This window comes from Mixophyes fleayi, chromosome 4 (genome assembly GCF_038048845.1).
Source record: "Mixophyes fleayi isolate aMixFle1 chromosome 4, aMixFle1.hap1, whole genome shotgun sequence".
In the NCBI taxonomy this organism is placed as follows: Eukaryota; Metazoa; Chordata; class Amphibia; order Anura; family Limnodynastidae; genus Mixophyes; species Mixophyes fleayi.
This window is the reverse complement of record NC_134405.1, coordinates 228093249-228165337: the sequence shown is the minus strand read 5'-3', so window position 1 is coordinate 228165337 and position 72089 is coordinate 228093249. Positions and strand designations below refer to the sequence as shown.

General features: G+C 39.5%; 2 protein-coding genes across 2 annotated transcripts; both read left to right on the top strand.

Moving 5' to 3' along the window:
• Window positions 1-25014: 25014 nt before the first annotated feature.
• Window positions 25015-36445, top strand: MRPL42 (mitochondrial ribosomal protein L42). The gene is made up of 5 exons (XM_075209402.1): window positions 25015-25159; window positions 30577-30637; window positions 32048-32132; window positions 35347-35504; window positions 36269-36445. The coding sequence occupies exons 1-5, from the start codon at window positions 25051-25053 to the stop codon at window positions 36312-36314; spliced, it is 459 nt and encodes a 152-aa protein (XP_075065503.1). The 5' UTR covers window positions 25015-25050; the 3' UTR covers window positions 36315-36445.
• Window positions 36446-42879: 6434 nt separating this feature from the next.
• Window positions 42880-62157, top strand: UBE2N (ubiquitin conjugating enzyme E2 N). The gene is made up of 4 exons (XM_075209400.1): window positions 42880-43007; window positions 55415-55661; window positions 57641-57781; window positions 61470-62157. The coding sequence occupies exons 1-4, from the start codon at window positions 42978-42980 to the stop codon at window positions 61508-61510; spliced, it is 459 nt and encodes a 152-aa protein (XP_075065501.1). The 5' UTR covers window positions 42880-42977; the 3' UTR covers window positions 61511-62157.
• The last annotated feature ends 9932 nt before the right edge of the window (window positions 62158-72089 follow it).

The window sequence follows — 72089 nt, the reverse complement described above, 5'->3', positions numbered from 1 at the left end:
AGAGACTTACTTTATCATCGGTGGCTATCTATCTAGATCACATTTTGATTTTTCACGAGATCTTTCTACTCACCTTCTGCATGTCAAAGAGGTCCTTTCTCGTTTATGCATTAATCAGCTATTCTGCAAACTGGAGAAGTGTCTCTTCAATTGTTCCCAAGTACCCTTCCTGGGATATGTAGTATCGGGTTCTGGCCTTCAGATGGATCCCAGCAAATTGGAGGCTATTCGTAATTGGCCTCAGCCTTCTGGCCTCAAAGCTACCCAGCGTTTTATTGGCTTTACCAATTACTATCGCCAATTCATCAAGGGATTTTCCACGCTAATCTATCCCACTACTCTCCTTACCTGGAGGGGCGGTCGATCGAAATCCTGGCCTCCAGAGGCAGTACAAGCATTTCTAGCCATTAAAGAGGCCTTTATGCTAGCACCCGTCTTATCTCAACCCGACCAGAACAAACCGTTCTTTTTGGAAGTCGACGCATCCTCTGTTGGAATTGGAGCTGTGCTGTCTCAGAAGAATTCTGCAGGCCTTCCTATTCCTTGTGGTTTCCTTTCCAAAAAGTTCTCTGCCAGTGAATCCAATTATGGGATTGGTGATAAAGATCTTCTCACCATCAAGACCGCCTTAGAGGAATGGCGCTACTTGTTGGAGGGGGCGCGCTTTCCTATCACAGTGTTTACTGATCGTAAAAATCTCGCCTACTTGCAGTCTGCACAATGCCTGAACCACCGCCAGGCCCGCTGGTTGCTATTTTTTAACAGATTCCAGCTGATATTAACCTTCCGGCCCGGTACTAAGAATCTTTGTGCCGAAGCACTGTCCAGATCATTTGATTCCTCTGACGCCTAATCATCCATGGTTGCCAAACCCATCATCAACCCTTCCACGATTCCAGCCAAGACTAATTCTTCTTTCGAGACTCCTCCTCCAGGTCGCCTCTTTTGTGGAAGAACATCTGCGCAATAGACTCCTGAGATGGGCTCATAATGCCAGGTTCGCTGGTCATGCTGGGGTTAAGAAGACGGTTGCCCTCTTATCTCATCTATATTGGTGGCCCTCATTGTCCTGCGATGTCCAGAAATACATTTGTATCTGTGAGGTCTGCGCCCGACATAAGATTCCTAGGAGATCTCCTGCCGGCCTTCTCCATCCTCTTCCTCTCCCGGACCTTTCATGGCTTAGTATTAGCATTTACTTTATCACGGAGCTTCCTGCTAGTCATGGTTTCAATATCATTTGGGTGGTAGTAGACCGCTTTTCAAAATTAGCTCACTTCATTCACCTCAAAGGACTACCCTCCTCCTCCCAATTAGCACTTCTGTTTATCCGAGAGATTTTTCGCTTCCATGGCTGCCCGAAGGACATCATTTCTGACCGCGTAGTTCAGTTCATCTCCCAATTTTGGAGGTCCTTTTGCAAACAGCTTGGTATCAGTCTAAAATTCTCCTCCGGGTACCACCCGCAAACCATCGGGCAGACTGAACAAACTAATTACCTGATTCTTGGCTTGTCTGACTACTCCTCCGGATCTCCCTTTGTACTTCGCTGCCCGTTCTGGTACTGACCCTTGAACCGTTCCTGATTACTCTTTGTCTCTTCTCCGTTGTACTGCGCTTATCTGGTTTCGACTCGCCTGTTTGACTACGCTCCATCCATTGCATTGGTGACTATCTGGGAGAACCACGACCTGCGCACCTCATGCAGAAAAGCCCATACTTCCTTGCGGGGGTCCCTGGTGAACATCGGTGGTGCGTTAGACTTCACGCCTCCCAGCTTAGTAGCGCCAATACCAGTCAGTGGCATTTCTACTGACAGACGTGACAAATATACACAATATCAAAAGTAAGTGCATTGGCAATAATATAAATAAGCGCCCTGCACTATTTCATTTAAATAAATTGATACAATAAGTTACTTGTGAGTCACACTGTCCAAGACCAAATTCCTTGAGTTCACTACTTCCATTTACAACCTTCAGGCCAGGTATATTTAACTGTGTGAGCATTTTTTCAACACTCCACAAACCACAAGCCTATTTTATTGCTTCGGTATTTGATTTTGATTTGATTGGGATATCCTTTATTACCTACATCATTCCACTTTCACATAACAAAAATCTGGTAATAAGTACCGTATATACTCGAGTATAAGTCGACCCGAATATAAGCCGAGGCACTTAATTTTACCACAAAAAACTGGAAAAACTTATTGACTCGAGTATAAGCCTAGGGTGGGAAATGCAGCAGCTACTGGTAAGTTTCAAAAATAAAAACAGTGCTGGATATCGTTAACACTGGGCTCCCAATAATACAAACGTGTGGTTGTAAATGAATGTATCAAAATTTATTGTTATTAAACATCAATAAAATGTTATAAGTACATAATATATACCCATATCCTAATAAATTGTACACAAATGGTTAAACTAAATCCTCTGCACTTGGTATCAAGCCTAATAGGTGAACACAGATATAAATAACATTCACTAAAGACAACTCAGATCATTAATATATAAATCAATGAGACAGTCTGTGGATACTAAATACATGTGCCAGTTAAGTTTATTCGCCTTTAGAAGGTGATGAGCAGTTACTCCTAAGTGTTCAGAACAGTACAGTAATTTAGGCTTTAGTAATGCAATATAATAGCTCAGATAAAGATAAGTTTGATTTTGTTTGCTGGAAGAAACATTTTAACAGAACAATACAATTTGCTTTGTGTGATTTAACCCTTATTATACTTGAAGTTTGGGATGTTTTTAGACTTTTCAATGATTTCACAGTTATGCAAAAGAATCTTCAGACACTTATTAATAGGTGACAAAAAATGAAAATAATGGACTTTATAAAACTGCTGCAAATAATTGCAGTGGACAAGTCAGGGTACTCACATGTGTCTCTGACCAGCGGGGCTAGATGGAAATGTCCCGGTCTTTAGCTTTGACTGACAGGCTCCTTTTCATTTAACTTTATTGTTCCATGTGCAATGAACACACAAAAACGAGCTACAATAAAATGGTGGCTGACAGTGATCCACAGAGGCTGCAGATGCCTGCAGATGAGCGGGGGAGACTGGAAAACGGAGACCAGGTAAGTGGGACTCGAGTATAAGCCGAGGGGGCTTTTTTCAGCACAAAAAATGTGCTGCAAAACTCGGCTTATACACGAGTATATACGGTATTAAGAAAATCTCCATTAAGAATATCTCTCTGCAAGGTTCATCTCATCCTGAACACAGTAATAACCAGAGAACTACATTTTGAAGGCACATGCAGATTTTTTTGGGTGAAAGGGGGTTGTCGAATGCTTGGCAAAAAACACTTAATAAATGTCAGACACCTGTACAAGACACATTTTAAACAACATTATTAATATTATACTAGATTATTCAATCACGATACTTACATCCTTCGGCAGGGGCCTTGGATGTCCCTGCCTCCTCTGTCTTCTCCAGGGGCACCTACACTTGGGGCTCTTCCATGGTCACCTCCATTTTAGGCTCCTCCAGGGGCACCTCCAAAACTTCCCCTGCCACTCATAATCCTGGGTCTGGGAATGGGATTCTTCATAGGTTGGGTAAATTGATAGAAGGGTTCCTGGGGAAACGTATTCTTCCTCTGCCTCTTCATGGCCCTCCTGCTGGTGACGGAAGCAGAGTTTGCGGAGCCATTCTGTTGTAACAAATATAGCACATTTTTTGTAAGATAACTGTTATCTCTCTCTCTCTCTCCCACATACATATACATACATACATACCCTGTGTCACACACCAGACTCGTAAGCGGGTACCGGCGGACTTACCTGCTCCAGCCGGGTAATTTCTCCGGCGAGTGACGCCGCGTCCTTCCGATGACAGGCGCTATCTTGCCTACGGGTATGCTCAGATCCGTTCCTCAATTTAAAATCTTTCCTCCCGCCTCCCATTGGCCCTTCTTTATTGGCTGGATATTTAAGGCACCTGACATACCTGTCAGATGCCTTTTCTTTGTGCTCACTTTAGTGTGTGTTAGGATCTGGCTCTCTGTGCTCCTGCATACCTCCCAGCTCTTATTATTGTATTGGAATCCACACTGAATCTGTAGACCTTTTGTATTGGAATCCACGCTGTTCCAGTGACTCTACAATCCACTATTTTTTTGTCACCTCCTCATGTACAGCCCTCAGTACAGTGCTACCTCAGCAGTGTATTCCTGCTTTGCCCTCTTTACTGTTTCAGTGGCTCTCCACACAGCCATCCAGTGTCTATCCCTCGAGCTCTCTCCACAGATCCTGTTACCATTAGCAACCATCTCTCTGGTGTCTACTCTCCTAGCGGGTCTGTCTAGTGCTCACTCAAGGGGCCGCGACCTGTGGGGTAGGGGCTGCAAAGACCATACCTCCTTGTGGGGGTTCCTGACGAAGACCACCTGCTCCGTTAGACTCTGTGCCTTTGGGTAGAGTAGTGGCAAACTGGGCAGATCTGGGGATCCAGAGATTACCCGTTTACTCCATGACACCCTGATATGTTATATGAAATATCTGATATATGATAACCTAACATTAGTTAGGTTGAAATGTTAATTATCAAATAAAACACATGGACCATTACTCCATCATCGCCCAAATAAATACACCTCTAGACCACTTGCATATGGACTTGACCTAAGAGGTTTATGAAAACTGCAGTATCTTAAAATAATCAATTCCTGATAATGAAACATAAAATCACATAGAGGGCCTTGTCCCATGAAAGGTAACACCACAAACCACATTATTAGATCCCTCAATTCAGAGAGGAGCTGGGGTTGCCTGCTCATTAGGTCATTGGAGCTGCCCCATGCTGCATCTGCAACTGAACCTTCGCTGCAGACACAGCAGAATGCTGCCCTATAGGCAGCATTCTTTTCCTTGTTGCTTATACCCCGAGCAAGAGGACCAAAGTAACAATCCATTGTGCTAGTCAGTACTTGCAGTGCAGCACCAGTAAAGCTTGCTGCCTTCCTGTTTGCAAGTGAATAAGACTTTTCAACATTCTCCTCAGTGATTGGCTCTCATACTATGTGTGAGAGTAGGCACATCAGTTGCGGACCCCTTCTATACAGTATGTAAAATGAAGAAGTGTTGGTAAAGCTGGTGGTTGCTAAAGTTAATTAATTGGATGAAGGAGGCAATTAATTATTTCTGTACACTACAATCTGTTGCAATGCGTTTCATACTCATCGTAACTGTTATTACCTTTATAATTGTTTAATGTATTTTTCTATGCCAGAAGGGCCGGTGGCTAGATGGGCCGGCCGACACTTCTCCTGACTTTCTGATGGCTGGCTCCTCCCCAGGAACCAGCCACCTCTGTTGCCCTGGATCACTCTGCACTGTGCCCTGTAATGTGGACACAGTTTGCAGATTTTTATTTTTCTGAATGAGGGAGGGGATCACGGGGTGGGGGGGGTCTCGGGGGGTGCCGCAATTTTCGCGGGGTGGGGGTCGCGGGGGGTGCCGCGATTTTGCAAGGGGGTTGTCAGGAGTGTGAGAGAGCCAGGGTGGAGTGAGTGCAGGAAGAGGACAGAGAGCCAGGAGGAAAAGGAATGCTGGAAGTGGTGTGACAGAGCCAGGGGGAAAAGGGGGTGCTGGAAGTGGGGTGAGAGCCAGGGGGAAAAGGGAGTGCTGGAAGAGGGGTGAGAGCCAGGGGGAAAAGGGGGTGCTGGAAGAGGGGTGAGAGCCAGGGGGAAAAGGGGGTGCTGGAAGAGGGTGACAGAGCCAGGGGGAAAGGTGGTGCAGAAAGAGGGGTGAGAGCCAGGGAGAAGGGGGTGTAGGAAGAGGGGTGAGAGGGACAAAGGATAAGATGGTGCAGGGGCATAGCTAAAAGAAAGTGTAAAGGGAGAGACATCTTAAGAATGGGAATGTCAGGGATGCAGCCATCATGAAACACAAGTAGTAATGAAGAATGGGAATGCACAGAGGGGACAAGTGTTAAAAAAAAATAAAAAAAAAATAAAGCCTTCATACTCCATTCAGGTATATTTTCTATACCCCCACTTCTAAATGTCCACTTCAACCACTGCCCTCGGCCCCTGCTCCCGACTGGCTGTGTGAGCTGACAGCTGCTGATCCCTCCTCGCCCAGCGCGCCCAGTAGAAAAACAGAACACAGGATGCCATAATCAGGTAAGTTCATATATTTTCTCGTGTCCAATGTGTTTTTCACCATCCTTTCTTGAACTGCGGGTACTACTGTGTATCCAATGATGTTTAAAACACTATGTATTGCTCATTATTGCGCTGTAATGTTTCTTGCATAATTATCTGTACAGAGATTTTAAATTAAGAGGAAAAAACGCTGCTTGTCATACATTTTTATCTGTGATTGTGTCAATATATCTATTTTTCTTTGCATTGTAAATGGGGTATTAAGCTGCTCCTGGAACTCACACTCTCGGTATCTGATATGCTGTACCAATTTTTATTTGTGAATGAGTTTTTGTCTGGTCACTACTATAGATTTGGGGCACTACTGTATGGCATACTGTTATTTGGGGGCACTACTGTATGGCATACTGTTATTTGGGGGCACTACTGTATGGCATAATGTAATTTGTGGGCACTATTGTGGCATAATATGATTTGTGGGCACAATTGTGGCATAATATGATTTGGGGGCACTACTGTATGGTATATGATTTGGGGGCACTACTATGCCATAATATGATTTGTGGGCACTACTGCATGGCCAAATATGAATTGAGGGTAATTTTATGTGACATAATATGACCTGAGGGCACTGTGATGTGACATATTATGAGCTGGGGGCACTATGGTGTGGCATAATATGAACTTTTGCCAAAGGCAAGTCTCTCATTGTTGAATATGACGGGAGCCCAAAGAAGTTGCTGTACCAGGGCCCAAAATTCCTCTTGTCGGCCCTGCCTGTGAGTCAAGGGGGTAGACGTCTCCAGGTAAATAATCTAAATGTTTCCTATCTAATCAAACTGATGGATCACATCCAATTATCTCTCACCCACCTCCTTTACCCCACTTAATTTATATACTGTGTTATTTAAAATGACTAGAAAAGACGCATATCCAGTTACTGTAGTTAAAAAAATATTTTTCTCTGACATTTTGCTGTAGTTGGAAATACTTTTAATGCGGCCGTGTGGGTTCAAATGATCGTTCAATAGTTGTTTTTTCTAATATATTTGTTAGAGTTTTATTTCATATGGAATGATTCATGAAAATTCTGCCATTACTATTTAATTGAGGGAAAAGGGTACCTGTTACCTATATGTGTGTAAGTATTCTGTTGTTGCTATTTTGTGGGAGATTTGAAAATAGCAAAACATTGGTTTCCTACAGTGGCGTTTGTATAATTGGTGGTATTGCTGTAGTATGGGGTGACGTAGTGGTAGCAATGTTGTAGTGTGTTTAGGGCTTAGTATTGCTAATAAGTAGGAGAGAGCATTGCTGTAATGTGGGGGGTGACGACGGTTGCTGTAATGTGGGAGTGATGCAGGTTGCTGTAATGTGGGGGTGATGCTGGTTGCTGTAATGTGGGGGGGGGGGGGGTAATGCTGGTTGCTGTAATGTGGGGGGTGACAATGGTTGCTGTAATGTGGGAGTGATGCTGGTTGCTGTAATGTGGGGGGGGGGGGGTAATGCTGGTTGCTGTAATGTGGGTGGGTATTGATGTAGTATGAGTGTGTGTGGGAGGCTTTTTACTGCTGTAATTTTGGTACAAATAATGTATTGTCGTGGTATTTATTGATGTAATATGGGTGCTAACAATGTAATATTGAGGATCATTAGGAGAAATAAATACCCCCCCCCCACACATACACTCATACTACTTCATGTTGTACTGCACCAGCAACGCACACTACCCCAGCATCAGTGTGCAACAATATAGTGCATGAAGCCCACAAGGGCCTGTGTGCTTTAAATGCCAGGGCTGATTTTTAGTCCCAGTCCGACCCTGATAGTGTATAAATTATTCACCTCTGGCTTCAGACTCCAGACCATTCTGATTGAAGCTTGAGTTGGTGCCAACCGGCGCACGCGTATGTATACCAAACTTCGCCTTGTTATTCTTTGCTAATAAAGTACTTTGGAACCACAGCGATCGACAATCTTTATTGCTGACGATACATACAAATGTATCATGTGGAGAGGCTGCACACTACCAGCCAGCAGCACTCTGCCACAGCTCAACAAATCAGAATTTGTATATCATAGAAGATTCCCTAACTATTTCTTAGGGTGGCTTAAATCATATGCTATCTGCTACATTTGTTATAATTGAAAGAAATGAGAGTTGAACAGTGGCAACACACAATATATAAGATATGAATTTGCCACACCATATAATGTGAATCAGATTCCTACAGCATATATATGAATCTTGTAGCATGCCCAGTACAGCTATAAGATTATAAGCATTAGATCCACTATTGAACATCAGTTTGGGAATTTATATGTCATAGAAGATTCGCTAAATTACTTTCTCTTTGTTCCTTAGGTGGTTCACACTACATGCCGTCTGCTACATTTGTTATATCAATTGTAACAAATGACAGCTGATAAGTAGAAAGACGCAATATACAAGACACGGACGTACATGCGAGGGATTTACATCTAGCTTAATAACCTCGCACAGCTGCCCTATATTGCATTATTTAGGCTGCAACTGCACATTATAGAGGGGTGTATATACTAGAGGAGAGATATACTCTCGGTCACTACATATTAAAAGCGACATTTACTAAATATGAATATTATTGCCCCCAATAATTCGTGACAAAGAGACATATCAGTTTTTATACACAATTTCTAATTTTTTCACTTTTTATTCTGTTAGTATATTTCGCTGTCATTTTTAGAATAGACTTCAATAAAGGTTAAGTTTTATTTTATCTTGAGATTTCCCTACTTTCCTGGATATATTTATGTGGAGTGATCAGTGCATCATATCAAAACCACTTTTCTTTTTCTTTGTTTCAATTTGACTACTTAGGGTTTCTGATGCACCCCTCGTTCAAGAATAATAACTATATGATATAATTTATAATTCTTATATAATCAGGGTATTATCACTTCTCAACAATTAGTGTGACTCTTTCCACTTCCCCCTATCCCTATCTTTGTAATGGAAATTATAAAACATGACAATTTCTTTAGAAATAAAAAAAAAGCTACTATATAGGCATACAATGAAAATGACGTAGAAAAGACGTTCTCAAGCTTTTAAAACACATCCGCACTTCAAATGTATGCAACCGTCTATGAGCTGGACAAAAGGCATATAACATTTTACATTAGACAACAGCATTGCTTAGGAGCCCTCTGAAATGCTAGTTCAAACTAACCTATTAGCATTCCAAATACAATATAATTTTGAGCTTTAATCCTTAGGCGATTACAGCGGATGTCTGATGGTAAAAAGTGGATTAGTATGACTCTAAACATGATACATTTCCTATTTCCTGAACCATAGATGTTAATAAAGTGGTTTTAACATTATTATATTAAACTATTAAATCTATTACATTTGAATATAAAAGATTATGTGCTGGAACTTTATTAAGGTGAACTATTTACAAATAGTATATGTGAGTATAAATGTATTTAAATGTATTGTATAAATGTATTTAGTAGTGTTCGCTAGTGTTTTCAAACCATAGCATGCTATTCCCATGTTTTCACATAAAGCTAATTAAATTGATGTTTATTAATTTAAAAAACAAATTCATCCAATTATTTGACTTTTACGGGTCACCCTTTGATATTGCACAAAACTATCACCTAATTAAACTCTCTATCTCAGTATTGTAATGCAGTTCTTCGTTAACCGTGTACTTCTCATCATCATTACATTCTCATTTTTAGCATTTACCTCAGTAGAATGCTTCCCACACCTCAACACAGTAGGAACAAATCTGACACACAAGCCAATTACTATAATGACACCAAATATAAGAATAAGGAGCTTACCTATACTAGTGATCATTTCTTATACCCATTCCCCTAGACCTGAGAACCATTTTGCAGGGTTCAACCATGAAAACCATCCTGCTACCTTTTCTCCTACTTCATACAGTGAAGAATAATGGTTCTTCTAGAATATCTATTTTAACTGTAAGATTTTGTCCATCTTCCGTTCAATTACTTCTTAAGGCTCATTTGTATTATTGGTGATGTATGTGCAACATTTGACACCAAATTGGGAGGCTAACGTCACACAGTATCCACTAGTAGTAGATGTGAGAAAATTTAACACCAACCTATGTTGAACTAACTCCTTTTTGTAAGCCTGTAGCTCCTTACCCGTATACCTAAAAGTGTTATCATACATCTCGGTGATATTGTCAATTAATTTAGCCAGGTCTTGAATGCACTTAAAATTTAGAATTCCCAGAGCAATCCTGGTGGGGTCTAATGCGCCCATAATTTGAAATCCTGTAGTTTCACTAATTAACTTTGTAGCTACAGGTTCTTCAACTGGAATCATGTTTATTTTGTCACGATGTTCATACTGTGTATATGTACTTATGGGGGGGGTGATGTTGTTCTATGGATATCAATCATTTCATCAAGTGTTATGGTCATATCCTCAGAAATCAATTTACCTAGAAACATAGACCCTTGGAACGCAGAGTTAACCAGGAGTAAGCCCTTCTTCCACAAATATAATACACATCATCTGGGAGGACATAAGGTATAGTACAATCATTGATAATATTGCATAAGGTCTTGACAAAACTCCCCATGCCTAGTGTCTCCATTTGTTCAAGACAAGTTTCGGCATATATAACATTCTGACAATAACCTAAAGGAACTTTTCCAATGAATGCTCTCTTATGTTCGTTGACATGCCCCTGTCTATGATGTCTGTCAGTATTTCTGGTTATTGGTATTTGTCAGGGTGATAACATAAATCTGATATTCTGAAATAGAATATTGAATGTCAGGGCCCAAATAAATCTTTGCATGAATACCTAAATTAACCTGATCTTCAACTCAGATAAATGCGTGACCAAATGAGCCCAGTAGGAGGTAATTGAGTTAGGCAAACCCTTTGTGAAGAGACCAGCTTAAGATATACAGATCACAGACATCCATTGTATTTGATCATGTATTTCCCTAGCTAATTGACTTCCTTTCAATAGGTAGTGTAAACACAAACTAACCCCTGGGTGTAAATTGGAGAGCCATATGCCTAGGTGCAAATCTTGGAGACTCTTGTGTAAAATTCTGCATGACCTTTATGCAGGTATATAGAAATATGAACTTGAAAGGAAATGCCTTCATTTTTCATATTTTGGAAAATCCCTCTGCCACTCCGTACAAAAACCACACCAGGGTTTTAAAACATAGATACCAACTACACAGGGGACAGCCATAGTCACAAGTATTTCAGGATGAGATTGGATATTGTTGAAATCTCATCATATTTGGTATTTAAATGTGCGGGAAATCATGATCGGTTTATTGAATGGAAAGTCATGTCTCTGGGAGGTATCTGAGGAAAGCTAAGACCGGTCAAAACTTAGGACTAGTTTGAACAAACCTGAGGTGACACCCAGGGGACATTTCCGCCCCCGTTAGCATTCACGCTGCCCTTGTGAATGCCGTCCCATTTGAGTTTGCTTAAAAACCTGTGTCTGGAGGGACAAAGGGTCAGACTTTTGGGGAAATCAAGTTACATTGATAAGCTGTCCATCTTCCTAGCCAATTCCCCTTGGCCAGAATACAATTCATGTGAGTGGAAATCTGAATGTAATCCTTTTTATTTTAAACTGTTTTTGCTTGTTATGTCAATAAATTAATTGTTTATTCATTATTTTTCTTTATATCTGAATGCCCTGTATTTTCGTCTATTAAATCTAAAATTTAATAAGTTGCGTCCTTGATACTCTAACGGATTCATTAGCCTGTTTAGAAGAGATTGCTCGTCCAGGTTAACCCTTGGAATGCCAGTGTGTGATTTGTTGATACATTTGATTAACAAGCTGTGTGTGCTTGTATTTACCTTTGTGTAACAGTCTGGGGGTGTGAAGAGTTGTGTGCTGGTGTGGGTCTTGCTAGTTTGTGGAACTAGAAGCCTGTGTGCCAGTGTGGGACAGTATATTGGGGTCCTATTGCCCGTACTTAATAGGTGGTGGAAAACCTTGAAGTGTCTGGGGGTGTGAGAGTGCTGTGTTTGGGGGCGATTCTGTAGGTCTAGAACCTGTGTGATAGGTGAGAGAGACTGCGGGCTGAAATCGTGTGTGACCTCATACAGCAAACACCCCAAAGTCACAGCAGCTGGGAGCGTGTTTGTGACAGTATTCTTGAGAGTCTCCCATCAATACCGGTGTGGCGAGCTATTGTCTGATCAGATACTTCAGCTTCCCAATTCTCCAGTCTCTTTACATGTGAAAAATTCAGACATGACCGATCTATAAAGTATTGGCAAAGCTTTAGACAAGGGGACCTAGTTATATTATGTCTCCCTTCTATGGGCCTCCCTCCCCGTAATTCAAGGACCTCAGAGATGTTTAATGGGAACAGTACTAATCCTGCATTATGTTGTCCCTGAGGCACGAGAGCACACCCAGCACTCAGTTTGGTATAAGACCTTATCCACTAGGGAGTAATAATCGTCTAAGGGTTGCCCGCCCAAATCCAAATTACTATTGGACTGGCATCGCTGGATGCACCTCTCTTCAATTCGAGAGTCACAGTACTTACAGATACAATATTCCTCCGACAATAGCCCCTCACACTGTCTCTGAGTTCCAGAGTTAGCAGACCTTTTCATTACCCCTGAACTGAGTTTGGCAAAAGGCTGTACTAATTGTTCTAACGACTTCTCGTCCAACTCCACTTCATCAGTATCACTACCGGGCCCATTCTCCATGATCTATCCTCCATCACAAGAGTATAACGTCCTGAAAAGAATACAAATAAGAAAAATCCTAGAAAAAGATGAGAAGAACCACCACTCCATGCTGGGATGATAGTTTGTACAATGTCCTAGGCTCATGTGTCAGTAACTGCAGTCTTTAGGTCTCCCGGAACAGGTTTACGAGTGACAGATCTGTGGTGTCAGTCTCGGCTTGGTCTTGTACCTTCTCCGGATTGTTGACTTTCCTGCAGGGAGTAGAATGGACCCAAGTGTCACTTTATGCTACTTTCAGAGATGTGGTGCTGGTCATCAACACTTGGTACAGGCCTTCCCACTGGTCTGTTAAACAACCTGAGAGTAAGAAATTGCGGATCATGACATATTCTCCAGGTTCAATATTGTGACAGTTTGTGTCTGGCATACCAGGTGGCAGCATTTTGAGTTTCTGTTGCTGTTGTCTTAGCTGTTTACTCATTTTTATGAGATATTGAACAGTTACTTCATTGTTGCATTTTAAATCAACTATGATCAAATGAGGTTGTCTGCCAAAAAATCTCAAAGGGGAACAAATTAAGAGGTCTGGGAGTGGTTCTGATGCCATGGAGGACTAGTGGCAAAGCTTTTGGCCGCGTCAATCCAGTTTCAGCCATTACCTTACTCAGTTTGTTCTTAATGGTACCATTTACCCTTTCCACCTTACCAGTGGCTTGTGGTCGGTAAGGAGTATGATGTTTGCTATCAATTCCCATGAGTTTACACATGATCTGAAAGATATCGCCAGCAAAATGAGTACCAGTAAAATGAGTACACCTATCGCTTTCTATAATTCTAGGGATACCATATCTGTATACAAATTCCTGAACATTTTTTTAGCAGTAAAAACAGCAGTATTAGTGGCAGCAGGAAATGTCGCTACCCAGTTAGAAAATACATCAGTACAAACTAATACATATTTGAGATTCCTGCAAGGTGGTCATTGGATGAAGTCAATTTGTATTACCTAGAAAGGTCCGTCTGTAGGAGGAATATGGGACGGCTCCATTGGTTTTGTCTTACTGACATTTTTCCTCAAACGGGTAAGACCTTGCCTTCTTACTGGCTTGAGAAGAAAAGCCTGGTGCACTCCAGTATGCACTAACCAGCTTACGCATACCTTCTTTACCCAGATGAGTCAGACCATGTGCTGCCTCAGCTAGGGCTGGGAAATATGCTCTGGGAGTCACACGCCTACCTTGTCCATCTCTCCATAGTCCAGAGGACTCTTGACCACATCCCTTCGCCTTCCAAACCGTCTTTTCCTGTAGGGAACACAAATCTTGCATTTCAATTTATTTTTGTGTGTTTGTCGTTTAGAAAACCATCATCTTGCCAGTTGACATGTTTGTAGATAAAACCTGCTGCCCAATTGGCAGCTTTGTCTGCCCTGCTATTGCCCACTTATACTGGGTCTTCTTTGTGTGTGTTTGCTTTGCACTTGATGACGGCTACTGCCTTAGGTAATTGTATTGCTGTCAAGAGTCCTTTTATGTGCTGTGAGTGTACTACTGGTGTGCCTTCCGCTGTCATAAAGTTTCTAAGATGCCAAAGGGCCCCGAAATCATGCACTAGCCCGAAAGAGTACCTAGAGTCAGTGTATATATTAGCTGATTTACCCTCTGCCAACTCACAGGCTCTCCTTAGTGCCACAAGAGCGGCCACTTGGGCTGAGTGAGGTGGGCCAAGGAGTTCAGCTTCTATAACATCCTCATCATCTACAATTGCATAACCGGTACATAGTTCTCCTCTGTCTGTCTGTCTATGATAACTCCCATTCGTGTAAAACGTAAAAGCTTAATTTTCTAAGGGGGTGTCATGTATGCCAGGTCTCGCAGTAAAAGTCTGGTTCAGATATTCCATACAGTCATGTGTATCAGTATACCTTCAAAATTCACCTTCAGCAAGAGTCCCCTCTCCTTCCACCTTTTGTGCATCTCGAGGCACATATGGTAGGTATGTAGCTGGATTTAAAGTATTGCATTTGGTTTGCAGAGTTAGCTCCCAATTTGTGAACCTTGCTGAGGAGACATGTCTAGTTTGAGCAGAATTTAACAGAGCAGATACCGCATGTGGTGTATAGACAGTTGAATCATGTCCTAATACTACATTCTCACTCTTACTTACCAGAAGAGCAGTTGCTGCTATACTTCTTAAACACGTAGGGAGTGATCTTGCCACAGTGTCCAATTGTACACTGTAGAATGCTACCGGTCGGCTAGCATCACCATGTTTCTGTTTCAAGACACCTGCTGCACAACCATCAGCTTCCATACAATATAACTCATACTTCATAATCAGGTATTCCCAAAGCAGGTGCATTAGTCAGACTCTCTTTAAGGTTAAAGAATGTCTGCTCTGACTCCTCTGTGTGTGTTACATGCTCAGGCTTTGAGGATGAGACTAACTCTTGTAATGGTAAGGCCAGAATAGAAATACCTGGAATCTATGATCTACAATACCCACACATCCCTAAGAAGGTACAGATCTGCTGTTGATTCTGCGGCAGGGTCATGTTCTGTATTGCTTGAATTTTGTCTGTTGACAGGTGTCTTAGCCCCTGGGTGAGACAGTGTCCCAAGTATTTAACCTTGGTTGACATGGCTGTAATTTATCCTTCGCAACCTTGTGTCCTGTCTGTGACAGATGAAGCAACAACAGTTACGTATCATGTACAGATGACATAAACAAATCAGAGCACAGCAACAAATCGTCTACATATTGAATTAGAACAGACCCATTGCTTGGTTGGAAGGATTGTAAACAGTCATGTAAGGCCTGGGAGAAAATACTGGGGCTGTCAATGGACCTCTGGGGATATCTTGTCAATGTGTATTGCACACCCTTATAGGAGAATGCAAAAAGATATTGACAGTCAGGATGAAGAGAAACAGAGAAGGCAGAACAAAATCAATGACAGTAAAATGACTAACAGATGGTGGAATCTGCATAAGAATGACAGCTGGATTGGGCACTACAGGGAATTGGCTCTCAACTACTTTGTTAATTCCCCTTAGGTCTTGGACTAATCTGCAGGCCCTCCCCCCATTCTTCTTCACTGTGAAAATTGGACTATTGGCTGTGCTGAATGTACAAATTAAGATCCCTTGTTGCAGCAGCCTTTCAATTACAGGATACACCCCTAATTCCACCTCCAGTTTTAATGGGTACTGTGGGATTTTTGGAGCTTGCCTACCACTTTTCATATAAACCATTACAGGGGCTACATTTGCCATAAATCCAGTGTCCTGTCCATCTTTGGCCCATAGGAAACCTGGTATTTGTGATAACATTTACTCTACCTGAGATGGACTTTGTTCTAGAAAGGAAGAGTGCAGCATTAACCTTTGTGGGGTGTCTAATATATCCTGTACCTCTTGTGCAACCTTCCAGAAATACATCATCAGGGGTGCAGTAAATAACACATCCAATTTTACACAATAAATCCCTGCCCAGTATGTTAGTGGGAGCCTCTGCAGCCAAGAGAAATGAATGCTTGGTATGCAAAGGCCATATAGTAACCTCTGCAGGTTTAGTCAGAGGGTAATGTAGCACTCTCATAGCTGGAACAGTTTTATTAGTAACCTGTAAACTCAAAGGAGAAGTTATCACGGACTTGGCCGTCCCTGTATCTACAAGAAAAGTTTGTTACACCAGATATATCAACTGTGGGTTCTTCCTAAGGTTTTCAGTTAACCTAACTGGTTGTAGAATACAGGTATGACCTGTCCCCTAGTGTTGGCTATTGTTCTCCCACAAAGCATTTGCTATGATGTGCACGGGCAGCTGTTGGGAAACCTCTGAGACTTGAGTATGTCTTCTTTGTGGGTATTTATGTGATTCCCTCCTAGGTGGCCCCCAGATCTTCCCTCTTTACAGTAGTTAATTATGTATCCTTCTTTAAGGCATTTAAAACACTTCATTGACGTATGTCGTTTTCATTCTTTATAATATGTGTTGTGAGTCTGTGGTTGTGTATGTAGTCCTTCCAGTGCCTGGATACTTACCACCATCAACCTTTCATTCTGAGCTTCCTTCCTCTTACCTATATGTTTGTCATGTTCCACAGCAGACTCCAGAGCATTTATTGTGATTTCTCTCCAATTAGGTAGAGAGATTTGTACCCTAGTCTTTACATTTTCCCTGAGACCATCCAGTAGCACTGTAACGGCTTCCTTCCTGTGATGCACATCATCCTTTATGTCTGATATCCCAGTGTAGTAGGTCATTACTGTCAGGGCTCCTGTCACTATCCTTTGTTTGATGGTAAAAATTTTGCTCCAGTTCACTACTACAGGAAAGTATATGCCAACTTGGGAGATTATACGTTTAATATTTTCCTGATTATCATCTGTTAAGGACTTATCTTCCTCCAACATACAAACCTTAATAAACTTTTGTATATCAGTATTAAGAGGGAGGGAGGGAGGCCCTCAACACCACTCACCAAACATTATTAGTTGGCTCATGAGCATTGCCTAGATCTTTGACAAATTTCTGACATCTGGCCAAATCTTTCCATGGGTCAGGGAAATCAGACATAATTGAATGCAGCTCAGAGTTAGTCCATGGACAATGCATTGCTACATGTTTTATGGGAACTACACCATATTTGTCCACTTTCCCATTGGGTACTGCTATTGTGCAGACAGGATATAAGCCTACTAAATCACTAAGTTCTGGACTAATTGCTGGAATCACTGTTTCTGCCACTGCTGGTGGGACCGCTCCCTTTCCTTGTCATCCTCTTCAGAAATGTTACCTTGCAAACCATTAATAGAGGATATAAATTACTTATGTCTTTTTTTTTAATATAATTTTTGATATCAGCTGTATTTTCCCCCCCGTCCACATATGGCGGCGGTGGCGCTTGCTTCTCTGCGCTTCGCAACACTACTTTCTGCTATACATGCGCTATCGTACCACACACTCCCTTCCTGTTACCACAGTTTCAAACAATCAGTATGTTTAACTCTCCGAATTAAAGACTTTGGACTAGATTTACTAAGTTGCGGGTTTGAAAAAGTGGGGATGTTGCCTATAGCAACCAATCAGATTCTAGCTGTCATTTTGTAGTACTAAATAAAGTACTAAATAAATGAAAGCTAGAATCCGATTGGTTGCTATAAGCAACATCCCCACTTTTTCAAACCAGCAGCTTAGTATATCTAGCCCTTTATCTCTAACAGTACATAATACATCTGGATCGAAACTACCAACCGTAGGAAAAGGTTTCACACACTCATTGGTCATCTTGACCAACTACTCACAGTACGCAGTTGTGTACACACCATATTTCACACGCATAATATACCTTGCTGAATCAATCGGCTCTTCCTTAACCAGTACTTCATCGACCATGTCAGACGTTTGTTTAGCTCCCATGTGGAAACAAAATCCTCAACGCTTCGCAGCACAAAACTCCCACTAAAGATTTTTATTGGCCGTGGACGAACTCTGTAAGCTTCGTCCACTCACTTTTTCTCCACTGTGTACCATTAAACAATACATGCGATTGTCAGCATACCCAGTGAGGTCTCTACATAGACACTTTCTATTGGACTGACGGAAATATCAACACTTCACAGCATAAAACAATATCCCGCCTTTCCAGAGAGGTTCCTGTTGAGTACTTTGCCACTGTTAGCACTAAATATTGAATACCAGCCTTTCCAGCGTATTTCCTCCGACAACTCCACAAGTCACAATCACAGTTGTAGTACATGCGGCCCAATTGCACCGCTTACAGATACTAGCTATCAATAAACTTTACGATTACTATTGGGATTGTGACGAAAACCACATTTTCGTTGCACTGTATACCTCGTATACTTACCTCAGTTATTTTTATTTCCTGTTTCTTTCAACAGTAACCGGAATTCAATCAGGTTATTTTTATATCCTGTTTCTTTCAACAGTATCCTGGAACCTCAACTTTACTTTATCGTCACAATCCCACAATTCACAATCCACATACACCTTTGTTTTCTGTACAGAAAAATATTTTCCCAATTGGCGGTATTAACTTTTCAGAGGTTTTAACAATACACTTCACTATAACTAATCAATACTATTCTTTAAACATGTGGCCAGCATACACGGAAATATATATGCATAAGCTATGCAAACAAATCACATTTAAATCGCAAAATGACAATAAAAAGAAAGTTTTTCTTTCTTGTCCCTAGGTTTTAAGAAGCACCCCTTGGATTGCACAAAGCGGATATTCGGCTTTCACTGAATGATAAAAAGGCACATAACTATTTGCATTCTTACCCGATTATGACGCGTCTTTCACCCTTTGCTGAGAAACGGAAATCCGTAGGTTTTGCAAATCTTCCGGTAGCGTGGTTTGCGCTCATGAACCCCCAAATTGTTATGTTCGTATTGTCGCTATCAATAAATATTTTTTGCTGCAATCAATGTGGTTCCAACGCACAAAAGCGATTTAATAGCAAGATGTAACAAATAGCAATAAAATAAAGTACATCTGATACATACACAGCGCACTGGATCCAGCAAACAGTCATTCAGTCCTGAAGTCTGTGGTCAAAGTAGACTGAATGATGGTAACTGTGCCTGGTTTATATACAGCTTGTGGTGCATAAAAAACTGTGGTGATGTCATAGAGTAAACAAAACAATTGTAAAATAATTTTTCATTGGTTCAGGATTTATGACAGTCCAGTACAATGCAGGTCATAGGTCGGTTCAAATTATGCTCTCCAAGGGTGGGGGGCAACTCTCCAACTTTTTCCTACGTGTCTTCCTTCAGGAGCCCGCCGAAATACTGGTTCAAACCAGCCTATTAGCATTCCAAACACAATATCATTGTCAAGAAAGCCAGATCGTTGGAATGGTCTTGATCTCTGCTTGAGTGACAGCTACCCCCAGAGAGGTGCGGAGTCTAACGGAGAAGAGGTATACACCAGGGAATATGGTCTTAGCTGCTCTCAACTGCAGGTCGCAGTCCTCTAGGGGGCGCAGAGCAGATAATACAGAGAACCACAAAATAAATGTAAGGCAGAATGGAATGTAGCCTCAGGTGCATGGAATACCAGAACAGGATGGGTGCTGTGCGAAGATCAGCAGTATAGCCATGAATCTCGATGATAGGATAGGCTGCGCAGGAAGTACAGTCACAGGTTTAAACAACGGAAAAAGCTAAACAGATATAGCTGTGAAGCGATGCACTGCAGTGAGCAGAAGTACTGAGATCCACACAGATGATATAACTCTATAACAGGACCGATGATGAGCGATACTCTGCAGTGAGACCACGGTCTTGACTGTGGAATAAGTTGAACAGGTAATGCTGTGAAGCGATGAACTGTGGAGAGCAAAAGCACTGAGATCCACACAGGTGTTAAAATTCTGGAACAAGATCGATCTTGCAGCCGATGAACGAACAACCTAACTCACGAAGACAAGAACAAAGGTAAGTATGAGCATGGACGGGAGTCAGAGGAGATGCTTCCTATCAGGTAGGAAACTTTATGAACCGACACCTATAGAAAGGAGGAGGACCCTTATAAAGGGTCCTGGCTGGTGATCCTCCTATTACCGTGGAGCAGAGGTTTTAAAAGGATCCCGGGTTGCGCATGTGCAGCATGCTTCGCAAGATGGTGTCCGGGGATAGAGGAAGACCAGGCTGTACAACGGATAGGAGTAACCTCGGGCAACCTATGTATACAAGGCTCAGAATAGAACTAAACCGGTGAGATGCGTGATGATCATTTTGAGCATTAATTCTTTATCATCCATAACTAGCATACGCAGGATGCGATCGATTAGCAGATTGTAGCGGATCTCTGATGGTAAAAAAGTGGATTAGTATGACACTAAACATGATACATTTCCTATATCCTGTACCTTAGATGTTAATAAAGTGGTTTTAACATTACTATATTAAACTATTAAATCTATTACATTTGAATATAAAAGTCTAGGCACTGGAACTTTATTAAGGTGAACTATTTATAAATGTATAAAATGTATATGTGAGTGTAAATGTATTTAGAAGTGTTCGCTAGTGTTATTGCATAGTAAGCCCTTCCAAGCTGTAGCACGCTATTCGCATATTTTCACATAAAGTCAATTAAAGCGATGTTTATTAATTTGTAATCCCTTCATCCAATTACTTGACTTTCACACATGGTACATGTAATGCCTTTGAAAATCTTTTATACCTCTCTCATGATTGGTACCGTTCAACAATGAGATGCCGTAGATGTTTTGAAAGCTTTTTGCAGACCATGGCCATCCCAGTTGGTTGCAACCAAGAAAACGGCACAGAAATCCTACAGTAACAGTTGATCCTTATTTGGGTGTCAGGATGAGGGCCTAAATTATTAAATTCCAGGGCCCCAAATAAAATATCAAATTGATAAATGGAAACGCACATGCCTTCCCTATGATAAGTTTTATTTCTTTAAAACATTTGGTCAATTAGGCCAGTGGGAGGTAATTAGGTTCAGCAGTCATTCTATCAGTAAGCTAACTTAAGATATGCAGATCACAGCCATACTTTGTCATTGATTCTGTATTTCCTATTTAGCAGTGACTGTCTAATTAGGCAGGCTAAAAACAAAGGTGTAAGGTGTAGATTAGGGAAAGCTATGTGGTAGTTAATGCCAATACAAAATATAAAAATATTAACTTCAAAGAAAATGCCTTCATATTTTGGGATATTAGTGTGACACTCTGTACGCAGGGGAAAACACCACACAACGGTTGTGTAGCATAGATACCAGCTATACAGGGAAACAGCCACAGTCACATGTTTTTCGGAATGAGATCTGATATTGTTGTAATTCTATCATATTTGGTATGTAAATGTGAGTGAGGTTATGACCGGTTTAAGCAAGGAAGAGTTATGTTTCTGGAATATATCTGACTAAAGTTATGAAAAGTCAAAACTTTTGTCGTATTTTTGAGCAAACCATAGTTGAAAATCAGGGGACATTTCTGCCCCCCTCATTGGCATTTACACTGGCCTTCTGAATGCTGTCCCATTTGAGTCGGCTTACAAAGCTTGTGTGTGAAGGGACAAACTGTCAGCTATTGGGGTTCAATATAATATAAAGGACTGTCCATCTCTTCTGCCTGCCCCAGGCATACAGATACAAAAGTTTATGTTCTGTATTTTTTATCTGTATGTCAATTCTTATCTGTTTGTTTTTATATCTAAATACCCTGTACCTTTGTATATTAAATCAAGAAATTAATAAGTATTGTCCTTGATACCTTAATGAATCCATTAGCCTGTTATGAAGAAAATCTCTTGACCATGTTAACCCTTTGAATGCTGGTATGTGAATTATTAATACATTTGACTAACAAGCCTAGTGTGTACTTGCGTGTACATTTGTGTAACAGAGTCTTGAGGTTTTATAGTGTTAACCCTTTGATTTCTGGTGTGGGCCTTGCTAACCTGTGTGTAACAAGGAACATAGTGTGCCTATTGCCCGTATTCTATAGGTAGTGGCAGAACCTAAGTGTGGATGGGGGGTATGGGTGAGCTCTGTTTTGGAGGCAATTCAGCAGATCTATACCTGTTTGATAGGTGAAAGATTGAGCACTGGAATTGTATGTAACACCATACAGTAAACATCAAAGTGACGGAAGCTGGGAGCCTGTTAATAACATTGGGGTTATTCAAAATCACTCTCACTGTAGGCAGGTGTATGCTAATTACATTTGAGTATGATTTTGTATTCGATTGGTTAACTCTGGACACAGCTACAGTCTCATTATGAAAAGACGTACACACTTATGTAACCTGGGTATTCTAGGATTTTAATTTTCACTTCTTTTTCCTACTTGTCTATTTGTTTTCACAAAAACGAAAAAAATTATGTATATCCAAATCCCACTGCTTGCAAAAAACAGTCAATAGAGGCGTTAACAGTAGCAGTGAACACCATTTTTCAAATTGTAATCATTATGTCTGATATAGAGGGGCTCGGTCGTTGGTGGGGGGGAACAGGCTAGTTTAAAAGAAAACAAAAACATACTCACCTGATCGCGGCGCCGGCATCCCTCCTCTCTGCTGCTCTGTGCTCCATTCAGACTGTCTGAATGCCGGGTATGATGTCATCATGTCATGCCCAGCATTCAGTCAGGCTAGAGCAATGGAGCACAGAGCAGCAGAGAAGACCAAGAAAGGAGAAAAGGTAAGTGAAGGGAGGAAAACGAGGGGGGGCACAGAGGGGTTAAAAAACGGGGGAGGGAGGCAGCATGACAGAGGGGTTAAAAAATTAGGGGGTGCACAGAGGGGTTAAAAAACGGGGGGGGGGAGGCAGCATGACAGAGGGGTTAAAAAATGAGGGGGGGCACGGAGGGGTTAAAAAACGGGGGGGGGGGCAGCATGACAGAGGGGTTAAAAACGGGGGGGGGGGGGAGCATGACAGAGGGTTTAAAAAATGAGGGGGGCACAAAGGGGTTAAAAAACGGTAGGGGGCAGCATGACAGAGGGGTTAAAAAACGGGGAGGCAGTATGACAGAGGGCTTAAAAAATGAGGGGGGGCACAAAGGGGTTAAAAAACAGGGGAGGAGCATGACAGAGGGGTTAAAAAACGGGGAGGCAGAATGACAGAGGGGTTAAAAAATGAGGGGGGGCACAGAGGGGTTAAAAAATGAGGGGGGGCACAGAGGGGTTAAAAATGGGGAGGCGGCATGACAGAGGGGTTAAAAAATGGGGCAGCATGGCACAGTGGGGTTAAAAAATGGTGGGCAGCATGGCACAGTGGGGTTAAAAAGGGGTGTAGACATGGCACAGTGGGATTGAAAAAGGGGGGGGAGCAGCATAGTATAGTGTGATGAAGGGGAGCCAGATAAAGGGGGCAAAAGCAGCATGGAGGGCGCAGTGTGATCATAAGGCATGGCGATGATGAAGGGGCACATTATTGTAATATTGGAGCTGGAGGAAGGCCTAATTATTAATCGTGGATGGTATTGATTTAATGCCAGTGTTGTTTGGAATTATCTAAATGTAGCTATTTTTTTCCAAATAGGGCCCCCAGCATTCCAGGATCCAGACAAGCCGCAACTAAAGAAACATGCAGCAACAGGTGGTGAAAGTGAGAAGAACAGGTAGGAGAGAGCAGGACAGTATGTGAAATGTTGTGATTCTAGTAGGGACAATGTCAATTTTTGGTGAGTGTTGTGCCCAATGTAAGGTGGAGGCCAAGACTGAACTCTTTGTGTACACACTGCATTTTTTGTATACTACACTTTGGTGCTAGATGTCCTGAAAGTCAGGAGTGCTTGGACATATGTGACGCTCGGGCGAATTGAGAGCCTAGTGATTTTGATGTGTTAGCCATGCCCCAATGGCGCATTTGCCACGCCCCCAAATGCATGACCACACCTCCGATTTTTTTTTTACCATACTCAACTATGAGGGGGGCCCCATGAATTTGTTGTACCGGGGCCCTGAATTCCTCTTGGCAGCCCTGTGTGTCACAAAACATTGCCACATGCTATGCACTACATAGTATTTTTTCCTTGGCTCAATATTTATTTAACTATTTCAGTGTACATTAATTTTGCAGCATGCAGCTACAACTTTGAAGTTTGCTTGGTACGCTCTCCGCGCTAACTTTCCCTCTACAATAGTGTACAAAATATATAGTGTACAAAATATACAAGTTGCCCAATTCTGTTAAAGCACTAAAATATCTAATATATCACCATATATTAGATGTTTTATGGTATCTAATTATAGTTCATCCAGATCTCTGTATCAGATCAAATGAAGTAAACATGTCAGAAAAGATGGAATAAGGAGATGTTGGTTCAAAACACGGACAGTTCCTCCAAAGATACATTATGTAGGTATAAATATAATAAGGCTAAAATATCCGGCACATATGCAGACACACATGACATAAAAGGAATATATCCCATTAACTATACATTGCTTCGTGCAACAGCCAGTGGAGCTTTCATTTCTGCGTATATACGATGTCAGGACAGCCAGATGCCATTGACCATCTCATCCGACGCCAATATATAGTCTCTGCTGTTCAGAAGACAGAATACAATGTCACACCAGCAGAGCTACTTATCGGTTTGCATTGGAGGCTGACAGCTGAACCGGATGTTTCTGTTCCCCACACTGTCTCGGCTTCCGAGTACTCCGCCTCCTGGCATCATGGCGGCTGCAGTAGTGAGCAGATGCCGGGTGGTAATGCGGTCCTGGCGTGGGTTCCACTACTCCCTTCTGGGTGGGTTTTCTAGCAGGATCGCAGGGGAGACGGGAGGTAAGGCAAGCACAGTGCCTGTGACCGTGTGTGTGTTCTGTAGCCCTGTGACGGCTCACCTAGACTGACCTTCCATGTGTGGAATGCACAATGACTTTGTTTATGTTCCGGAGCAGAGCTAGGCATCTCTGTGGCACTCCAACTGCTGTGGAACTACAAGTCCCATTGTACCACAGCAGCTCTATATGGCATGTTGGGACTTAGTTACACCACAGCTGGAGAGCTACAGATTGCTCAAGTCATCCAATAGAATAAAAACCTCAAAGTAATACCTCTGGTTAAATTGTTACATATCTCCGAACTGTCCTGATTTGAGGAGACTGTTCCACAGGGTTAGGACTACTATGTCCCCAATTCCAGCACAGTTGGGAGATGTGCCCCTTTAGTGGTGTGTGTGTGACAGTGAAGGGGTGCTAAATAATCAGCCACATGCCTAGGGGCATGTGGCTTTAAAATTTCCTTAATCAGCCAAATGCCTAGGGGCATGCCAGAATGCCCCTAGGCATGTGGCTGATTAAAGTTGAAAGATATGTAGTTGTCTCAGTAAAATATGACCAATACCTTTTCAAGTCCCAATCATTAATCAAGACAGTACTCTGTTATTTAATTTTGAAAGCCTCTATACTACTATATGAATAGCTGCTTCTAGAATATAGGAATAGAAACTGCACTCAGTGGCCACTTTATTAGAACTAGTACTGTGCACTTCTCCCTCACCCATTTGCTACTGGAATAGCCCGAATTCTTTGTGGCATGGATTCAACAAGGCGCATGAAACATTCCTTAGGGATTCTGGTCCATGATGACATGAAAACATCAAGCGCACTGATAGAATTTTGGAGAAAATCTGTGCTTCTTCAAGGGAGTCCTTTCTGCTTCAAATGAAGTGCTAACCATAGAATGCAAAGACTGAAAGTGCACAGGACCTTTTTTCCATATTTATTTTTTGTGTCTATTGTCTGCAAATAATTATGGAAATTCTAGTGTATTTGTGTGTAGTATAGCTAGTTGGATACCCCCCTCAATGGATACCCTCAATTGGATACCCCCCTCAACGGGATTAAAAAAAAAAAAATCTACGGGTTTTTGAAGGCAATAGCGACCGTTTTGAGTTAGCGCACCAGGAAAACGTGTGCAATTCAATTGAAAAAGAGGGAGTTTTAACACGGTCATGTATAACACAAAACAAAGGTTTTGCATACATTTCCATACATTAGATTGCATTACACATTGATAATATCTACATTACAGTATTTTCTTTAGCATATTTTTTAATTGGACTATTTTTTACCATACAATCATCTATACCATGTCAAAAAACATTACTACATTTATATTTGTATCAAAAACATACATAAATATAATTTAATTAGTGATTTTATTTATTTTTTTTTCATTTTTTCACAAGAAAATCAACTTACACAAGTTAGGCATTGGTGATAAACATAAGTTTTACTTTTTTCCACATTATTACATGATTTCAAATACTTTGCAGAGGTTTTTTATTTTTAACACACACCAAAGAGGTGCGAGATAAAACAGCAGATTTTCCTGCTTTACCCGCCTCGTTAAAAAACAATTGAATAGCTTTTAACGCGGCTGCCTCTGGCAAACCCTATACTTTCAATAGACCTTCTACTTGAGCGTGAGTGGACCGTTTGATGAAAAAAAACCATAGCGTTAAAAATGGAATTGAATTGCGGGTAAAGTTAACCCGCTCAAAAATGATAAGTCATTTTAACGCTGTTTTTTTTTTAACACGGTAAAAAAAAACTCGCTGACAATTGAATACCCCCCAACAAATGTAGTTTCTTTCCTTTTCATAAACAGTTTGTAAACAAAAGAATGGCAGTATGACTTCATGATTAATGGGAAATATAGATAGCTATATTTGGCAGAAACGTTAAATTGTCTCGAAGTACCACTTTATCTGTGTAGATATTCAGAATGGTTTCCTTGCACTAAAGTCCCAGTAATTCTCCAGTATTGCTAACATAAGTAACCACTGCTAGGAATATAATCTTTAGGGGTATATTTACTAAACTACGGGTTTGAAAAAGTGGAGATGGTGCCTATAGCAACCAGTCAGATTCTAGCTGTCATTTTGTAGAATGCACTAAATAAATGATAGCTAGAATCTGATTGGTTGATATAGGCAACATCTCCACTTTTGCAAACCCGCAGTTTAGTAAATATACCCCTTAGTGTCAACCATATCTGAGAAACTATTAGTAGCCACCCCCCTGGACGAACTATTTTTCTACTGAGTTTAATCTGCTATTGAGTCTCTAAGGCAGAAAGCATCCTGATATGAACGGGAAGCCTGTGCAGCCCTCTTTAAGTTGAAAGTATGGTTTAACCAGTTACAATTTTGCCTCCAAAAGAACGGCTCTCAAGCTCTGTTTGCATTGCCATTGTATAGCGGTTTTGTAAATAGATCCAGAAGTCTTAATACAATTTCCAGTCCAGATTGTACAGAATTCCATTTGCTGGCAAATATCCATTTCAAAAACCAACAATACAAGAGTTCCCAGAAGTAAATGAAAAAATAAAAAATGTTTTGAAACTCTAAAATAAAGGGTTAGGAAGCCAAAAAAGAAATACAAGTGAAAATCTGGATAAATGGCATTGCCAAAAAGGAGAATACGCAAATGTATTTTTCTTACTTTCCAATAACCTGGATGCTGTTTAAAATCCAATCATTAACATTGGGTCTCCTGTGTGAAAGTCAAGATTTTGGACACCTGCGCTGCAGTCCAGTAGCCTGGAAGGCATTGTAGAAAGATTTCTAAATTGATAAGCCAGCAAGTACTAGTCCAGGTTCAGAGTAAGGAGAGGGATTAGAGATTTATTGTCTTCTTGGTAAAAAAAAAAAAACCCAAAAAACTACAGTAGTATTTAGAATACACTGTAATACCAGATATTCTTAATCTTGTTCTACAGGCAAAATTAAATTCAAAATCTTCAGGAAGCTTATTATCAGAAGAATTTGAGCAATGTTATCCATTTTAGAGCCTTATCTTTTAATCCTTATAGATTTGAAATTAGATCAAACCTTTCTTCCTAAGGTAATTTCGACCTTGCATTTGAAGATATCCTTTTCTTTTGCGCAGAACCCAATACTGAGCAGGAAAAAATCCACAAGTGATCGTTGGGAAGGCACGCAATTTATTTATCCAGTTTCGGTGGGAAAACGAAGGACTGAAAGCTTTCAAAGAAATAATAGCTAGGTTATTGACAAGAGTCTACCAGTGAATGGAAACATTCACAGCTGACCAGAGCAGTCTGACTATTGTTCTGTAAGGGCATTTGCATGAGTTGAATAGGTTTATAGGGTTATAGTGATGGTGCTAGACACTTGGCATAAATATTTGTATAAAAAGTTCACTCCAAGAGTAAAATAAGTCCAATGAAGTAGTGGCAAAATCCTTTGGAATATTAGGGTGGCAGCTGTTCTCCAACAGCACCTCTTGTACGCCAGTTGTTCTGAAATCTAAAAAATACAAATAAGAGAGAAGAAATGCATCCTTTGGTGTAGTAATTCATAAAACATTTTATGTTCAATAGCGTGAGCAATACACCTGCATATCCACTGTATATTAAAAAAGCCTTATTGGAGAACACTTTCTGAATCCTTGATGTTTCCTCTTTAGCTAATAGATGACACCTCCTTCGAAACCATGGAGAATGTAGGCAAAACACAAACCTCATACTACACTGTACGGTTATTACTAATGTTTAATCCAATTAGGTAATATGCGTACAGTAAACTGCACCTTATCTGAGTCTCTTTGGCAGTCCAAGATAATGTTCAGTCCTCAGCAGATAAATGGCACTTCATGGGGCAATCGTGGATTACCAAAGAGACTCAAATAAATTGTTTTTATTAACCTTTTAATGTACACACATTACCTATTTATATTAAAGGTTATTCCCATCATCCTACATTATATGGTTGTTTTGTACCGGGCTGGTAGGATGTCTCAAGCAATACAGAAAGTGAGCGGTAAACTCAGAGTTTCAGTTCTATTCAATAGATGTATGAAAGCAAAATGCGTGCACTATAGATTTTTTTATTTTTTTTTTTATTTTATTTTTTTACTAAAAGACGATGTGTGGGTTTGGGCAGTTTTTGTCCTGTCCAAGTGAATGGGTGTAGAGGTGTGATTAGAATGAAGGGATTAAATGGTGGCCAGGGATACAATACCATCGGCAATTACACACAACCATTTCCAACCATGTGTATCCACAGTAACTACACCAGCCATCACTTCATGGCAACAAAAAGCTTAGCATTAACTTTTTACTAGTTTTACTATAGAGGACAACCATGTTTGTAGCGCACACTACCTTCACATAGTCTAAGCTCTTAGTGGATCTGAAACTGATCAATACATGGGTGTGAATGAGCCTTTAGGGTACATTAACACAGTTACCCTAATATGTGCAGTGGCTACAGTGTATTTCTAGCTCACAGACCTCAGGCATAGTGTGGCGGAAATACAACACTGCATGCAACAAAGGAGTTATGCTACCATAGGGATCAAAAATTCTGAAGTCTGCAGCACTTTGTGAGCACTGGCTATGCACAGGTGCTGCTTTTTTTTTATAGCAAGCATGTCCCCTAGTTTGTGGAATTGGGGAGTTTTTATCCACTTACCTTGTGACAGACCCATCCAGACCTTATGCCGGCGGTTCCCAAACTGTGCCTCGCGGCTCCCAGGGGTGCCGCGGGCCAGCCATAAAAAACTACAAAACACAGAAACTTACCAATCCGTCGGGCGCCGGGACCCAGCAGCCTCCTGTCTCCCGCAGCTGTCACTGAATATCGACGTCGGTAACAAGCTGCTGCGGGAGAGAGGAGGCTGCTGGGTCCCGGCGCCCGACGGATTGGTAAGTTTCTGTGTTTTTTTTATGGCTGGCGCCTGGCGCGGGGCAGAGTGAGAGGGATCGTGTCAGAGTATGGTGACAGATGGCAGAGGAGGAGGAGAGATAGCAGAGGAGGGGGACAGAGGGGCAGAGGAGGGGGACACAGCGTGAGAGTGCAGAGGAGGGGGGACAGCGTGACAGAGGGCAGAGGGGGCAGTGTGAGAGGGGGCAGTGTGTCTGGATGCAGAGGGGGCAGAGTGTCTGGATGCAGAGGGGGCATTTTTGCATACAACTAAATAAGTATTTCTGTCATGACCTATATACTTATTACAATTTTTTGACCCAGCTACTTCTAAAACAGGACTGCTCAATAATTATATTGGAGGGGTGCCTTGAAAACATTTGGAAACTCTCTAAGGGTGCCGCGAACTGCAAAAGTTTGGGAACCACTGCCTTATGCTACGTATTGTAAAGCATTTTGTTTAGAAACTTCTCATATTATTGAAACTTTTTAGGTTTAACCTAATCCATTTGATTTTACTCCACAGACCACAGATGTTTACTTCGTCAGAGATCTACCTATTCAGTACTTCCTGATGATTACAATTGGTATGTGATTTACATATACTTACTTAAAGGGGTTTTCCACATTATCTATGACTTTTTATAATTTATCCTTCAGGAGAGATATATTATAGTGAAGGGAGGGTATTTGATAAGGACCATATGTAAAATGGAAACCCCGTATGGAAGCTACCTTATATAATCGTTATCAGAAGCATTCAGAAATATATTTCATGGGGCAGCATTTTTTTTTCACATGTAATCTAAATTTCCTGCCTGTACCCTTACACAGGTAGTCTGGCTAAAATAGCTTGCACTGGGCTACATCACTACATACAGTGCCATGTACCAGAACATTATAGCTTGTGTATAATATGTGCCATTGAAGTTGTTTACTCTTTTTAAATTGTATCAATTAATTTCTTTCATAAACCCCTCTACCTTCCAATTGTTGTTGTTTGTTTTGCTTGGCTAGAAGATGTGGAGGTGTGTTAGCAGTAGAAAGATTGGTAATAACTGCTTTTTGAAAATGCATGTGATATGTGCATGCTCACTCAGTGGGTCCTGCACTTTATTGAAACAGAAACAGATTATTTTATTTGTAATTTCTCTGTTCTTGAATGATTTAAAAATGTGCAGAGATTTTGTGTCAAATAGAATGGCTGCATCTGATCCAGTGGCCATGCCAAAGTCTCCAAGGAAAGTGGGCACGTAATTGAACAGAACCATGGATTCATGGCGAGCAATGGTGCTGATTGTAGACAGGGCCGCCATCAGAAATCGTGGGGACCAGTACAATGAAGCAGGCAGGGCAATGTCGTTATTTACAGTCATGTTTCAAATACATTTATCAACATATGTGTAACACATATATTATATCTATAATCGGATATTAATTAGGTGGTTATCGGGCTTCCTGATCATTTTGGGACTGCACAACATGCAAACCATTTGCCCGATATGCAGTATGTGTTGCCAGCATTGGAATTTAGGATACTTTCACTTTCTAAACAGAGTTTACAGTTAGGATTTAGGCTTGGATTAGAGTTTGGGCTAATATTACAATAGGATATGTTCAGATTTATGATTTTGGATAAAGTTAGGGCTATGCAATTTTATTTATTTTTCCTTTGCATTCTTTAACAGTTTGTCAAAGAACATCTTGAAGGAAAAAAAAAAACAAAAAAACAACATTGCCAATTTTAGCTGTTCAATATATTTTACGATTGTTATTTATTGCTGTAAGTAGTATAAGTAGAAATCTTAGTTGAAACATATGGATTTTGTTACATATTTTCATTTTCCATTGTGACTGAAATAAGTAAAATATATTCTCAGAATCCAAGGGGAGACTGCCCCTAGTGGCCAGATTTATTGCTGTCCATGATCTAACACTGTTACTTTTACACTAAACATAATTATTATTTTTTTACACCTGCCTCTTCCTCTTTGTAGCAAAGTTGAACTGGCCATGACATCTGATGCAAAAACGATTGTCTGCTACCATCCCACAGTGGATATTCCTTATGAGCATACCAAGGTAAAACATGAAACTATGTAGACTGTATTACTTCCTTGTCTCCACTATTGACAGAGGGACATGTTTGTTTTTTTACTAGCAAATTTAATTTTTAAGATTAATAATACGTTTTGCCAGGTGTGTGTGTTGTTCAGATGTTTATTTTTCTTCTGTAAGATATTACGTTGATCTTTGTATTATGTCTTATAATAAACGTAAGTTTACATCTGTTCAGGCACAACTCTATTGGTTACTCCTTTGTTAAAGGAATACCATTCTGACATAGCTTTTAAAATATGACTTAAATTGCTGTGAAAAATTAGATGTTAAGATGTATTTGTATATTTGACACATTGCTTCATTACCACACGCTTACACTTCAGTGTTTGGCCAAACAAACCTGTCCAACATACTGAATAATATATATATAATTTATATTTATAGCTACCTTTTGAGCAGAACAAATAATTGTCCTTCCAATCATATAGCAGGCTGTTGTAATTGCAGATCGATATTTGTCTTACAATTTCAGATAGGGTTCACTGCTACTCAAATTGGTGTCCTTTGGTCCTTCTAACATTGATAGATTACGTTATTGTAGATCTGATAGATGCAAGTGTATGTAATTTCCAATATGCAATTCTTAGATTTCATAAATGTAATGTAAACATATTGTTTAATGCATTTCTCTGCTGGTTCACTTTCTTCAGACGCATAAGCCCAAATGTCTGAAAGGATTATTTAAATCCCAGTGATCCAATGGGCTTCCATCAACACTTTTCTGCTGTGATTTAGATTCCAATTTAAATTGCAAAGAGTTTGTAAAGTTTTCATCATAACAAAATAAATGTTACAAACAATATAAAAAGTTTTTAATAGGTTCTGTAATACTACCACTGAATTTGTAATACATAATCAAATTTTCTGAAACAGTTCGGACCGATTTATAAGTAAACTTAAATTAGGTGAATTGTGCAAAAACTCATAATCGCTTATGCATATTACTATGACAAAACAAGTCATTATATTGCCATATATGTGTAATAAGCCAATATATTATTAGTGTATTCAAATTTATTGGACTTAAATATGAGAATACAATCAATAATCCGAGGCTGATTTAACTCTACATGCTCATCCAAAATGCAGGTCTAACAAGTGACCTCAAATTGAGCGAGCAGAAGAAGTTGATGCCAGAGATAAAATCATTGTATTGAACATATTAGTTGGAGTACCGCAAGGCGCAGTCCTAGGTCCTCTGCTATTCTCTATCTATAACACTTCTCTTGGAAAACTAACAAGCTCCTTTGGATTTCAGTATCGTCTCTATGCGGATGATACACAAATCTATCCTCTCCTGATCTTTCACCATCTGTGTTGTCTAGCGTTACTGACTGTCTCTCTGCCGTTTCATCTTGGATGTCGTCTCGCCAACTCAAACTCAATCTTTCAAAAACTGAATTAATAATATTCCCACCCAAAAACAGAAGTTTCCTGCCTGACATTTCTAGTTCTGTTGATAACATGACCATAAATCATACCCCGCAAGCTGGTTGCCTAGGTGTAATCCTTGATTCACAACTGTCGTTTATTCCCCACATCAACTCTATATCTAAATCATGTTACATACACCTAAAGAACATTTCCAGAATACGCACATATCTGACACAAGACACGGCAAAACCATTAATTCATGCACTCATCATCTCCCGTATCAACTATTGCAATTCCCTCCTTACTGGTCTTCCCAAAGTCAGACTTGAACCCCTACAGTCTATTTTGCACGCAGCGGCTAGATTGATTTTCCTTGCAAACCGTTATTCCTCTGCTGAGCCACTCTGTCAATCTCTACATTGGCTGCCTGTATTTCAACGAATCCAATATAAAATTCTTCTACTAACATATAAGGACATTAACAAAATTGCACCGACATACATTTCCTCACTTGTCTCAAAATATCTCCCTACTCGACACCTCCGTTCTGCACAAGATCTACGTCTATCTTCCACAGTCATCACATCCTCCTATTCTCGGTTACAGGATTTTTTCCGGGCTGCACCCACTTTGTGGAATTCCCTCCCTCGCACAGTAAGACTTTCCTCTACTCTTTAAGCCTTCTCTGAAAACCCACCTCTTCAGACAAGGTTAGGATATTCCTCAACCACCATCTTAATTCCCTAGATTACCCTATTACCATCCTCTACACAGCTAACGCAAGACAACAATCTTCTGACCAACATTGCCACACACAAATCCTACTCAATACTTTTACCTTTGCATTCTAGCTGGTCCATTGTGCAATATGATGTAGCACATGCCCTTGTGTTTCAAACTCCCATTGTCCTATAGATTGTAAGCTTGTGAGCAGGGTTCTCTTACCTCTCTATCTGTATGTATTACCCAGTATTGTCTTATTAATGTTTGTTCCCAATTGTAAAGCGCTACGGAATCTGCTGGCCCTTTATAAATAAATGTTGATGATGACATATCTTGATAAGAGGAGCGATTGGATTATTGCTTCCAGTAACAAAAATTGGCTTTATAATTGCTCATAACATTGTAATTAAAACTCATTCTAAGATGTTGTATATAATGTAAATCTAATAAGAGAGATATACATTTATACCTGATTATAGCAGGGATATGAAGTGATGGGAGGAGAAGATGCAGATGTTACACACCGCTGTGTCCATGCTCCTTATTCCTTCGTAGTTCCAGCAGAAAAAGGGGAGGACCCATATTTTTCAGTTAAGGCTGAGAACTGCATTTTAATAGTGAAGCCTAAAATGCAATTACATCTCATGTTCACAGAAGTTGTGGCAGCAGCTATTGTCACCAAGGAGCATGTGTAGATCGATAAAGGAGGAACAGAGAAGGCAGTAGTAATGACAGTTGAACACTTGTTCCAGCAGCTGGACTGGGATGATGTTCCTGTAGACCTTTTTAAATAACTCTGTCCTTGGTTTGATGACACTTCTCGTTGTCAGAGCCTTCACAGATTGCTAACTGTTATATATTGGTGATAAGATGATGTGGTATGTAGGGCACAGAGCTCATCTAAAGGACAGCCATGTCTAGCTGCCATCCACATACCAAACTGTAGTCACTGTCAAGCAGCGAGTGGATGATGATTTGCTGTCTGTGGTGCACTTCGATAAAGAAATAATATTGCCTGTAAAACAGCATTTTTGGAAATGAAAATCTCACAAACATTTGTAACAACTTTCCAATACAGCCTATTCCTCAGCGAGACCCACTGCACAGCTATGAGGAATCGCATGCGCTGGTTCTAAAAGCCAGACTGAGTGATACAGATCCTAGACCTGCACCAACCATGGAAGAGCTTAGCAAGATGTTCTACACCACCAAGCACCGATGGTATCCTGTTGGACAGTAAGCATTACCCTTTTTACACTAACTATTTTTGTATGTGTCAAATATGAAATATTAAGAGGCTAAATGTATAATATTCCTGTCCCATGGCTATAAATAATTTATTTAAAGGTCTTTATTATTATTATTATATTATTTTGTTTTGCTTGCTTTTGTTGTAGTACTGTACAGAGAGCTCAGTACCTGTATAGTTGCCAACTTTCCTGATGCTGCTGGCAAAGTTTTGATTTCAGCATTTCCAATACATTGGGGCTTATGTACTGAAAGCACAGATTGAGCAGCTAGTCTATCACATATTTATTGCCCTGTAGTAGCTTGTTTTGTTTCTTGTATTTAAAAATGAACATGTTCTTGCCTTTTCTAGTCGAATTGTAACGAATGGCAAATAACCATACTTTTATTACTTATTTTTAAGGGAAGAACATGGCTCTAAAAAAGTCTTGCTTTTAACAATATGAATGTCGTGTGTGCATGCATACGTACCTGTGTTGCTTCTACTCCAGTATTGGCATGGACTGTCATACAGAGACTAGTAGTTGTCAGATTAAATTAAAACTGTAGAATATCATTGTTGCTTTCACATTAGCATTTCAGACTTCCAGCTAAAGGTATATTTTAATTTTGTATTTCTTTGCTTGAGAATTATTGAAAGTTTTTCAAAACTAATCCTTTAATCCAAAAGATAATGAGAACCTAATAGCATACATTTATATGCATCACAATTTTTGTTACTGTGTTTTCTTAAAATATCTGCTTTCTTTCAGATATCATAGAAGACGAATGAAGAAGGACCATCCCAAGGACCGCTAATTTTACTTTGAAGCTTCCTGTCTGGAATTTACAAAATGCCCTCATTGCAAATAAAACAATATCTATACATGATTAGAAGCAGAAAAGAATCACAAACAATAATACCTAATAAACGTCACTTTTTTTCTTAACCGTTATGTATAATGTACTGTGATTTAGAACTGTTGACGAGCTATAATTTTTGGAGGCCCTAGGTTTCCCCTTACGGTTTTGTGTGTGCATCTCACTTGCGGATCAAACTTCAATGTATGCTTTACTAGAATTTACCTACTACCTCCCTAAATAAGTGTATATATGTGGATATAGAGATACAGAGATGTGTGTAGTCAGCTGCCCCTGTAGTCCCACTCTACAGTGTGTATGGCACATTAATACACTTAGTTGATTGATATGGCAGGGACATTTTACAACACTAGGAGGTATATTTTTAAAAATTTCTAAAAAAATAATGGAGGTGTTGCCCATAGGAACAAATTCAGATTATAGCAATCGTTTTCTAGAATGTAGTGGATAAATGATAGCTATATCCTGATTGGGTGCTATGGGCAATACCTTCACTTTAGCTTTTTAGATGAACTGTTAAATTTACCACTAATAATGGAAGGAAGTTAAATGGGGAAATAAAATGTTCACTTGTCTTAAACTATGTTTCTAGAGTACGAAAGTTAAGTTAGTGTTGGCATCCATTTACATATCCTAATAGTGATGAGAGAAAATCTCCCTTCCATGTTCAACAAGTAAAGCCTCAAGTCTGTTTTTTCCTTCTTTCCTGCATATGACCAATAACAGATTTTGCGTTGTTAATTCATGTTGCCTGATATTTTTGTTTAACAGTAACTGAAAAAAGAAGTACACCTGAGCCTTACTCTCCTAGTCAAGCTCACTGTTATGTGATTAGCAGGCAGTGCTACAATTTTGCATGACACTACCATTAGAAAAAGACTAAACAAATATGGTTTGCCAGGAAAAAAGTCCCTCCAACCCAAAAAAAATTGCAGTAAGGTTTAGATTTTCTTAAGTTGCATCTTAACAAAACACAAGTAAGGAACAATGTTCTCTGGACAAATAAGACCAGAGTTGGAGTTGTTTGGTGTTAATATGCAACACCATATTTGGTGAAAACCAAACCATGTATAATAAGAACCTCATATCGACAAACAAGCAATGTGGTTGAGGGGTGGTGATTCCTTGCAATCAGTGAGCCCAACATGAACTCTTTATTACACAGCATTCTAGAGGAAAATGTGATGCCATCTGTCGGACAACTAAAACGGCCAACATTGGATCATGCAACAGGAGAATGGTACTAAGCCCACCACCTAATCCACAAGTGAATGGCTGGAGAAAAAGAATTACGTTTTTGGAAGGGCCAAGACAGGGCCAGACCTTGGCAGGACTTTAAGAGAGTTGTGCATAATGAGTGCTCTCAAACCGCAATAAATGGATTTAGCATTGTTAAGAGGAGTGGGACACAATTACTTAAATATGATGCAAGAGACTAACAAACTCATATGGAAAAGTATTACTTCAAATTATTGGTGATAAAGGTAGTTCTGCAAGTTGCTTGGGTGTACTTAAGTTTTCACTAAAGGTTTCTTGCTTTAACAGCTTTCAAAGAAAAGAACACCTTTCCTACAGTCAAACATTTATGAGGTTAAGTGATATTTTTGGGTTGCTGTACTGCAGCTGGCACGGTCTTAAAAATGTGCATGGTATTAGTAAATCTGGAGATTACCAGGTCATTTTGGAAAACAATGTTAAACCCAGTGTCATCAAAGGTCATGGGTCTTTCAGCAGGACAGTGACCACTATTAAAGTAATTCTATCGTTTTCAAAATAAGCATTGCCCAAGCGGTTATATTGTGTTTCCAACGCTCAAAGTAATTTATTTTAGCAGATGTAATAATTTAACAGTTCAATACATGATTATTATACAGTACAGCTAATACTAAAAGATAAATACATACCGCTGCATTCGTATGTGCTCCCACGGGTACCAGTGCACAGTATATCACTCTAGAATACTGTGGTCAGAGTAGACTGAGGCTAGTGGGAGCACAGCTATGATTATATACATTCAGTGTTACAGAGAGAACAATGCAGATGATGTGGCTTGCGTCTATAGGTCCAGACTTCAGGTGGGTCCATTGTAAACAGGTCATAGGCTAGTTCAAACAACCCCCTCTAAGGCTGAGGGTCAACATTCCAGATGATTCTCCCGCCCAGAAACCAGTTACAACTAGTCCATTAGCATTTTACAGTTGGTATCACTCTAAAGGTTTATTCCCTAATATCAATAACTAGAGTATGAATTGTGCGTTCTCTTCGCCGAATGAACCGGACAGCTGCTGATGAATAGGGAATTAAAATGATACAAGACATTACACATTTCCTATAATCTGAACCTTAAATGACACTGAAGTGTACATATAATCATAATATATAAACTAATAATAAACTAAATACTATCTGCTCATTAATCACTGTATAACGGAACGAATATGAATTATATAAATAACTAAATGTTGTAATGCTGTGTGTGTGCGTGCGTATTTTACCGCGTGATCGCACTGGGTGCAATCGCACGATAAAACAATATTAACCAATATACTTTCGTTCATTCAATTATACGACTTCGACACCACCAAACACAATTCAAAAAGCAACTAGGAAAGGTTAAAGACATGACACTGGACTTTCAGAAGTAGCTAGCAAGGAGTCCTGATCTAAATCCCATTAAACACATGCGGCCCTCCATCTAAAAATAGCAGTTGGATCGCAGCCTTCAAGATGATGTTGCTCCCAAAAATGATGTATTTATTCCGTACTATTCCTGTTTGTATCCCCAAATCTTTATTGGATAAACTGCATTCGGTTATGATATTATATGTCTAGAAGCACAAACCCCCACGAATAGCCAGTTCTCGGATGTATTTGCCTAAACAACAGGGAGGTTTGGCATTGCCAGACTTGTACAGATACCATGCGGCTTGCTTACTTTCTCAGCTTCGTGACTGGTCCCTTCCGATGCACAGAAAGCTCTTAACCCGCATTTCCCATTGGCAGATTTGATCTGGGTTCCAAAAAATTGGCGCCCTGTAAATGCCCAATTACCAAAGACAACTAGGGACTCCCTGTTGGTGTGGGACAAAGTGTTAAAGGCCAATTCTATGACTCTGGTCCCGACCAAAAATATCTCCTTAGCTGCAGTGGCTAAATGAATTCCTAATTTAAATCTCAGCCTATGGGTATCAAATGGAATATCCTCATTCTCTCAATTAGTAGAGGATCAGCGTTTACTATCATTTACACAAATAAAGGAAAGATTTCACCTCACTTCCAAGGAATTTTATAAATACCTGCAGCTCAGACACTGGTTTAATTCCCTTCCCAGACTGGGTCTACCTATTACATAACCACCGCCCTTGCTGTTCACTAAATTAACAAAAGGAGATAATAGAGCCAGCATTACCTTCTGGTACCGCTATACTCTCCCCTCTACATCAGAAAATAAAACCAAAATACAATTGCAGTGGGAATCTGACCTTCAACTAGAGTTGGAAAGTGAAGATTGGGAAGACATTTTCACAAACTCGTTCCGAATGTCCAAATGTATAAATCACACAGAAATGATGATAAAATTAATTAATAGATTGTATCTTACCCCAACTAGACTTCATAAAATGTGGCCTTCCCAGTCGAAACTTTGCTGGCGGCAATGCAATATACCGGGGGATTTGATGCATATATTCTGGAATTGTCCCCATATACAGTCGTTCTGGGTACAAATCTTCCAGCTAGCCAATAAGGTTACTAGACAAAATCTCTCTCCTACCCCGGAGGTTGCGTTGCTGCAGCATTACCCCCCTCAGTTTCCATCACATGCTAAATATGTCTTTAGTCATATTCTGATTTCCGCAAGAGCCTCCTTAGCTCAAGGTTGGAAGTCAACACAGATACCCTTGATATCGAAAGTAGTGGCCAAGGTGCAATTCAGCTTTGAAATGGAGACAGAGGGGATGCCCTACTCCACTGCCACCTCGTCCCCGATAATGAAGTGGTTCAGCTGGCATGTGTATGTAACGGACGGAGAGGGAGCGCGTCCAGACCGAATAGACTCTGATTTACTACCTGCATCTCCTACACTTAGCGAAGTTCCCCAATGTCCCTATTAGTAGTTCCATGGTGACCATTCGACCAGTGTAACTTTCACGAATTGGAAGGGAACCTATTAGGTTCCCTCCCTCATGTGTTCAATATGGTTTAACAGCAGAATTGTTTAATGTGTTCCCCCCACTATGTACCCCCTCAACCCTTCCCCTTTTAATTTTGTGTCCTTTCCTTACCCCCCATCCCTTTCTTCTTTCTGTACCCCATAATTTTTGAAAAATTTATAATAAAAATACTATTGAAGTTAAAAATAGCAGTTGGGAGAAGGCACCCTTCAAATAAGAGAGAACTAGAGCAGTTTGCACAAGCGTGGACCAAACTGTAAATAGAGAGGTGTAGAAAGCTCATCCATGGCTACAAGAAATGGTTGAGGTTATTGTGACCAAAGACTGCTATCAAATATTAAGTCTAAGGTACCATTTCCATACCTCCCAACATCAAGCGCTACGGAATATGTTGGCGCTATATAAATAAATGATGATGATTTAGAATCACGAAATTGGGTAAAAATAAGACCTACCCCAATTCTGCCCAAACCGTTAACATAGGGGGACATTTAGGTAACACTCCACCAACTTTGTTAAGTCCTGTGCCCTTTGACAGCTAGTGAATCAGGATGTCCTGCCAAAATTGGGGCAATTGGGAAGTATGCATTTCTTTTCCTTTTCTGATTTAGAAGGATATACAATTGTTAAATTTAAATTTAAAACGAGTTATCTAATGCCAAGAAAGAATTGTGGAGACCGAGTACTGGTTTAAATTTCAAATTATGTTTAGAGGAAATTGTGTTATATGAAAAGTTACATGCATGCCAATATTGGCCATGATTGTATTCTGTGTAAGCCAGTGGTCAAAGTGGAAATTTAGAAGTAGTGGTATGAAAAAATGTAATGGGAATATAAGTGAATGGAATTTGATAGTTTTACTATCAAGCTGTAAATGGTATCCATAAGAATTGTGTCTATGTGATTCTGTTTATGTGGATTAAATAGCTCTGGCAGGCTGGAGAAACCTGATATAAGTCTCTTCTACATTGCACTCTGCTATGGGAAATGCATGTGATGTCACAGGATTCCCTCTTTCAATGAGGAACAAAACAAAATAGTATTTTTGTTGAACAATATGGGATGCAAGGAACCACATAAAATTGATCCTTCACCCTCTCTCCGGTCTGCTCGTTGTTCTTTAGGACCAGGACTAGCAGTCTTGCTACTCTGATGACCGTGACACCATTTTTTATCTGCCGTTTTTAAATGGCTGTGCAGATCTAAGCAGCCCATCATACTGCCATTTTAATACATACTTGCCAACTTTTCCTCGTTGGCTTCAGGGAGATCCCAGGTGAGGTGGGCATGCGGGGCTTGACAAATTGCATCATTTTTGCCCTGCCCCCTAAACGATTATCACAATTTTGGTCAATTACAGCAGGGGGTGGGGCTAAGATGCAGCGATATTTACATCATTAAACCATGCCCCCACCACTTATCTTTTGCGGGGCCAAGAACCGTGAGGTTGCCCTGCTCTCCTGAGAGTCCGGGAGGTCTCCCAGAAATGCGGGAGTCTCCCAGACATTCTGGGAGAGTAGGCAACTATGTGTTAAAGAAAAGCAGCTAATGAATCTCTAGAGACTGAAATGTCTTTTACATTTCTGTCTCCATTACTGAAGTCATGTTGTCTTACCTGTCAGTCTTTGATTAAATCTTGGTCTCCAAGAAAACGGCCACCTCCATAGGCATCAATACTTCAATACATTGACATAGGACACAAATTTCTGAACTGTCATCATGCTACAGATGGCAAAGCCAAACACGTCTTGTACTCTCAGCATCAGGGAGAATGCCAGACTCTTCAGGGAGTGAGGGAGATCACCCCTATTTCAGGGTGTCCCCCTGACATTCAGGGAAAGTTGGTAAGTATGTTTTAATAAGGTGTAGGGACATCAAGTGGTAATGATGCCACTTTAGCAAATGTGTTCAAACCCCACACCCAGTGTTACAGATTCAGATAACATGCACTGGTGCATGGACAGTTAGTTGTTCTCATGCAGGAATATACTACACTCAGTACTTTACACACAGACCAGTAAATATGGATGACAACATTTGCCGCATGTTAATACATTTACCCCTTAGTCTGAGTATGAAATGTGTTCTGCAGCAAATTACAGCTCTATACTGTTGTGAACTACTTTGTACTACAGCAACTCGCATAATAGTTAGATGAGTCCCCATCACTGTGCACTTAGTGACTGTCAGCTCCATGCTCAGTTTGCTCTGAAGGCACCTGGTCAGAACACAGCTGATGCACGGGTACATGCTTGATTACATCATCAGACATTGGGGAAAGACGCAGCCCCAGAACTACATTTCCCGTCATCCTTAGGGTCACCGCGCTGATGTTTTCGGAAGTGGACGTCGCGTTTTCACTTGTGCGTGACAGGAGGATCCGGCGGCACGCAGAGACAGTCCGCGGCTGCACTCGCTATAAGACAGGATGACCGGGCTTCCCCGCAGGATCGTCAAGGTAATGAATGAATGACCCATCCGGGCTCAGCGCCGAGACCCCGCGCTGTGCCTGAAAGGCGGAAGCCTGGGGGTGTTTGACGCTCAGCTCCTCTGTAACATGGCAGCCGCCGGGTGGTGGGGCGGCCTGGTCCCTGGCCACCCGCCACAGGACGTGCCTCCTGTCGCTTTGTGTTATACTGCGGGCGTCTCACCCTCGTGGGGGCGGGACAGCTGTAATTCCCGGGAAACGCTTTAGTTTATTATAAATACATTGAAAAAGCCATAAGGGCCACACCCTCACCCGCTAGAGTCAGCCCGCCCTCCACCATCACGGGCATCGCTGCTAGCCGAGGACTGCTGGCGCATCCCTAGATGTGGCTGCGCAGTATTAGACGGATGTTGTCCCTGCTGCGTCCATGGGAGGTTTTGCTGATACAATGGTCATCTGAGAAATGAAAGCCGTAGTAGGAGTCATGGGGAGGAAGTCTCTTGTTTAGACGTAAGATGGGGGTGTGTAGTATACGGATGATGTCAAATACACCCACCTAATAATTTTTACCAAGAGCATCTATTTTTAGTACTTGAACATTTCAAGGTAATCCTGAAGTTAACCGTAATTATCACAACACCATGGGAACCAATGAGGTTATAAATTGGACTGCAATGCTTTCCACAGTGTTCAGAAAAATATGAAGGATATTTCTTTTTACATTCTGTTTTTAGTTTTGTCAAGGCTGTATATGAAAATTCACACGTCACACACTTCATTGTATGCTCCAAAACTGTTGTTTGTGCACTTATAGGGGCACATTTATCAACAGTCCCAAAAAATGAAAAATCGTTTTCAATCCTTATCGCATTGATAAGGATTGAAATATTTATTAAAAAAGCAACACAGGATCAGCAGTTCTGAAAAACTGCTGTTCTTCTGAAGTGGGAAAACATACTTACCACTGCCTCTTCACTTCCGAAGAAGTATGCGATCCACGGGGGTCCTCTTCTCACTCCAGTGCGCATGCGCCAACTGAAAACCTCGGGCATGCGCACAAACATCCCTGCAATTCATTGTTGCAGAGAGAGTGGTGTTAGACAGGGAGGAGGAGATCATGTGATCCCTCCACACATGCGCTGTGAAGCTCTGCTCTTCGGAGCACAGCTTCACAGTGTTGAAAACTAGGTTAATTGGCTGCTATCAAAAATTGACCCTAGTCTCTGTCTGTCTGTGTGTGTGTATATGTTAGGGAATTTAGACTGTAAGCTCCAATAGGGCAGGGACTGATGTGAATGAGTTCTCTGTACAGTGCTGCGGAATCAGTGGCACTATATAAATAAATGGTGATGATGACATCTAAGGGGACTGCTATGTATTTTTATTTTTTTTTAAATGCAGTGTTTCAAAGGCAGTGTTGATAAATTAGAAAAACACTTAAATATGTGTCACATCCCCGAAAATAGCTGTTTTCGGTGAATTTACAAGTAAATTACCTATAATAAATAGGCCCATTGGAATGATACATAATGTGAAATATTTGTTACAGCTTTTTTAATCTAACCATATGTGTAAGAATTCAAAAATAAGTTGCCACAAAGTATGCTCTGTTTTATGTGTTGAAAATTCTCATTCTTATCTGCATGGAGTATGTGCTGTGCACATGTTAACAGGTTCTGGGCATTTAAATGACTTGTAGTCTATATCATTCAGTTGTAATATGTTGTTAAGTAGAGTTGAGAAAATGTTTATGGCTACAACACATTTTTCCTGTCCCATGGATTTGTTCATCCTCTTAATTGACCCCTACAATTAGCACAGAACATGCTTATGGCATTTTGGTGCTTAGTAACTCAATTGGCAAGCATGCAATCTGTATCTATAATAGCTTGCATACAGCATTGCAATATGTGTATGCTGTGTGTGTCTTTGCTTTAACTTGCAGAATTTTATTTCTTTATAGCATCTTGCTGGTTTCAGTAAATGCACATATATTTACACAAACCACGTACAGATGTTTATGTATACAATACACCAGGGTTGGGCAAATCTCATGAGCCAGTGGGGCGGTCTTCCTAGAATAAATACAGCTGCCATCTAATTTTTGTTGAGTTCTCCATTGAAGTCAAGATATGCATACCTTCATTCTTAAAATGCTCCTGGTTTACTGCATTATTTTGTCCATCATTATATTATGCAGAAAGACCAAAACAATTCTGAGCCTTTACACTTTCTGGTCAGTCTATTTTTTTTTTTTTGTTTTGCATTATTGTGTCGTAGGAGTTTATGCAAAATATGAATACTGTGCAGTAATTAAACTGTAATGGTTGTACAATAGTGAGAGTGAGCATAACATCTGAATCTCTAACATGCTCTCAATTACAAATGTTCCAATATGTATGCTTCTTGACAACCACAGTTGAACACTTCAAATTCATAATCGAACTGAAGATCCTGCGAATGTAATGTGCTGCAGCGTTCATGCACTCACATTTTTACAATGTTGATGTTTTGTATTATTAATGTCAGTGAGTCAGAACAGATCCCAGTCAAAGCCCTATTCTTTTTCATTTAAATATACAGAATTGTATCCACACAACTATTAAAAAGGTAATATGGTTTTAGCATTATCTTATTTTACCGTGCAACACCAGATGTTCTAAATATTATCACCTATTTATAAATCGCCACTAATTCCACAGTGCTCTACAGAGAACTCACCCGCATCAGTCCCTGCCCCAAAGGAGCTTCCAGTCTAAATTCCCTAACATAACACACACACACACCGCATGAGACAATTTAATAGCCAATTAGCCTACTAGTATGTTTTTTTTTTTTATTATTATTATTATTGTGAGAGGAAACTGGAGCACCCAGAGGAAACCCACGCAAACATGGGGAGAACATGCAAACTCCACACAGATAAGGCCATGGTCGGGAATTGTGTTCATGACCCCAGTCCTGTGAGGCGGAGGTGCTAACCACTTAAGCTGGGTACACACTACACGGTTTCCGCCCAATAATCGGCTAAATCAGCCGACATACGACCGCTCGTTCAAAAGTCGGGTCAGTGTGTGTAGTGACACGATGGTCGAAAGTCTGCCCAAATGGACAATTGTCGCTTCATTTGGTTGGTCGTACTGTTAAATATTTTCGTTCCAATCTCATTTCCGTTGTGTAGTGTGTATAAACTTCCGAACAGTGAGTACGAAATTATAGTCATTGCTCACGACAACATGGCTTTAAAAATTCGCTAACGGGACAGCTGCTCTTCCCTTTATCGTCCTAAACAAGGCTAGTGTGTATGCAGTCCATGGACCGAGCAATCGGATCATCGATCGCATGTAAAATCGCTCGGCATAAAAAGTTGGTTGAAATTTCTGTAGTGTGTACCCAGCTTAAGTCATTATGCTGTCCTAAATATACATATAAATGGCAGCACTTATCCTAGATGGCACACAATTGTGTATTTATAACGTGCAGGTCACTTGGTGATAAACATAGTGAGTCCTGTCTGATGCTAAGGGAATTTTATTGTGCCTGATGGGAGTCTGGCAGATAGTCTACAATTTTTCTGTTGGTTATAAAATTTAGAACACTTTGTAGTTTTATCCATTCCATTTATTAAATACATTCACATGTCAGGATTATGGCTACTTTGTTAATATATTCTAATGTTGTTGACTCTACATAAGTGCAGTGCAAACTTATCCGGATGGCATACAATTTCAGCATTGTGAAACAAGAATTGGCATTTGGGTATGCCAGTTCCTTCAAATTATATCAAATATATGGATCATTTATCAGTGTCTATTACAAGTTCATTGATTTTAGTTGCATTTTAGGCATATTCCCTAGTCAGTACAGTAAGCATTACTTGCTTACTGTCTTGAGCATTAAAAACAGTGTATAGTTTTCCACTGATGGCCTTCTTTTGAACTGCAGGATGAGTTTGCGATTCTGGCAAGGTGCAAGAACTGAGCAGGTTAATAATCAGACTGGATCTGGCAAATCTCAGAAACGAGCGCCGCTATGAGTCTTCTGTGAGACAATCTAAATTGGGGAAGCACATGTTCCCCCCCGCCCCCCATATATCATCACATGTTTTAATAATTATACAATACAGCTGTTTTAAACCCATTTTTTTTTATTTTTTTTTTTTTTTAAACTACTCTGTTTTGTATTTTTTTTTTCCGACGAGCGGCTAATGTCTGTAAAAGAAAACTCTCTTTACTACAACAGGGTTGTAGTACTAAAGTTATGGTAAATGAAGTACACTGTGTATATAGGGTAACTTTTGCTGTAGCTTGTCAGATTATTAGTGTCTGCTTCATTTATATGTATCATCACATTTAGTCTGCCAACATGCGCAGTGATTTGGATGACAAAGTGAAAAGAAATCCTGACCAAAATCTCATTGAGCTTAATTGCTAGTACCTGAAAATTTTGTTGTCCGATGACCTCAACATGCAATTGTGTTGTGGTTGCCTTGTGATGATCCATCCAGTTTGGGCCCTTGTGTTAAATTGGACTCATTGATTTATCCCTATGGGGAACTCCTGAAACACATCATAAAATGAAAGCATTACTAAAATGTTATCAGAAAAATAAACAACAAACAAATCATGTAGTTACGTAGTGCTATAATGGTCTTAAAATGTAAAGAAAAAAATAGCGTTCCTGAACTGTAATTTTAAGTTATAAATATATGTTATTGGACATAATAAAACCGTGAATGATAGTCCATAAAAAAGGTGTACAGCAGGCAAAGGAATAAGCATAGACCATACAGAGCTCAGTTTTCCCCAAAATGTGTAAGCAAAAACATGTTCCTTTTTAATAATATACGAGTGTTAATTTTATGTAGTACTGTTTTACATATTCTACATTATGGCTATGATTCAAGTCCAGATGTACACCCGTTTTATATAGCATATCTTGCGTGCCCAAAAAGTAAAATTATGCAAGTACATGGAATTGATATCTGCATGCATCTGATGCTTGCAACACCTTATGATTTGAGAGGCAAAACAGGAAGTTATGGGGCAAACTAACATAGGCCATGTACAGTGAGGGCCTATTCACAGCGTTTAGCTTAATTGCAAATGGTTTCAGCCATATCTATCGCATCTGCTGTCTGGTATTGACTTTGTTTACTACCTTTCACGTATGCATCTCAGGCGTTAGCACTGAACAACTGTACGCATTGAAGATTTCTTCTGGGTATGTATTGTATGCAATGAAGATTTATTTAGTTATTTTAAAATACATCAAATAAAAAATCCTCAGATATATGGATTACATTAAAAAAAGCATAGTTAAATTTTTTGTTTTGTGTGTTATATTGTTACCAGTTGTTAATTTAGTTTTTATATATAAAAGTTATGCGCGTTCTGATGTGAATTGCTCTTAAAAATTTTCGGCCTATATGTGTGCCAATGCTTACGAAATGTGCGCTTTGTGTATACAGATGGTAGTTCCACCCCTATACAAATCACAACATATCTGAAGAAATGTTTTGACTTTGCGTCCACCCATTTTGCATTCCAACATGGCAGGAAGCAGGTTTAGAATATTTGCAGATATCTGAAACCACTGATGAAGCAATGGAATTTAGTCTATGTATTTTCATTCGCTCAATATGGCTGCTTTGCGTTGTCTCAAAGCTAGAAGTAGGCTGTTGCTTTCTGTTTCTGGTCAGCATTGTAGATGGCGTTTTTAGATTTTCCAATGCTGCATGGAAAAGGTATATTCTGTGCTGTCGCTGTGGTAATATTTTGGGAGTTTCTTAGCTGAGCGAAGGCTGGTGAGTTACAGTGTATAATTCTCAAGTAACATTGTTTTTTCTTGTCCCTCACATACAGTACACATATTTGACATTTTTACTTTGGGAAACCAGCACATTAACTTTTCATGTACCTTGGGTGCACTTTGCAGTAAATTTATACCTGTATAATTATGTGAATAATCTTGAGAGGGTGGAATTTTTTTTCTCTAATGCTGTCTAAAATAAAATGTTTTAGTATGCTTTTAAATAAAAATAAAAAAAAGCTCCACTTATCAAAAAAACAAACGAAAAAAGCCTCCCATGAAATTCAGTTGGGTGTGCAAATTTAAAGACACATTGCAACATGTGACATAATCACAAAGGCATAGACTATCCACGTCTTAAACGCAAAGCTTTAAGAATGTTGTTGTTATATTTCTTAATCTTAAGTTATTGGGAGTATAAATGCTGATTTTCTTTTTTTTTTTTTCCCCCCGCTTGGTATTTTTGGATGTGCTTGTTGCCAATGCCCACTCCTCATAGATTGCCATTGTTGCTCTCAGACATTTTGTCATTGACAGTGATGTTCTAGATATGATTTTTAGTGGCCCAACAATGTTACTTTTTTTTATACAGAAAATAAAACCGAAATCCTGAATAGATAACTGTTTAAAAACCAAAGTGAATTTCAATAAAAAAAAAATCCCATTTATGTTTAAAACATACTTTTTATATTATCCTCAAGGCATCTTTTCAACTTGTAAGAGTTTTCCTGATATTCATGAATACTTCCAAAACATCCATTCTATAGAGGTGAAGAACGAGTCCCTTACAGTAGCTTGGAATCAATGCTTTTAATATAATGACCAGGGGTAGAGTGCTGCTCTAAAGGTACAGCGTGTAGGAGCTGTAAATGTTGACATGCAATTCTACTGGTTCCCAGCCAACTTACTAGAGGAGAGATGGAGAGTTTCTGCAGTAAATGAAGAGCCATGATCAACGTAAAGCTCTTGTGTTTCAGCGACAGCTAGTTTTACTAAAGTGTGAACTTTTTTGCCACCGCCATCTGCCTCTCTGCGTTAGTTATAAGTGCTGAAACAAGTTGCTGAACTTTATCATTTTTGTGCAAAAAACAATGGTGCATAAAACTACATACATTGCTGGTTTAATGTATTGGACAACTTCTTGCAACTTACTGTAAGGAAGGATTTGCTGCTAGTTCTGTGTGCTAAGATTTGATATTGATGTAAGAAAAATACACGGCACCTGCACAGCCCTATTATCACAATTGCATACTTCTCAGTTGTCTGATAAATACAAACAATTTAAAAAAAAATAAAGGCCTCTATGGAGGCTTTATAGGATTATTTGACTTGAGAATGGCTTTCACTTAACTAGAACATTTATCCTGGTTTCTAATGTTTGATTGAAAAAAATTGTTCAGGCTTTTCTCAAAGTATAACTTTCATATACCTTTAAGTCGTTAGAGATAATATAGAGGTAAAAATCCTAATGTACCATTCTGCACCTTAGCTGCGGATACATTTATAGTTCTTCTTTACCCACTCTGCTGTAACATGATAATGCAGAGGTCAACTTTCCCTTAAATTAGACAGCTGTTTATTTTGGAACTGTCCACTTGCAGATACCTGTCAAAGGTTTGAGGCCCTGACACACATATGACATGGGGGTGGCGTTGCACCAGGGCACACCCATGTTATATGTGTAGTTTATATTCTGTAAAGGTCCTAATATTCATTCCTCCACCCTGATGGACATATATATCAAGTTGTCTAACAGCTGGTTTGCCCGCCATCCTTGTTACATTTGATAGTCTGAGCGCATTAAACTAACTGACTGGCTGGCTGATGTGACACGAGCTGACTGCAGGTTCCCTTGGGTTTGGGCTGATGGGTGAGTAATTGATGAGCAATAGGTTTAAGTCTCCTTTAAATAAGAGCATGTTGTTATTTAGGATATAGTTGTATGAAAAGTAACATTTTATGAATATGTGGAACAGCTCAAATCAGAATGTAATCTTTAGTAGTCTTCCTAAAAGGGGCTGATAGTCTGACAGTACTGTTGTCTTATTTAGGCTTGCTGTGAAACTGCCTAAACAGCATGTCGGGATTGAAAAATGCAGGTTTATATGTCCTGTAGGCAGTCAGCCTGATCAGATCCTATTAGTAAATTAGGCGAACAGGATTGGCTTAAAAGAATAGCCCAAGAGCTGCAAGCTTAGAGCAGAGTGCCAACTAATCTGCTTTATTTGCATTAGCAGTGGTGAGCAAGAAGCAAAAGTTTTAGCCAGGTGTTGTCAGCAAGTACTGATGTGAGATCATAGCGCCAAGACAATGAAGGCTAATCAAGTAATTATGTCTAATAACGGTTGCAGTCGCAACTTAATGTAAAACAACTAAAAGTGTGTGTGTAATATATATCTTTTGTATGTTTTCTGTATACCTCACAGGACAGTTTCATATACATGTAATAAAAGGTACCGTACCATCATTTGCCAAACTTGGTGCTCTGAATTCTCACACGTGTAAAGAGGTAACTCAGCACATGTGTCTTGAAATGTGTCTTGAAATTATATATTGTGATTAGCAGTAAAGTGATTGGCCACATTGTTCCCTGCTGCACCATTTGTAATTATGTGAATTCATATGGTCATGGTCACTACTGCTAGGTGAACCAAGGCGTATGCCTAGGGTGCCATAGTAAAGGAGGCACCTAAAACACTGAATAGGTGACATGTCACTCATTCAATGTTATTTTCCCTGCTGCACCCTTTTGATGAGCATAAGCCGCATAGTTATTTAAATTAAATGCATCCCCCTCAACCCCTTCCTCATTGACAACGAGAAGGGGGCATGTTGGTAATGTATAAGAAAATGTACTTCACTCTCCCCTGTGGTTTGTTACCTCGTAGTGCAGGTGGGCAGAAGAGGGGGGATGACTCGTCACCCTAATGTATCTGTGTGGCAGCTGGGACCATGGCACTGCAATGTGACATCATGAAATGGCACCACACTGACACCATGAAGTGCAGAAGGCTGCAACACTGACACCCCCATGTGAAAAATGCATGGGGGGGGGGGCGGGTTCAGATGTATTGTCACCACATCTCTCATATGGTCCTTTATTTACTCAATACGCATTTTATTTAAAACCCTGATCATTCTACTACTTAATGGTTATATTTCAAGATTATGTAGAAAAATGTTTGTTACTTTGAAATATAGGTGACATTGCAAAAGAGGGACTTGAACGGGTTTCTCCTTTTGGAATTGAAGTTTGGCAATTCTCCTGTGTTCCTACAAAAGCCTTACACAGCAGCTAGATCTCGTCTATATTCCATGCGCTCAGTTATACTCACTGAGGCTAATTGGGTTGTAGACTACAGGGTTCCAGGTTTGGCCTTCTATGAACACACCGGACAAACTTTTGTGATACTTTTATTTAACCACATACAAAGTAATCCGACATTTTTGGGTATTAGTGATGATGCAGAAATCTATTAAGGTTTTTGCAGCAAAGTAAAAGTTAACGAGTCATTGAGACTGTGAGGGAGCATAGTAAGAATAATATGCATTGGTAAGTGTATCTAAATTCAAATGCAGTCATGAAGTATGACTTACTATGTTAATATGCTGTACAATTGATGTCGTCCTACCCCTATAGGATTGGGTGAAAATTCCACATGAATACTGTATTTAGAAATAAATAATAACGATATCTTGCATGAGGAAACCACCCTTAGCTGGGATGGTGGTTACACTCCATGGAATTCAACTCACTCAGGCAGACCAGAATATATACAAAATAAAGCTTAATTATGACAGCACAACACCTTAAGACATTCACAAGATACAGGGCAAATAGTAGGGTCCTGCCCTCCCAGCAGCCTCTTGCAATCAGCACTCCAAAGTAACAATATCGGTGTCCTGCAGAGTCTTATCCTCCCTCAGTATTGCCGCTACAGTTTAGGTAGACCATTAAAAAGTACAATAAACTGTGAGAATCGGGTGATGAATAAAAACTCTCCAGCCCAGTGGGAACCTGTTTTGTCACAGTAGATATTTAATTATTGAAAGCTTTTGAGTGAATTTTTTTTTTAAGTAAGGTATATGCAAATTAAGAGGGAGACAGTGACCTGTAATACCGTAGTAACAAAAAAATTAGGCATCATTCCTATGGGACAGCATCTTGTCCCCGCCATCCGTAAACATTTTTTGTAATCTAAAAACTTGACTTTCTTTCTTTTTATTTTATACTACTGTTATATATCTTTCTATTTTTTTCTATTAGATTTTTATTTTTCTTATTGCTGATCTGTTTGTTTGATGAACAACTAAGGATCCTGTTTTTTTTATTATGGACTATGCACACCTTTTTAAGCTTTGATTTACTTATTTTGAATTGAGTGCATCCTCATGTATATTTTTATATATGTATATATTTTGGACAAATCCCTGTCTTCCTCCAAAAAGGATGGAGTGCCAGGGTCTTTGTAGGGGCTTTATTGTTAACCATGTCCTAGTATCACTTGGTTTAGTCTTTTTGGCTGTTTGGACCTAGAATTGTATGGATGTTCCAAGGGCAGAACAATAATTCCTCAATAATAATATCACCCTCTCTTACTGCCAGGTATTTTCTTGTTGCAAAGTGCATTGAAATGTACTCCATTATCTCACACCAGTTGTTTGCCCATGTTTTAAGTTGTATTTGTATTGTCTATCACGGACATAAACCAATATTCCAAGCATGTGTCTTTTCAGCGAAAAACTAACATTTTTCTTTCACATGGACTGTGCTTAGTCATGCAAAAGTCAGTATCCACAAGTTTTTATGATGAAGTTCCGTTGTCTTACTTTCTCCACACTTTAAACAAATTTGAAACTTTGCTTCAACTACAAGCTGGTATTTGCAATTGGGTCCTCATCAGCAACCTTAATTTCTGGGAGTATGGTATATCCATCTTGCATTTGTGAGGATAACCTTCTTCACTAACAAATTTTACAGCCATATTTTGGCCCATATATGTTGGCTAGTTTGTGATTTTTAATTTTGTGTTGCATTTTTTTGTTTAACAAATGTGCATTGGCAACTATTGTTTTTCCACTTAACAATAAATGAAGTAGGTACATTTAAAATATTCCTTAAGCCCTATATACTTGGTCTAATAGTGCTGGGATCAAGGTGGAGTTTGTATGTTTTGTCTGTGTTTGCATGGCTCTCCTCCCACAGTTGTAGTGTAACTGGCTGCTGACGAAATTGACCCGCTTGTGTTTGTGGTAGAGAATATAGATTGTGAGCTCCATTGGGACAGGGACTGATGTGACTGTTTACATATTCTCTGTAAAGCACTATGTAGTCACTTTATAAATAACTGTTAATGAGTTATAAAATATTTCCAAATGTACCTTCATGTAAATACAGTGCCTTAGCCCGCTAGGTTGTCTCCTTGATTTTGAGAAAGATTGTGCCCTAAACATTTTACATTGAACAACACTTACTTTATGCAGTTACATGAACATTAGTTTTTGTGATGGCAAAAATGAATGTGTAGGGGGGCCTTCTGACACCAGTAAAATGTACATTCTGTTCAGAACATGGTGTAACTGCAGTAGTTTGTTAGCATGCCTCTTCTGTAAACATTTTTAGAAGAATTTGTGATACCAGCATAATATGTGGTCAATCCACTTTATCTTGTGTATGAAGGTCGTCTGTGAAGTCCAGGAAGTAGGCCAGCTCTCCATAGTGGCACTTAAATGTTTGACATGCCCTTTTGATAAGTATAAGTGACTCGCATATGTTGTGTGTCATTTAAGATGCATGATCTTTACAATGAAGACCATTATCTGCCTGAGTTTGAAATGGCTTGTAGTACATTGATTTGGTTTTATAATAGATATTTATGTCCTAGTCATTGTTTCCATTTTTCTGTTTTGTATATAGAGATTCCCCACATGGATAAATGTTTTGTTTTAGATTTACAAAATGGTATATAAAAAAAAACCAGTGTCATCCACACAATAGAAGAACAGGCCCACAGGCCTGTGCAAATTTTATTTAAAATTTAGAAGCCTTTGATTTGTTTTTGTTTTTTTGTTTTTTCTTTCATATTTATTAGCCATGCATAATATTCCTTTACTTACTGTTTCTTAAAGGGGATGTGCAGCAAATTTACAACTAGCAGACTGGTGGTGATTTCTCTACCAAAGCTCTTTTAGTACTTGGAATATCACACACAAATAGTTCATTATCCAGGCAGAGTTATGGAGACATTGAGCTGGCGAACCACTAATAAAACCTCTTCATTTAATACTTTGGAATGACTTGTAATTATTATTCACATCAAGAAAATGTACTGTCTTATTGTTATTGTCATTTGATGTTTTCTTATGATATCCAAAATTATATTGACCATTTTCTTCAGCCAGACTTGCTTTAGTTATACTAGACAGACCTGTTTCTTAATTAATCTCTTTGAATTTCAATTACTGCCTTGTGTAGCAAATATGATTGTAATACTCTGCTTTTGAGCTGGAGTGAAAATGAGCTGATCTCATGAGGTGGACATTTTTGACTCTCAAAATTAATGAGCACGTTAAAGGAGTAGGAAGTTGTCATGCATTTAAATATTATTGGTACATCTGTATTTCAGGAAACCCAGCGCTTAATGGCGGAGCCAGTCCCTGGAATCAAAGCTGAGCCAGATGACTGCAATGCCCGTTATTTCCATGTCGTAATTGCAGGTCCACAGGATTCACCTTTTGAGGGAGGCACATTTAAACTTGAATTATTCCTTCCTGAAGAGTACCCAATGGCAGCTCCCAAAGTACGCTTCATGACCAAAATCTATCACCCCAATGTAGACAAGCTGGGAAGGATATGTTTAGATATCTTGAAAGGTAAGACTTACTTTGGTTGAGATTATTGCAAAACAGAAAGAAAAAAAAACTATCGAACTTTGCACTGTTTCCAGACATCCCACACACATCCCTACCAAACACCCACCATCTGTGCAACACTTCCATTCCTCACACCAGAGTCCACATCCATTCCCTTTTATTTCCCACTGGTTCTATGCATCCTTCTCTGGCCTGATTTTTTATTTTGGGTGTACTTAGCAGCTCAAACGCCAGCCATTACAAAAATCGCTGATCTCTATGGTAAGCACAATGCCTTCTCGCTATGAGGATACATATAATTTATAATATTTGGAGAGTTTAGTGGAAATTTGAACTGTCAGTGAAAGAGTAATACCTGGATATCAGGATCACTTCATCAAGTAACTTTATTTTTTTCAAATGGAACCCGGTATTTTAGAAGGAAGAATGGATCCCTGACCATATATTATATGGTCACAGAACTCCATTTAAAGCTAAAGGAGTTTTTCAAAGACATATGAGGGGGCGGTAGGATGTGATCCATGAAAAGTTTATTTATGGCTAATAATACAGTAACCTGAAATTTGTGATAAAAACAAATGGATTTTAAGTAAATATGTTGTTGTGTAACATTGTTGTAAGGTACATACTGTTATAACATAAGTGTTTGCTCATAGAGATATGTTTAAAAAGTTACTGGACTAAGACCCATATGTTCCTCCTTCCCCATGAAAGGTTCAATCTAGTCTTCTAAAAAAAAATAAATAAAAAAAAAATATATATATATATATATATATATATATATATATATATATATATATATATATATATATATATATGTGTTAATAATAACCTAAACTGGAAATAAAAATGAATGTTTGGTTCTCCTTAGAGATGACATTATTTGCTTGACCTAAGACTTTATACAAAGATACTTTAAGTGAGGCTCTCCTGACCCAACAAGTCCTTTATTAAAGTATGCATAAAAAGGTTTGACATAACAGAAGAGCATTACCTAGAACAGTGGAAAGTTATCAATTTATACTTGCGAGGCACGGGAGCTGTATTTAGGAAGCTGACTAGGGGTAAGCTTTGCACAGTAAAAACCTGAACTTATAAAATAGCGTACTCTTTGTTCTAGACTTTGCTTAAAAGTTCTCTGCCAGACAAAAAGTGTCTGTGTGGTGTGTGTGATTAATAGTCAATCCCTTGTGACAGATTCTTTTTAAACTTCAGAAATCCACGCAGCCACTGTGGGGCAGTCTCCACTCCCCCATTTTGCTCTTAAGATCTTGTGAGAAGCATATTTAATCTTTGTTATTTATAACAATGAGCATGTGCAATATTTTCATGATGCAATCACTGCATGAATATTCACACTCCTGGCACTTGTCATCAGTAAGGCACTGCACAGCGGAGTCCATAATAATGTCTTAATTAGGTGGAATGTTGGCACAGTGGTTACCATTACTGTATCACAGCACAGGGGGTGCTATTTGCATGTTCCACCTTTAGTCTTTTGATGGCTTACTTTTGGGAGCATTGGTTTGTTCTCACAGTCCAAACACTGATTTAATTGGTATATTACTAAATATGCCCAAGTGTATGCAATGGTGTTTTGTGCTTAATTTAGATGGCATTTGTTCACTTTCTCTTGAAACTGAAATATAAAAAATGCAAAATTTGGAATTCTATAATGATTTTGAATGTTGTCAAAATGTAACATGGTACTTATTGTGGTGAACTAGTTAATTATATTGTGTTAATCTAGCATTTGAGTGTTGTGTGGGTTTTTTTATTTTGTTTTTATCATTGTATGAATGTCAAGGTTGGCAATGATTTTTTATTTTGTTGTTGCACCGAATATAAATTTTGCTGTAACCTATCTTCACATTAAATAAAATCTACTGTTCTGCTAGGTATTCATGTAAAGACCATGCTTTACTTTTGTAATTCAAACAGTCTCTGTTGAATGCACTTTTCACCTTCTGTGTCTGCAGATAAATGGTCTCCAGCTCTTCAGATCCGCACAGTGCTTCTATCAATTCAGGCTTTGTTAAGCGCACCCAACCCAGATGATCCATTAGCAAATGATGTAGCCGAGCAGTGGAAGACAAATGAAGCCCAAGCCATAGAAACAGGTATTCACACAAGGACATGAATTTAGATATTCATACATATTACTTTAACTGATCTACAAAGTATTATGTTGTGCTGGTATCTTTCTGTGTGTAGGGAACTGTGGAAAGTCCTCATTCTATACATTTACAGTGTACTGTAGTGGTGAAACAGTTGCACAAAATGAATGATTGTGCAAGGATAAACACTTGAATGGTGATGTATTTTCACCCGCATGATCAGCCATGTGTTCTCTGGCTTTTCTCACAAGACCCTGCTGATCAACTACAGGAGCCACCTGATGTAAAAAGAGCTCATTTCCTGACTGCATAAGTGATGCAGACACCTTTTCTCCACCTGGAGGCAGAGCTGTTATTTCTGTGCTCTAGAAAGCGTGATCCTATGTGGAAATGAGATTTACAGCAATAACAGCTGACCACCATGGACCGCTTGCACAGCTTTTTGGGGTGTACGATTCCGATGTCTGTGGTCTGAGCAGAGAGCCCATTAGAGGTTTCTGTACAGGCAACCTATGTTTCTAACTAAAGTTTTCTCCCCCTCGGGTTTCTGCCTCTGCAAAAGGCGAGTTGTCTGGACAGCTCCCGGCATAGTGTATATGGTGTGTGCAGATCAAGATAAAACCTAAAGAACTCTCTATAATGTACCTGCTTTGCCACATTTTTCTCATGTAGCTGACGTCACCAAACCCCTTCCTGCACTTGTCACCTGACCTACCCACCAGGATCTCCCGAAGAGGAGGTTATAAAATTTGTCAAGTATGGTTAATGTTACTCTGCCTATTAGCAGGAGTTGCAATCCCATTATAAGTGTGTGCTTTTTGTTTTATGAACTTAAATACTCTGGCTACTTTTTAAGGAGACATAGTGAAGAGGAAGGTTTTTTTTTTTTGTTTGTTTGTTTTTTTTCCTCTCCTTACAGCTACTAATGATTTGCAGTTCATTAGTCACATAATATGATGCTAATAATAATATTATGATAAGAGTGGAGAGGCTTTAGAACATCCATTTTCTTCATCATGTTTGTTCATAGCAGTCTCCGCTCCTCTGCCATCATGTAACCACTGAAGAGCTTGCTGACTGACTGGCTCAGATCGCTTACATACTCCTTGTGAATATCACAGTAGTTGACACCCTCTCTCATCTATGTGTGATGCAATCGTACATCTCTCTGCATGCCTAGAGTGAGAACAGGTGCAGCATGATGGAACAGTGGTTAGTATTACTGTCTCAAAGTGCTGGGTTCATGGGTTTGATTCCAACCAAGCCCTATCTGTGTGGAGTTTGTATGGTCTCCCCATTTCCCATTTTTGCATGTGTTTGTTTCGGTTTCCTCCCACAGTCCAAAAACATACTGGTAGGTTACTTGGCTGCTGACAAAATTGACCCCAGTGTATGCCCAAATGGGAAACGGATTGGTTTGAATGATTCACTGTACAAATAAATTATAATAGCTGCTAATGTGTAACTGTACAATATATCCTTGTTTTACATGAGTCTTTTAGCACTCGTGTGCTTATCTGCAAAATTGCTCTTTAATAGCCGTTACGAACAACCTCCTGTGTTAACCATTTCCATGCCAGTATACCACAGCTTCATTCTTAACTACTTTCTGCCAGATCAGTTACAAGCTTGCGGTTGACTCATTTGGCAGGGCTAAGTAAGTGCCAGCAGTAACCCTTCAGCTGTGGGGCAGAAGGTGAATGCTTCATAGCTTGAAAGTTTCACAAGAGGCGGTGGTAACCATACCTGCCCTTGTTATGAATAGGGTGTTTAGGGTGTCTTTGGCAGTCTGTTCAAGCTTGAACATAATTGCAGTCAGAACACACAATTCAAGGCTGTTGTTGGAAGGGGTCACAGCACAGTAATCACTAAAATAAGCTAAAATCCGCTTTTTAGATTTCTAATGTGTTAGTAGATCCAGAGAGAAAATTGGTTACATGTATAACAAAATATCTTCTATACCACTGCAACTATCTACAAAGTTCCACATAAATGACTACAATCTTAAATGTAAGCAAAGCATGTTGACACTGATGTATCATAGTGCAAAATAAAGGCATTTATAGAGTTGACATCCTCTTAAAGTTTATTTTTTTAACTCCATTTTAATGGGGGGGGGGGTCATTACATAAAGCCCATACAAAACTGGCAAGGTTATGTACTTGCAAATGATTTTACATCAGTCATTGGCATACTGCCCAGTGTTAAGTGGATGGTAAAGACAGATTGAATGAACATAGGATATAAATAGGTCACTATGAGGATTACACTCTTCCGTGTACCTTTACCAGATGCTGTTTTTTCTGTTTTTGGTCTTTTGGAAAATCCCTAACACTTACATCTATGTATTTGTCGTAGTGGTTTATTGATCGCTATCTAGGTTCCATTTGGTGAATACAGCACAGTACAATGCACTAAATGAATGTAGGACCACTCTGAGAGCATACCTCTATGCAACTAGCACGGTGGATCCCAAACTTTCTCAGTTTAAGACACCCTTAGGGTCTCTTTTTTTTTTTTTTTTTTTTTTTTTTTTTTTTTCCACGGCACCCCTAAACAAAATAATTACCAAATAGTCCCCCGCCTTGCTTACCACCAATCCTTGCCATAGCACCCTTCTGAGATCACCGTGGCACCCCAGGAAGCCACGGCGCACAGTGTGCGAACCACTGTGCTAGCATATACATAGCAGAACTACAATCTGTGCCATTACCTACATTTGTTTGTTTCTTCTTTGTGCATAGAAAATGCAGATGTGTGTGTTTCATGCAGATTTATATTGCTTATTTCTAATGTACAGGGTGATTCAAAAGTCGCAGTACACCCTTTTATTTAAAAAACTCTACAGGAATTGGGCATATTTCAAGATGGCGCCCATGTTTTGTACATACCGTAAAAGATAGACCACGTCACCCATACCTTACTGGAGTATTCAGGTTTCCCAATTTCCTGTAGAGTTTTTGAAATAAAAGGGTGTACTGCGACTTTTGAATCACCCTGTATATATGTGCAGTATATTCAGACATGATTACATGCCTGAAAAAGCATACAGGTCTATTCTAAGCCATTTCTTTTATTTTGTTAAATCTTTTGTTTTGATTGAGTCCAGTGTCAGTTTGCCTTCAGTTAGGTGCAGATTTTCATGCCTCCTTTATTAAAACTGAATATGCAGGCGATATTATTTCAGCTTTCCTTTTAAAGATGATGGAGAGTAGTGGCACTTTACAGGTGGGAGTGTCCTATAATGGACATCTCTTTAGATCCGATCACACAAACAAAAATACAATTTAGGACATTAAGAGGCGGCTTGCGTCTCTATGGGGCACAAGCAAATATGAGCTGATAGTTTGCAAAAAAATCGCTGTGTAGTGTCTCGCTGCCCTTCCGGGGCACTATGCGGTGATTTTATTTTTTTATTACATTTGAATCTGCCTCTAAGAGTTAAAAATTCCAATTAATACTTAGCTATGTTATTAAAACTGCTGAAAATGTCCTGAACCCTGGAAAAGCCATCATAATTTTATATTATTTTTATGCTGTATTATGTGATCTGGGGTAACAAAATGTTTTTATAATATGGTATGGGAAATCTAGAATGTGTTAAACTTAAATGATACTTTGTAATACTTAAATTAAGAAGTCTGAACCACTGTTTGTCATTGTTCACATTCTTTCTTTTTCTTCTTTGCAGCCAGAGCGTGGACTAGGCTATACGCTACGAATAATGTTTAAATTCATCTTGATCTCCAAGTGTGCATCACTTTTCTGTTCTGCCAAGACCTTTTCCTTTTTTGTTTGCATTTAATGGACACAGTCTTAAAATAAAAAAATAATAAAAAAAATACAGAATAATAAAGCTCAGACATGGTCAGTCTTTGGTGATTAAATGCACAATAGCAAATCTCATGTCTTGTCCTAATTCACTGTTGTACCGCATGAGCAGAGGCTGTAGATTATCATTAGCATGTTTTGCAATGTTCAAGAGGTTCCAAGACCTCCGTATCTCTCCATTTTGGCATTGTGATTTCAGTTTAAGCACTGTAAATGGAGATAGTCCAGGTTAGTTGCAGTATGATTTTTCTTACCTTTTTAATTAATGTGCCCCTCCCTTTTATTGTTCTCCTCATTTTGTTTAAAAGCAGCTAACCTGCACCTTAGTATATTTGCCCCATAGCCTGCTACTTTGCATAAAGTAGACGGACAAGCTTGATTGAAGAAACTATGGGAAAATCAGGAATCCGTTATGAAACCCACCCAACTATCACAAACCTCTTTCCTTTCGAGTGTTAAACCTCCCAAAGCTTGTGACCATTTTGTATGGCTTGTCTTGAAAATCTGTAAATCTTATGTTTTAGTAAAATATTTTTTTTGTTATTCTACTTTTGCCTCTGTACAATTTATCCTTATTTTTCTGTAACACATGAACTTGACAAAAATGAAAAATCCCTTTCCCCAAAGTGGGACAGATCTGTTTTCTGCATCTGAACTGAGAATATTTTTGAATTTACAGTAACTGTTAATGAAACTATTTGCAGAATACTCCTCAAATCAGGTGCTATTACGAAATGTGAATTTTATAAGACAATGCCATCTGTTCAGGGAAAAACATGGCATGGAAGACCTGTTCCACATGGTAATGTGATATGACGACCTCACCGTCTGAGCCCCTTAACTGTATTTTCATAAGGAACAATAATGGTAGATAGGAGGATTCTTTAGAGACTTATAACCCAGACTAAACAGGGAATAACTTTGTAAGCATACACAATGCCAATTAATGAGGTATTAATAACATGCACGTTTATTGGTATTAAAGATATGAGTTGCACGTATTTTGAAATGAAATGTTTATTATGCTCTTGTATGGAGTTTGCAAATTTTTTCCTTTTTTTTTTTTTTTTTTTTTCTTCCCCCATTCCTGGTTTGGTGTATGGAAAGACCTGAGATAGCTTGTGGTGTCATTTTCTCAGTGAACCTGTACTAACATTTTGGGCTGAGCTTCCTGTATGCACTTAGCATAAAGAAGCTTGGCTCCATGAAAAATCGTTGTGACAAAACTAGAGTAAAAATAAGTAGCTTGATAGTACTGTAATATCACTTTCATATGTTGCCATAGCTTAATTCAAAGTTCCACTGTATGTAGACAGGACATGAGGAAATGGGGAAACGTGAGTTGCTGCAAGAGTTATTCATGCTAGCAGGAAAAACAAATACATCGGACTTGTGGCATTCTTATAAAAATGTTCTTTTGAATACTCCTGTAGGTATCAAAGACCCAGTTTTTGCAGATTTTACAAAAACAACCCCATGGCTAATAACTGGCACTATGCTCCCAACTATCATGTGATTACACTATTGCAATATAGCACAATTAATTTGTTTACCAGCATGCAATTCATAAAGTCAAAATGTAATGGTATTTTCTAAAACGCTGTGTGTGTGTATTACCTGCACAGGGCTAAATTGGATTGAATAAGGTTGTTTTAGAAGGTTCCTGGGAGGTACAGATGGAGACTTCAGTCCACATTCTGCAGCACACTTAATCCGAAATGCCACACGTTTAACTATTCACTTCAGTACAAAAGATGTGATCTTGAGTTAGAGAAAATTCTATAAATCATAAATACATTTTGCCCCCTTCTGTACATGATGCATGAGGTTCCGCATATCGCAACCTGAGTACAATGTGGTACAAAGTAAGAGATTATTCCTTAGACTATAAACAAAACCTAGAATACAATGTGTTACAGGAAGAGCATTAATGCAGTGAAGAAATTGCTGTGTCTATGTAATCTGACTTTTCTGTGGAGGAGAATGCAAACTTAATGTAGCTATAATGTTTAAGTAAATCGCTAGTTTTTCTAAAATGCCATACGAAATGTGGCATGCCATTAATAAACCTGGATACAGTATGAACATTATATTTATTAATTCTATATTGCATACTTGAGCTTTAAATCATTGAAGTTCCTTATCTGAAATATGTGAAAATGAGCTTGCATCTATAGTTGTAACACCCCCTGATCCAGCATGTGCTCAGTGATCAATTTTACAGCCTACATAGACTACGATGTAACAAATAAGTGATGTTTGTGTTTATTTTATAATTACATAGTAAAATAATACCATACCCTCACTGCCAATAATAAATTATTGGACAGCTTATGTGTATACTATGCTGATATCCTGTCAACTTTTCTGTGGCACAAGGTTAAAAGAAAATCAAGTCCACCTACCATATTTATTTTGGTAGCTTTGTCCTCTTGAAAACCTCCAATTGGTGGTGTTTTTTTTGTTTTTGTTTTTTGGGACAGGTCAAATTCTTGGGCATGCTATGTTAATTCATTTAAACAATAATTTGCAATCCTTGCATCTTTTTTCTGATCATCTACAAACTGACGCTAATATATTGGCAACTAAAAATATACTTCAACATTGTTCACTGAAGAGAGAGGTGAAAACGAGGAGGTAAATATATAAGAGGAAACATGCTGAACTTTTTATTTGGGAGGATGGCTGTCTGCATCTCTTTATAGGATTAAATCAGCTATATTTTAGTTCTAAGGTATGTAATAGTATTGTAGCCTGGCAGATAAAGCTGCAATGTCTTGTTTTTGTATATAATATATTTTGTTGTACTTAATAATAATCTGTAACCATATTTAATAGCATTTCATGCTAAACGGACTACTCCCTAACCATGTGCTCTCTTGAAATATTACTTCAGCAAAACCCCTGCAGAGTGATGTATTAGTTGGCTATGGAATTTATATCCAGCACAGAGTGCGCATCTAGGCATAGTCATGGATTTGTAACCTAGTTAGTAGTAAACCAATGTTTTGGATTGGATAAGTTTTTTTTTTTTTTTTTGTTTTTTTGCATGGAAGTCGATTTCTTGTGTGACATCCGTTCACCCTAAGGCTATATTAAATTTACTTTTTGGCCATTTATGAAAAATAACTTTTCAAGAAAGCATTTTTGTACTCAAGTGTCCTGTTTAATGGTTTTGAAGTTTTAACTGTGCAGCTGTCCATCTAAACTTCTGTATGTTAATTCTTTAACTTAATGTAACCCTTTGTGATGGCTCATTAAGAATGTTTAATAGGTTTTCTTTAACGGCATGTCTCAATGTAAGATAACATTACAAATAAAAGGAAGAAAGTGTTTTGAGTCCTGCATTCCTTCCAGGGGCTTTAACTACCTAATCTGTCTTACACTGTACTTTTGTAAACTCTGTACACATTTCATATGTAAAAGTGATTATTCTGGAGTATTTTCCTCTATTCTAATATATATACAAATTAAGATGCCAAGTGTGTTACCCATTACTACAAGAAAGTAATTTGTATGTAGATATTCAGAAACACAACTGTTTAGCAGGTTTTGAGAAGAACTAGTCATAGTGTTGTGCATTGTCTCTTGGCAATAAATTTTAGGCAATTTTAAAATGTCTGCTCATAGATTTGCAAAGTATGTTCTGTTGGGAATATATCTTGAAGAACTCCATGTTTTAGCACCTAGGGGCATATTCAATTAGCCGCAGAGACACTCTGCAATGACATAAAAATGCGGAACACCTTCTTCACCCATTAATGTGCAAGGAGAAATCTGTGCTATTGAGGTACAAACCCACGTGCAAATGTGTGCAGCTGCAATGTTCGGATGAACATCGTGGCTAATTAAATATGCGCCTTATAGTCTGCAGGGCAATTTGGTGTCTAGCCTTCCTATCCTCTACCTCTTACTTCAGTAAACATTGGCAGGCTGCCATTAAAACTGCCAAACGTTAATTGGAGTTAATGTTCACAATAATAAAATTGCTGTTGAAATGAATGCAAGTATGAGAACCAAGAAGAACCTACAGGGTCTGTACTTATGACTTCATAATGGCCCATGTGGCCACACCTATCATCACAGCAGCATATTTTATTTAAGATGAATGATACACTTGTGAAAAGCTGCTGCATACAGTGTGCCCCATGGTCTTTCATTAAAGTGGAGTAAAGGAAAATTACAATATCAAATTTTATGCTAGAAGATCATTGTGCAGTTTTGCTGCCTTCTTATTTGAAGTATTTCATTTATTAACATGAATGAAAACTACCAAATGTGTGCAAATTTTAGCCAGAAAATGAAACCATGAGAATAATTTCGGCAATCTGTAAGCTACACTCTATGGACAATATGCAAAAAAGACATTCCTATATAAGAGAATAGGCACCTTGGTAATTGCCTTTTCAGCTAATGGACAGCCTCTTGCACACCCATACAGAGTTTAAGACCCCTTGTAGCAAGTAGGATGTTGCATTGTTTTCTCTGTTATTTAGATTAATATTTTATCTTTTCAGTACCCTTCAGAGTCTGAAGAAAGAAAGCTAGAAAAACCCACAAGATCGTTTATGATGTGTGGTTTAAGGAGCTAGCAGAGGATTGTGTAGCAAATATGCAGAGCCGTAACTTAAAATTCTAGCGCCCCCCCCGACCTCAATTTTAATCAAATGAACCTAAAATATTCCTAAACTACGCCGCCCTTCATTGTTGCGCCCTGGGCGGTGGCACAGCCCTAGTTACGGCCCTGCAAATATGTACATGGATTAGAAAAGATAATAATAGATCCTGATGAATTGAAATAACTTCAAAATTGCATGATGAAAACCTTTGCAACTGATGGGATCTCTCTCCTTGCCAGGGAAAGAAGAAGACTAGGTTACAAGGATGTAATTGTGAAGTAAATTTAACAAAATCATCTAAAAGTGATGAAGGGTAGGTCATTGAAGATTCAGTGCTTTTTAATATAGAAACAGCAGTAGTCTTCCTTAAACATAGTTAGACTGTTATCGGTATACAAGATGTACCACCACAAAATAAAATCCCTGCAAAATACTTTCTTTGCAAATATTAAAATGAAGCACAGGTTCTTCCTGCTGCAAAAGCCATTAAAGATCTGATCCGTAAATAATGGGACCAGGTGGACAACTATCACTCTAATCCGAGAAGGTTAGTTGTATGTATACTTTTCAAGATGATGGAGCCTCTAAAGGAGATGTAATGTGACAATGCGATGATAAACGGCAGCATGGATCTTAAGCTGCCCCTATGTTGATACTCCAGTCCACCACAGAGTAAAATAACAAAACACAAAAATCACATATACAACAGGTTTGGTGCTAGTGATCCAATAAATAAATCTTTCAAGATGAAAGCATATATGAACAACAGTTCAATCAGAAGGGATATAGGCTCTTCTCCAAAAGACTCAACGTTTCGTGTCTCCTTGTTAATATACAAGATATGTGAAAGTCTGTATGTCGATCCTGTCGATTAGCAAGGAAAAGATTCTTTCCTCTGTTATATCCAGAAACAACAGGAGCCAATCATGGTGTGAATTGGTAAAGCAAGAATCAGAAATAACCAATGTATGAATATAATGAATGTAAATCTGCAGCGAGCGGTACCCTCTGTAAATAAGAACACACAAGACTTCTATTATAAATAGGAATATCACCTCCATGGAAAGTTTTTCTTTTTCGCTGTAGAATCCAGCACTGGAACTCCGAAGTTTGTTGAAAAGAGAAAAAGAAGTGTCAATAGTGCATTACCTCTTACCATAAAAAGGATTTTATTTCACACTTCATTTCATATAAAAATAATTACACACATAAAATATTCCTCTTCGAGTCTCACTCAAGATGGACTCTTACCCCGGAACGATGATAAACATTCACAAAAAAGTAAACTTGGATCGCCAGCAATAACCCCTGTAACACTACAGGGGTAATCCCCCAAACTCAGGTAATTGCACAGCCTGTGCACTAAGATAAACTGGTACGACGCTTAATTCCCTAGCATTTACTTGATACCCTCAGCAGTCACCATCAACTTTGAATCCCAGTCGAATTGATACAAGACTTTTAACAATCCCCCAGTCCATCAGGATTCACACACCGCACTATAACTCCCCAATATTCACAGATGTACTGGAGCGCCGAGTGAACCTTCCTTTTTATAATATTTCTCAACCAGCATCTTAATCTCCCTAGGTTACCCTATTACCACCCTCTACACAGCTAACGCAAGACGACAACCCTTTGACCGACATTGCTGTGTGACTAATCACACAGCCCACTGAATACTTTTTACCTTTGCATGCTAGATGGTCCAATGTGCAATATGATGTAGCACATGCCCCTGTGTTTCAAACTCTCATTGTCCCATAGATTGTAAGCTTGCGAGCAGGTCCCTCTTACCTCTCTGTATGTATTACCCAGTATTGTGTTACTAATGTTTGTTCCCAATTGTAAAGCACTACGGAATTTGCTGATGCTATATAAATAAATGATTTGTAAACGTTTGGGAATTCCCAAGAAAATTTTCACTGACCAGGGCACCCCATTCATGTCTACGTTTATGAAAGATATGTTAGCTATTAATGATGCCTGCTCTTCATACCGATGTGTACCATCAACAAACAGGCGACTTGGTGGAGCACTTTAACAACACATTAAAGCTCTTGCTGAGGAAAGCCATGGGACAGGTGAAAAACATATTGGGACACTCGTTCCATATTTGATGTTTGCGAGATCTGTGAGGTACCTTCAAGCCTCAACAGGGTTTTAGTCCTTTTAAGTTGTTTGGGAGATAGAAAAGGGGAATTTTGGATATGCTGAAGGAAGGATGGATGCAGCAAGGTCCTAGAGACCCAAAACTGGTATAGTTTGTGGCCCAAATGTATGAGAGGCTGGAAAAGATAGGACCCATTGCCCAACAACATGTAAAAGAGACATTATGATAACACTGCTGTAGTTTGATCTGGGGACAAGGTCATAGTCCTGGTCCCAACCCAGGAAAACAAACTTCCCCCAATTGTAAGGTCTATATGAAGTCCAAGAGGCTTTCGGCCCTGTCAATTACAGGGTCCATTAATTGGAGAGGAGAAGGGGACAGCAAATATACCACTTCATTCTCTTTAAGCCTTGGTATAATATGGACCCCTTTCATTGGATAGTGGGTTCTTGCATTGAAAAGTCTGAGGTTCCCATAGTGTCAGCTTTATTAGGCAAAAATAGCAGACTGAGGAAATGATATGCTGAAATAGGGATGTCTTCGCTCAAATTCCTGGGTGCACTACTTTAATTGAACATGACATTGTCACTCTGCCAGGAGTTGTCGTGAAGCAGAAGCTGTACTGCATTCCTGCAGCCAGACGCGCTGACGTGAGAAAGGATATTGAGACGATGGTCCAGGTGGACGTGACTAACCAATCCACTAGTGAGTGTAACAGCCAGATTGTACTTGTCCTTGTCCCAAAAGCCAATGGGTGTATTCAGCTCTGCAATGACTTTAAGCAGCTAAATCATATCCCAGTTTGATGCCTACCATAGGTAAAATCTCCATTTAATTTATTACGGTTGAAGGAATAATAGATTGTAGTCAATATATTGAATGATTCTATAATAGCTTGCATATATAAAAGAGAGAAATCTTACATTGCACCATAGAGTTTAAATTTCTACTTTAACAGATGTTCTCATATATTGAGCTTAGTAAGTACTTCTACAATTGTTTTTAAATGTTAATTTATACATAGTTAATGTATTTGTTCTCTATAGAATAATCCAATTTTTCTTTCCCCCCATATGCCCCTTTTCCTTATCTTCTCCTTACTCTTACATCCTTCCTATACCGGCTCCTTTCTCCCCCCTCCCTTACCCTTGCTCACACCCCTTTAACCTTCTCATTATTCATACTTCTACCTCCCATTTCCAAATGGTCTCCTCACCACAACTCCATTATATTTGCTTCCCCCCAGAACTTCCTTCTGGACATTTGCATAGGTTCCATATCCTGGGACGATGTCATACTATCTTTCATCACCTAATACTTTTATCAATTAACCTCTTTATGGCTCCTACTTAAAAGGATTTTAGAATGATGAAGCCCCCTTTTCATCATAATCAGCTATTTATATAACGCCACTAATACCGCAGCACTGTACAAAGAACTCACTCCTTCTTGTTCTCAGGTTAAAGGTGGACTAATCTCACTTCTCTGCCTTTTGGCTAAGATCAAGTGTAGTACCTACCTGAATAAGGGGTTTGGAACACCCCTTAAAAGGGCCATGCAAATCCGTGGTCTGGTGCCAGAAAGCTGGTGGTGTTTGGTAGCTCGAGGAGCCTGTGCCTCCGGGGCCTAGGGCTCAGAGGTGACCTGAAAATGCACTGGTGGTGATGGCAGTCACTTTAACTTTTTGCACAAAGTAGGGCACGAGTAGAATGCACTTGAATAACCCGCACTCACCTTTTTATTTCTTGGGCCGGACCAGGACATTTTTTACACTGAGGCTGGCACCTACGGGCACTTTTTTAATTTTTATAGCACAAAGCACTTTTTTTGCATAATTGTAGACCCTTATGGGAGACTCCCTCCTTATGAGGGAGAAATAAGCACAAGTCCTTATTAAGAACCAGTCTCCCGGTGGAAGCTTCCACCAAACTCGGGGTAAAGGGGGGACTGGCCAAGCCTTGCAGTGGAGGTGGGCCCGAAGACTCTTGCCTCCCCAAGGGGCCATTTGGCTCTGTGGGTTGCGGTCATAAAGGGGTCTTCCCCTAGCTTCGACAAAGGAGGGTCTGAAGACTCTTATCTCCCTAAGTTGACTCTTGGCTCTGGGGAATGTGCAGTAATGGGACCCTTTCCCTTCACGTTAGGGTCCAAATGTCGTACTGGGAGCCTGCAAGAGAGAGCTGATAATGCCTTTCATCAAAAGACCCATCTAATAAATTCCACCCCACTCACCCAGGTAAGCAATTCACACAGACGTTCTTTACATCTGCTTATCTCATGTTGACATGATCTTTGTGTCTCACTCCCTCACGTTCACTGAGGCTGGGATAATCTCATTCTCCTGGTCAGACCATGCCAGAGTATACACTCTATTTAAGTAAATGAAATCTCCCTGATACTGTCTATGGTCCCTTGATGATTCTCAACTGCTGAATCAGTCAACATTCCAAGAAATCAAGGAGGCGATTACAGAAATCTTTGAGCTCAATGCTTCAGATGATAGTGCCATGTGTCATATGGTAGGTATTAGAGGTAGGCTTATTCATTAAAGCCTCAGACAATTGCAGCCCAAGAAATTGCTACCCTCAAAGGAGCCTCTTTGCTAACTCAACCCAAACAGAGTCCCATGGATAATCTCATTGTTCAGATGCCCTTAAGGGCCAAATGAGCGCAATTTTCTCCCGCAGAGCTGCAGATATTCTGAAAAATGACAGTAAAGATTTTATTATAAAGCTGATAAGGTAGACTTGATATTGGCAAATAAGTTTCGCCAAAGAAGGGCAGTTGCTCTGATCAATGAAATTAAGAAGAACTCGATAACCAATGTACTTATGAGCCCGCCCAAATTGTTCAAGAATTCCAAGACTACTACAAGGCTTTATATAATCTGCCCAGGCCTTTTTCCAAGCCTGGGTCTTTAGGTAACACAGTTAATCTTACTCATTAATCTCTTTCTTTACTAAGACTCCTCAATGATCATTGTGCATATTTGAATGCAGACATTACACCAGAAGAGAACATACTGGCCCCTACACCCAAAGGTCTCACACCCCAATATTATTTTTTTAAAAATCAGCCATCTTAGCCCCAGCCATGACAGATCTCCACAATAAAACCCTAAACGTGTTATGGGTAACGACTGCCTAGATAAACTTTTAGAACAGATGGATAGAGGTCTTTATAGCAGCCACCTTTCCCGTAGTGTTGATAGCACTCGCACGTAAAGGGATTTAGAGCGCTCTCACTGTGTGTGTATTATGCAGCACCTCATATATAAACCAACTTGAAAATCACTGAGATGGTGCAAATGCTATTGATAGTGCACACTATTAATAGAGAGTAATGTTAATTTGATCTTTTTTAAGCAACTTAAAAAAGAATATGTTTATGGATATATGATCCATCTCATAAATTAATATTATCAATAAATAAGGCAAAAACGAAAAGCATAAAAACATATGTAAATGAATTAGGTACTCAGATGCGCCCAGGACTTCACTCTAGTATAGTAAAAGTTTATCAATGGCGACTGTAGCACAGATGAGGAGGATAATCTGTAACAATGGAGAGAATACCAGGAACAGTCCGAAGGCTGTTGGTCAGTAGCAAACAAGGTAGACAGGAACAGGCCAAAGGTCAGGGCAGGTTGCAAGCAAGGATAATCCAATAAACAGGCAGAGGTCAGGGGCAATCAGAATTCATTCAGGGTCCAAAAACAAGCTAAGGCTCACAACAGATATATAACTAAATC

Coding starts and splice junctions, on each gene's coding strand:
- UBE2N (XM_075209400.1), top strand. CDS start 42,978: ATGACCGGGCTTCCCCGCAGGATCGTCAAG. Junction 43,008..55,414: donor TTCCCCGCAGGATCGTCAAG/GTAATGAATGAA, acceptor TCTGTATTTCAG/GAAACCCAGCGCTTAATGGC. Junction 57,782..61,469: donor AGCCCAAGCCATAGAAACAG/GTATTCACACAA, acceptor TCTTCTTTGCAG/CCAGAGCGTGGACTAGGCTA.
- MRPL42 (XM_075209402.1), top strand. CDS start 25,051: ATGGCGGCTGCAGTAGTGAGCAGATGCCGGGTGGTAATGCGGTCCTGG. Junction 25,160..30,576: donor GATCGCAGGGGAGACGGGAG/GTAAGGCAAGCA, acceptor TTTACTCCACAG/ACCACAGATGTTTACTTCGT. Junction 30,638..32,047: donor CTTCCTGATGATTACAATTG/GTATGTGATTTA, acceptor TCCTCTTTGTAG/CAAAGTTGAACTGGCCATGA.